This window comes from Rhineura floridana, chromosome 4 (assembly GCF_030035675.1).
Source record: "Rhineura floridana isolate rRhiFlo1 chromosome 4, rRhiFlo1.hap2, whole genome shotgun sequence".
NCBI classification, from domain to species: Eukaryota; Metazoa; Chordata; class Lepidosauria; order Squamata; family Rhineuridae; genus Rhineura; species Rhineura floridana.
Window position 1 is genome coordinate 130,688,763 of NC_084483.1, and position 72,089 is coordinate 130,760,851.

General features: G+C 42.5%; 1 pseudogene; it reads left to right on the forward strand.

Moving 5' to 3' along the window:
* Window positions 1–22,653: 22,653 nt before the first annotated feature.
* On the forward strand, window positions 22,654–44,091 carry LOC133384189 (myc-associated zinc finger protein-like; annotated as a pseudogene).
* The last annotated feature ends 27,998 nt before the right edge of the window (window positions 44,092–72,089 follow it).

Consider the following 72,089-nt stretch of genomic DNA (forward strand, 5'->3'; position numbering starts at 1 on the left):
TAACCTTTTTATGTAGATTAGGCCAAGAGATGGGGAGTGGCTCAAAAGTCCACAAATGAATGACCTGCAATTTGAAACTAGGCCTCCTCTGAGGGCAGAGCTAATTATTACTGATGGCATGTTGTGGTTGCTGAAAGCAAGGGCCATATCCCAGTGGCAGAACAGATGCTTTGCACATAGAAGGCCCCAAGTTTAATCTCTGGCATCTCCAGGTAGGGCTGGGAAAGATCCCCATTTGAAACTCTGGAAAACAGCTAATAGTCAGTGTACACACTGCAAAGCAAGATGGACCAGTGGCTGACTCAGCATACGGCAGCTTCCTGTGTTTCAGCAGCCTTGTGCCTCCTCCTCCTTTTCCTCCCTAGACACCAATAACATGAAGCAAAATCAAATGTGTGATATGAACACATTGTGCTCTGAATTTCCTTTCTCGTCATCTATTTTATTTTCCAGCACATCACCAAGGAGAGGGCAAGGGGTTGATGCTGCTTTTTGGAGCAGCCATAACATCCCTGTAGCATCTTTCCATCTTTTTTTTTAAGTTGTCTTCTTTTTAATATGTGGCATGACCAACAATGACAACCCCCTTTAAGAATGATAGTTTGTTTTAAGAATAGGAGCAATTTAAGAATGGGATCCTCTGAAAAATTCAGTGAATAAAGCAGGGCAAGTGCATAACAAAAGCCTAATCAGGAAGAGTCCCCCAAAGTGTGCTCACTCAAGACTTTCCCTGAGGATGGATTTTTCATGATCACAGTCACCCTATCATTACTTAAATAATCCTGAAAAAACAGCCTATATCGTAACATGACCCTTTTAGCGTTAAATATTAGAACTTTGTAGTATGAACTAGAGTTAGACTCCACTCCTTGGACTTTCCTTTGCTCTGCTTTTCAGTTTCAATTTCAGTTGTGCTGTCAACCCCCCATAAAAAAGCATGTTTGTTTGCCTGCAGTAAGAAGTAAGAGTTTGTTTATTCTGCAGTTATTATAATGAGTAGAGCAGGGTTGGGTGCTTATAACTAAAGGGTGAAATAAAGAGAGAACTTAAAGTAATCTTAAAAAATGGCTACCGTTTACTTTTTTAAAGCACTCATTATATTCACAATCATAGTGGCTTTTTTCTTTTTCTTTTTCTTTTTTCTATTGCAAAGGATGCATAGAGCCCTTTGTTGTTATGTGCCTTCAAGTCAATTACGACTTATGGCGACCCTATGAATAGAGAAACAGAAATATTGCTGTGACACTACAGTTAGCTAGCTGGCTAGCTGGACACCTAAGCCTGATTCAGGCCAGATTTCTGATTTTCCCAATATGTGCAGCTCAGCATGAGGTCTTTTCAGGGTTTCTGGACAAAAAAAAAATCAACCCAGCAACCAATTAAAAAAAAATCCAATTGCTTTCCACAATTAGTTTCCAATTTCTTAGTTCATCTTTTATATAGCTGCCAATTAAAAAGTTTTCCCTTGATTATCCATAGGAAGGAAAATCTAAAGGCCAGGAACAAGACTAGAAGGAGAAACTCTCAAGGAGGAGTTAACAAACACACCCTATAGTTTTTATTTTCTCTCTGCCCTTCCCTAAACTTGCAGTACAGACTATTTTTCATCTGGAGACTAAAACTGAGCTTCCTAATGCAGCATCAAAGCCAAGCTCAGGAACTCACTGTCATTACCAAAGTAGTTCAGTTCAGGAAGAATCACACACAGTGAGAGTCCACAGGTGAAAGGGGACTGTAGCTACAGGCAAAGACGAGCTTCTGAGTCTGGTTTTCCTGGAGATCTCTCTAAACAGGGTGAGATATTTCAAAAGATTACACTTCATTCATGTAAGTTAACACAAACTCTGGATGGAGAAGGAGTGATGGGAAAGGTCACTGTCTTTCCCTTCCTCTGGCCTGGCCCTCACATCTCTCCACCAGTGGGGTGGTGGTTGTGGCTGGTGCTATGCATCTCTCCCCACCCCCCCAAATGCTCCATCTAGAAATGTGGCTGCCCCACCTAACAAGGGAGGCTGGTTATAGGGCCAACCTTGTTAATGACTTCATGTTAATATTAGAAGACTCTTCTCAGTGGCTAACACACTGCTGTGTGATGCTGATTGGCTCATATGATGCTGGAGACATAGGGACCTGTTGGGACCCTGTTCCCAAAAAAGTAAGGGGTCTAAGACACCTCCCCAAGACCTCAGATGACCCCTGCTTATATGTGGTGTGCAAATCATGCAACATGATAAAAATTATTTGGATCAAAAAAGAGACTCTTACAAACTATGTATGTATGATGTATGATGACCTCTGTCGGGAGAGAGACAGGGGAGTGTGACTCTATTGAGTCTCCTTGATCTCTCAGCAGTTTTCGATACCATCGATCATGGTATCCTTCTGGGGAGACTGGCTAAGTTGGGAGTGGGAAGGACCATTGCAGTGGTTCCGCTCCTACTTGGCAGGTTGGCTCCAGAAGGTGGTGCTTGGGGAACATTGTTTGGCACCCTGGACTCTCCAGTATGGGGTTCCGCAGGGGTCACTTCTGTCCCTCTTGCTGTTCAATATCTACATGAAACCGTTGGGTGTGGTCATCCGGAGCTTTGGAGTGCAGTATGCTAATGACACGCAGCTCTATTTCTCTTTTTCATCTTCAGGTGAGGTTGTCAATGTGCTGAACCTGTGCCTGGCTGCGACAATAGACTGGATGAGGGCTAATAAACTGAGGCTCAATCCAGACAAGACTGAGATGCTGCTAGTGGGTGGTGGATGTCCAACTTGTCCTGAATGGGGTTGCACTCCCTCTGAAGGAACAGGTTGATAGCTTGTGGGTTCTCCTAGAACCATCTCTGTCATTTGAGGCTCAGGTAGCCTCAGTGGCACGGAGTGCCTTCTACCAACTTTGGTTGGTGCCCCAGCTATGCCCCTACCTGGACAGGGATAACCTGGCTTCAGTTGTCCATGCTCTGGTAACCTCCAAGATAGATTACTGCAATGTGCTCTACGTGGGACTGCCTTTGAAGATGATTCAGAAACTGCAGCTTGTGCAAAATGCAGCGGCCAGATTGGTAACAGGGACCAGACGGTTCGAACATATAAAACTGATTCTGGCCCGCTTGCATTGGCTGCCTGTATGTTTCCAAGCTTGATTCAAGGTGCTGGTTTTAACCTATAAAGCCTTACACGGCTTGGGACCAAAATACCTGATGGAACGCCTCTCCCGACATGAACCCACCCGTACACTGCGCTCCACATTCAAGGTCTTCCTCTGGGTGCCTACTCGGAGGGAAGCTGGGAGTCTGGCAACAAGGGAGAGGGCTTTCTCAGTGGTGGCCCCCAAATTATGGAATGATCTTCCTGATGAGGTGCGGCTATTATCTTTTCTGTGCCAGGTCAAGACTTTCCTCTTCTCCCAGGCATTTTAGCATGTGTTTTTAATTGCCTTTTAAAAATGTGTTTTTAAATTTGTATATTTGTTTTTAATGTTTTTAATTGTTGTAAACCACCCAGAGAGCTTTGGCTATGGGGCGGTATACAAATGCAATAAATAAATTAATAACATACACAAATATAATATATGAATTAATTTTATATGAATTAATTTTACATGGAATCTAACAGCAATTAAAAGCAAATAATATTTACCTAGTTATTTCAAAAACAGAAAACTTCAAACAAAAACAGTGTATACTGACAAAATATCAAAAATGTGAACAATTATGACTCACAAAATATCAACAGAACCCAAATGCATTTTGACCTTGACTTCCTCCATGATCTGTATACTGTGTACATAAACACTGCTTGGCATGGAAACAAATACGAATTTACAAACATTCAAACAAATTTTATATATACAAGTCAAGGGCTGTACCACCTGCAATTACAAAATGTAATAATAAAAATACTGATTTAAAGTATCTTTTTTAAAAAGAAAAAACTGAACAGTTGGGGCTATAAGTCATGCTCCATTTATACCATTTCTAAATATGAATATAAAAATGATCATATTTCCTGCTTATGAATTGCATAGTACCACATGATAAGAGGAATCTAAGGTAGAAATCATTTGTCAGCACAATTTTACAGTATCCAAATGGACCTAAACTTAGAAAAAGGTGTACAATTTTCAGTTATGAACGCAGATTCTGATCAGCGTTTCTTTTCAACTTCTGATTTGCAGCATATAAATATGAACTTCTTATCCCTGAATTCAAAAGAAATCAGTTTGTTATCATGTCTGGAAGTCATTTTTATCTCTAGCATGTTTGGGATCTTCATCAATACCAGTGTAGAAATTCATTGATCACTGTAATGTTCAGATTTTTTCTTATTATAATACATTTGTTGCAGTTGTGAAAACAGGAAGTCTAGTAATTAAAAATGGGGGGGGGAATCCAGTGTTTATTATTATAGATATTATTTGGCTAAATGAGAAAGTATATCATGTGATGTACATACCATGTGATGTAAGCTACAAAAGAATTGGAAATCCAGATGTAGGCACAGAATAATAATAATAATAAAATAATAAAATCTTATTTGTGAGTCGCCTATCTGTCCGAATTAACGGACACTCTAGGCGACGTACAATAGCATAGTAAAATACAATATACAAATCAAAAAGCCATACTCATCAGTTAATCTAAAACCAGCCTTCAATTAATACATCATAAAAACTAATCCACCCAGAAATCCTATAGGCCTGCCTGAATAGCCAGGTCTTTAAGGCTCGGCGAAAACCCATCAGGGAGGAGGCATGTTGAAGGTCAAAAGGAAGGGAATTCCAGAGGGTGGGGGCCACAATCGAAAATGCCCTCTCTCTGGTCCGCACCAGCCTAGCTGTTTTAACCGGTGGGACTGAGAGAAGGTCTTGTGTGGCTGATCTTGTCTGGCGGCATGATTGGTGATACTGGAGGCGTTCCTTCAGATAAACTGGGCCGAAACCATATAGGGTTTTAAAGGTCAACACCAACACCTTGAATTGGGCCCGGTAAACAACTGGTAACCAGCGTAGGTCTACTAACACCGGAGTGATGTGATCCCGGCGAAACAACTTCTTCATACAGAAACGCATCCCTTGGGGCCAGAGCAGACTCTGATCTACTCTGAAGTCATAGATCTCAAGTAGGTACTTGATTCTTGATTTGGATCAGAAAATGGACATCACTGCAGATGGTAGTGCTACTACTGACATACAGAACTGTGGTTGTTCAAATGATAATTTCTGCTTTGTGGTGCTCAAAGCAATAAAGGAGTACTGAGAATGACTGATAGATGAAGTGAACTGAAGATATTTAATCAAGTTCCCAGACAATTTACTGGAGCTAGGCAAAAGAGATTGTTTCCCATACAACAAATCTCAGTGGATGAAAGTTATACCTGGGCAGATGGTCAAGAGAAGGATCCATGCATCACTTATGACCACCATGTTTAAGCAGCAGTTGAAAGATACATGACCCTCAGGGTGGGACTGGATTTCATTATGTTTGATGATCCTTTGTGGGGGTCTAGCGAATGGCAAAAGGGGATGAATAATACTCAGCATACCCTTTAATCTCCTGACTAGATGAATCCATTTCAGCGTTCCAGGCAGTGACAATTGTTATTGTTTGATGGCCTTTGAGAATATGGCTTGAAGTGATATTTCCAGGCAACTAGAATGAAAAACCAGACAAAAATAAAATATAACTAGTCTTTTTTCTTTTGCTTTATAAGGTGTCATTTTATTAGTAGTAGTAGTAGTAGTAGTAGTAGTAGTAGTAGTATTAGCAGCAGCAGCAGCAGCAGCAGTAGTAGTAGTAGTAGTAATTTGTTACCCGAGGTCTCCAAGTGACTTACAACACTATCAAAAACAAAAACATAAAAATAAAACAGTAAAGCAACAACACCCACAGATAGTATGCTTGCAGACTAGCTTCCAAAAGTCATGGGAAGTTAAGGTTATGCTTTCCAATCCTTAGCACCATTCCTAAAGCAGCATAATCTCAGTGATGACTATTAAACAATGTTTACTCAGTCAGAGAGGGGCTCCAGATATTTGAAGTATGGGGCACATAGAGAGTATGTGAGACCCAAGGTGCCTGGACACTCTACTCAAAGTGTGGACATGGCTAGGGGTGTACATAATCTTCTCCAATGGTCTGGCTGTTGTGCCATTTCCAGTCCCTGACCTTTCCCGTGTTGCACAGGGAAGGTATGCAGGGGACTTCTACTCATGTTCACTTCAATGCAAGCAGAATCCTCTTGCAAACTGGGACCCTGAAAAAAAGGGTCCCCACTTGCATTGAGGAGTCTACTTGCATCCAAGCAAATGTAAGTAGGAGTTCCATGGGAGACCTTCTCCACACAACATTGAGATATGGGAGAGAAATTCAATGCAGTTCACATTATTGTTGTTGTTGTTTGTTTGTTTGTTTGTTTGTTTATACCCCGCCTTATGGCCAAAAGGCCCTCAAGGCAGCTTACAAGAAAAACACGAATACAGAATACATCCATAAAACAATACAATTTACAAAATTAAATAACAAATAACATTATTAAAAAACAGCGATTACAAAACTTGCACTGAAAATACAGTGTGGTGCAGGCACCTGGAGCGGCAGAAACATCTCAGGCTACCCCAAACAAAGCTGTGGGTTGGTTCTCTCTCTTTCCTTCTATACTTGCAAATCTGACACCTTCAATTGAACTTCCAATCAGCTTCTCTGATGGCAAAATATGAATAAGCTTTCCCCAGCACCAGCTGGTCCCGCAGAAGCAGGGTGGGTCATGGCCTGGATGTCGTTCCCCATCCCGCCGCCATAGTTGTAAATGATGGCAGCACCCCCCTGCTTGGCAGCCGCGTTGATCTTCTCGGAGAAGATGCAGCAGCCACCCCGCTGGATGAGGGTGAGCCATGGTGTGCCTGTGGCGGCAGCCAGGACGCTGAAGTTGGTGAGGGGATTGCAGGAGTTGAGGGCGTTGAGCCCCTCCGGCAACACCAGCACACCGGCCTCCCGCCGCAGGGCCAAGTCCTGCCTGTAGACGCCATTCTTGCCGGCACTCCAGCCGCTCTGGTTGTTGCCAGGCATCCTGTTCCATCTGAAGGCGGTGGCGGCTCCATGGTCTTTTCGGCGGTGCCAGCTCCCGCAGCTTGAGTCCCAGCACCTGCCAGCGGTGCTTCGAGGGACCTGGCGAGGATGAAGCTGGGGCTGGGGGAGGACACCCAGCCAATATCTCTTCATCTTTCCACCAGGCAAACAAGAGGCATCACCAGCATACTTGAGGCGGGTAAAGGGCAGGGCCAATGAGGGGTGTGGCTTAGGAAGAGTTCTGAGGGCCAGATAGAGAGGCCTGGAGGGTCACATTCAGCCCCTGGACCTGCAGTTTCCCCACCTCTGGTTTACACTGGCTCACAGGATAGTCCACAGACTCAGTCAGTGTGGCTGGAGGGAGATCAAAGCTGGCAGACCAGCATATTTGACAAGATTTATATACTGCTTGCTTGCAGAAAACCTTGAAGCAGTTTACAAATTCACATCCAAGACTTAGTTGTGGTAGAGCCATGGGGGGCATGCAAAAATACCCTTTGTCTTGCTTTTATGTCTTAGACCAACAAGTGAGAAGCTTTTGAAGAACAGTACTATTAAAACTGGGGCTGACACAGTGGGCTGACTTGTCCACTGGGTACAGCTCTACCAGGAAACTCATTCCTTTTATTATGGGCTTTTCTTGTGGGAAGTAATGTTTGGCTTTTTGGGGTTCTGGTTGACTCAAAGTCTCCTTATGTATAAGCCATTATTCTTCAGTAACATTTGTTACTTCCTGTTAGTCAGGATAAACTACCCAAGACTAAACAACATGGATGAATTATGTAGCCCATGAATTTATTACAGTCACCTACAAACAAACAGAACATTATTCTAAACTGCCAAAGAATCCTTGTTTTTCAGTAAGGGATACAAATATCTCTTCTGCTCTCTGCTAGCTATCCTTCTTACTGGAACAGTACATTCTCTCTCTGCAGTTACTACCGGCATGTAAACATTAAAATGTGAGGTGCAGAATAATGGATTCTCTGCTGCATTAGATTTGCTGAAACCTATTGATTTGTGAGGCAAATGTGACTTTGGTTTGCTGATGTGACTACTAATAGCAACAGTCTAGTGAAGATGAATAATATGGATTTAAGTCCATTTAAAGCCTAGTCCTGCGAGTCACTGTGCCATGTGGCGGGAACATCAATGGACTGCCAGCATTGGCCCTTGGTGCTGCTGTGCTGGCCCTTCCCACTACCTCTTGTATAGCCCAGGTGAGCCTCACAACAAGTTGACATAGAGGGTAGGATTTGAGCCAGCGAAGGCTTCCTGTGTGCCGCCAACTCTTGTGGACCATTCATTGGCCCAGGAGGTGAGGATAGTTTTTCCATGGCTGGAAGTTCAGGAGAAGAGAGAAGACCACAGGAGTTTCTGACTGTCACTACCCAGAGAAGGACAGGAAGTTTGTATGACCTGCCTGGAAGGATCACTTCAGAGATGACATATGTGCTTGAGAGTTGACATCATGGCTTGGCATTCATCACTATTTATCCGAGATGATTACCTGATTTGAACTTTGCTCATTTCAGGCTGGGGACATCTTGAATGTTTTCCCTATGTTTGGGCAGGCCCAGACGGTTCATATCTTTAAAAGTAGGCCTGCTTCAGCTCATGTATACAGCAGGGTGTTAGGTTCCAATTGAAAGAGCATAAGGAATGCACAGGTGGAGGTGCTAAACCTGTATGCTCACGCTCCCATCTGCAGCATGCCTCAGGGTTGTCCGCCCTTAGGGCCGTTTGCCAGGCTCCACTACTGGAAGTCGTTTTGTCATTGGTGTCATCATCACTCTTTATTTGTATGCTGCCTTCCAATGACCAATCACTCCATGCTCAAAGCGGCTTATGTTGACAAGTTTGCATAATTCGCCAGCAATTACAAAACATCATCACATTTAAATTGTCATTTTCAGGCAAACCTGCCGAATTTGCAGTTCCTGAAACAATATGTGAACGCAGCTGGCCTTTCAAATTTGCACTTCTCTGCATTTTTTTTTTATGTGATTCTCCAACCAAAATTGTGTATATTGGGAGAAAGTGTACATAAAAATGGATTTATTAATTAAAATGACATACAAAGATGCATTATGTTAGGGAAAATTGCTTGCAAAACTGTCTATATTGCATATACAGAAAATGTGTATATTAGGAGACATCTACACTAACATGCTGGTTCATTTTCATGAGAACTTTAAAAAATGTAGAAATGTGGCAAACTAAACTTATGAGTGGAAAAAAGAGGAACAGGGAGAAAGTGAAATGGGGAGATCCATCCATCCCCTCCCTCTTTCAATCCCTCCCTCTGGAAATCGAAAGAATACTCACACTTTCCTATATTCTTTGATTTTTCCTTTGATTCTCCTAGTCACAAGCAGGGATGGGCAAGAAATTTGATTTCAAACCAAATCTATGAATTTCACACGTTTCAAAACAATATGAGAACTGAAACACAGCTATACTATGATATTTCCACTTATCTGAAGTTTACAGTGTAGTTTGCCAAAGAATGTTTATAAAAATGCATATATTGGGGGAAAGTGTGCATAAAATAAATGTATTGGTGAAAATATCATACAAAATGCATTATATGACAAGAAAGCACTCGTAAAAATGTGTATAATAGTCAAAACTGCCTACAAAAATGTGTTTTTAGGAGAAATTTTGCTAAAATGCTGAAGAATTTTCATGAGGATTTTCATGAGAACCAAAATTGACAGATCTTTTCATCCCTAGTCACAAGTCAGGGGGAAACAGTCCATCCAATACTGCTACTTATGACTTACAGCCCAGTCCCCAGAACTAACTCTCCTGAGTTCAATGGGGCTTCCTCTCAAGCAAGTGTGCTGCCTGTGTTTGCAATCCTACTCACAACTTGCTCAGAAGTAATTCCCTCTGAAACCATTAGGACCAGGGCCAGCTCCAGGAATGCCGGGGCCCTTGGGCATCAGCCTGCCCCGGGCCCCTCCACTCCCCTTCCGCGATCCATGGCATGAGCTGCACCATGGATTGCAAGACAAGAGCTTCCGAGCCACCTGCCACCGCCACTGCCTGCCACCATCCCCCCCCACTTCACCTACCTTTCTCTGCTGTCCTTTGCAGCTGCGCGCACTGCGCACACAGGGTTGCCATCAATTAAGATGGCAGCTGAGGTTTCCGTAAGGGACTGAAGCCTCTGCTGCCATCTTGGTTGATGGTACGCAGCGCGCACATTGCTGCCATCAACCGAGATGGCAGCAGAGGCTTCAGTCCCTTACGGAAACCTCGGCCGCTATCTTGATTGATGGCAACCCTGTGCGCGCAGTGCGTGCAGCTGCAAAGAACAGTAGAGAAAGGTAGGTGAAGCAGGGGGATGGTGGTGGGTGGTGGGCGGCGGCAGCAGCAGCGGTGGGTGGCTCGGAAGCTTTTGTCTTGCTATCCATGGCACGACTTGTGCCACAGATCGTGGAAGGGGAGTGGAGGGCCCCTCAGGGGCCCCCCAGGGGCTCCTGTAGCTGCGGGGCCCTCGAGCCAGTGCCCAACCTGGCCACCCTTTGGAACCGGCCCTGAGTAGGACTTACTGTTGAGTAAACATGCTTACAATTGCATTGCTCATGCCAACTGAGAATCTCTGAAGAACAAGATACATAACTGTTAACTCTGCTCTGCTGTGAACTCTAAGCATTAACATCTCTTCCAACATATTTAGTAGCTCCAAACAAGAAAAAAAATGTGGTGACTCTTGGATGGCAGCAGTTTCAAAACATACCAAAATCTTGTAAGTATGTGATGTTTAGGGAGCAGGTTTTTACAACCTTCAGAGGAGAAAAAATATGTATTTTGCATCCTAAATATAGCTGAATTAGAAACCTCAGGCAAAATGTAGTTGTATTTCGTTTAATAGAAGCAAGACAACAGAGTGTAACTTTAAAAAGATAAATAAGTGTACAACTTAGCTCGTTTTCCTCTCACTGCTTTGTTGCTTTTCAGCATTTAAATACTTACACACACAAAATAGAAACTTACTGGTGCTTTTTAAAACAAAACCTTTTACAACTATATAGTGCCCTCTGGTGTTTTCATGCAGTAAAAAATAGGGATGAATCTGTAAATGTTGGCATCTCTCAGTTTCATATTTTTCTGATCTTAAGTACGGTTCACCCCATTTCTACACACATTTGTGATTTTTAAAAAAGCCTGCATGAAAATTCATTTCAGAGGAAGCTGTGTTTTGCTTCATGTATTGTTTTGGGAAGTGCAGATTTGGTAGGTTCACACTGAACAATTTCTCTCCCAAACCTAGTAAAAAAACACAAGAAAGAAAGCTGTTTCTGTTCTCTTCTTTCAGGGGAAGTGAAAGGTTAGGCAGCCTGCAGGTTCATCAAGCTGTGCGCATACACCTAGGTCACATGCTGCTTCCTGTGTGCGGTAGTGAGCATGCATGATACCAAGGCTCAGTCCTTTTGCCTATCATGTACAAGCAGTTGGCAGGATCAGCAGCCTCTGAGTCAGCCTATATGAAGTGGATCCCAACCAAAATCTGAAAGTCCTTACAAGCCAGATGCTGATGCATTTTTCCAAACTTTTATCCAAAGCTAGAATGGCCATTTAGAATTATTCTAAAAATAAAAGGCTAGATCAACAAATACAGCAAGTTAGTTTTTTATAGTATAGTTATTCCATTACTAAGAATGGGCAAAAGAAACCCTCACGATATTTATGGTTTTTGCTGACAAGCAAAGAACTGCCCAAAAGGAGAAGGTACCACACAACAAATGCAAAAAAAGGAGTCACTACCCAGTAAAATGGAATGCAAAAATTGGAAAACCACAAGCACTAGGTCATATCACTGTGATGCAATGCAAACAAGTGTACAAGTAGCCAAAATACAATGCAAATCACAGCCGAGAGTAAATAACACCACAGATAAGAAAAACAATAAAATGTAACACTGTAATCACAATGATGCAATGGAGACAAAAGCTGCAGATGGCCTAATTACAATACAGTTTATAACAAACAGTAAAATGTGCGACAAGAGCCAAAAGCAATGAAATATAACACTGATAATGTTACAATAACCACAAGCACCTGTGATTTAAGAAGCAGTGGTATCTGAAGAAGTATTGAAACAGTTTTTCCAATCCGGAACAACTGTTCTTTGTAGCATTCTTCCTCACTGCTTGTGATTACAGTGTTATACGTTACTGTTTTTGCTACCTGTAGTGTTATTTACTGTATGCAGTGCTTTGCACTGTAGTTTGGCTATTGGTACACTTGTTTCCATTGCATTACAATAACATGCCCTGTGCCTGTGGTTTTCAGATTTTTGCATTCCATTATACCAGGTAGTGACTGCAGTTTTGCTCTTGCTTTCACACACACATACACACACACACACAAATCCTTTCAAATCTTGACCTGCATCTACGGATTCTTGCAGTTTTGTTTAAGTGGGGCTATGTGTTACTTGCTATAGTATCTTATTACTTGCTGGGTTCACAGCAGGATGTGGCTGAACAATAACTACCACAAGCAAGATGAATGCACTATGGGGAAGTCTCAAAGCTCAGTGGTAGAGATACACTGCGTGCAAAAGGCTGTAGGTTCAGTCCCTGGCATCTGGACCTGTAGCCAGCCAGTGTAGGTAATACTCAGCTAAATGAATAGATGTCTGATATAAGGCTGCTTCCTATGACATAGAATCATAGAATCACAGAGTTGGAAGGGTACTATAAGTCATCAAGTCCAACCCCCTGCTCAATGCAGGAATCCAACTTAAAACATACCTGACAGATAGCTGTCCAGCTGCCTCTTGAATGCGTCCACTGTTGGAGAGCCCGCCACCTCCCTAGTGAATGATCATATGTATGCTCGTCCTCTACTATAAATAAGCTAGCTTGCTCAATATTTGACTTGTTTTGCTTGTTTTTTCACTGTACATTTCAACATGGAGAGGTAGCAGTCATTTTGCCCTCACTTTCTGAAACAGACTTGAAAATTTGAAATATATAGTAAACTAACTTGGTATCCTGATTTTCTTATGATTCCTTTCTTTGAATTCTTCTCTTTTAACTCCTGCCTTTCTTTTCCTTCCTTTGATGAGAAACAGTTACTCTTGTTGTTGTTATGTGCCTTCAAACTGATTATGACTTATGGGGACCCTATGAATCAGCGACCTCCAATAGCATCTGTTACCCGGTTCAGATATTGAAGTTCAGGTCTGTGGCTTCCTTTATGGAATCAATCCATCTCTTGTTTGGCCGTCCTCTTTTTCTATTCCCTTCTGTTTTTCCCAGCATTGTTGTCTTTTCTAGTGAATCATGTCTTCTCATTATGTGCCCAAAGTATGATAACCTCAGTTTCATCATTTCAGCTTCTAATGATAGTTCTGGTTTCATTTTTTCTAACAACCAATTGTTTGTCTTGTTTGTTGTCCATGGTATGAGCAAAGCTCTCCTCCAACACCACATTTCAAATGAGTTGTTCTTTCTCTTACCTGCTTTTTTCACTGTTCAGCTTTCACATCCATATGTAGAATTCTGGAATACCATGGTCTGAATGATCCTGACTTTAATGTTCAGTGGGACATCTTTGCATTTGAGGACCTTTTCTAGTTCTCTCATAGCTGCCCTCCCCAGTACTAGCCTTCTTCTAATTTCTTAGAATCATAGAATAGTAGAGTTGGAAGGGGCCTATAAGGCCATCAAGTCCAGCCCCCTGCTCAATGCAGGAATCCAAATTAAAGCATTCCCGACAGATAGCTGTCCAGCTGCCTCTTGAATGCTTTCAGTGTTGGAGAGCCCACTACCTATCTAGGTAATTGGTTCCATTGTTGTATGGCTCTAACAGGAAGTTTTTTTTGATGTCCAGTCAAAATCTGGCTTTCTGCAACTTGAGCCCATTATTCCATGTTCTGCACTCTGGGATGGTCAAGAAGAGATCCCGGCCCTCCTCTTTGTGACAACCTTTTATGTACTTGAAGAGTGCTATCATATCTCCCCTCAGTCTTCTCTTCTCCAGGCTAAACATGCCCATTTCTTTCAGTCTCTCCTCATAGGGCTTGGTTCCCAGTCCCCTGATCATCCTTGTTGCCCTCCTCTGAACCTGTTCCAGTTTGTCTGCATCTTTCCTGAAGTGCAGAGTGTGATGTTCCTATATATTAGTGTATATATGGTAAGTGCTGGTTGTTTAGAGTATACATGGTAAGTAGTGAAAGAGGAGGGGGAGTGAATGGGCAATAGAATGCTTGATGATTGGCTGAATGTTTAAAATGGCTGACAGTATAAATGAAAGGATGACAGGTAAATCTGGGTGAATGTGAGGTGGTGAATTGTGGAATCTGGGGGGAGAAGAGAAAGAGTGGATTGCTTGGTGGGGTTTAGAGAGTTGTTTGCCAGGAGAGAGTGAAGAAGGAGGGAGGTGGAGTTCGGATTAGTATTGAGTAAAACCATATGCTTATGTGCCTTAAGAAGAAATCTTGTTAATCTTGTTAGCTTTGTTATCTGTAATAAATACTTAATTTGGTTTACCAAAGGCCTGATCCTTGGCTGGGGTTTCACAGACCAGAAGGGAGGGTAAGGTAATGACCAAGGCTGAAGGGGAACTGTAACAAATGGTGGCAGCGGTGAAGAGAATAACAATACCAGTATTCAGAGTCTCTGGGAATACTAGTATTGGGACGTTACTGGTGGTTGCCTAGCAGGGGGATCTGTTGAGATCTGTGCTAGAGCGGGGAGAGAAATCATAAGAGAGAGCGGTCCGGACTGGTGGAGTCCCTGGTGGTGCCTAGAGACAGGCAGTAACCACGAGCAGGTAGGAACCTGACAGGGAGAGCCAGGGAAGGACGCCTCACACAGAGACCAGAACTGGACACAGTACTCAAGATGAGGCCTAACCAGTGCTGAATAGAGGGGAACTAGTACTTCACGCAATTTGGAAACTATACTTCTATTAACACAGCCTAAAATAGCATTTGCCTTTTTTGCAGCCACATTACACTGTTGGCTCATATTCAGCTTGTGATCAACGACAATTCCAAGATCCTTCTCACATGTCGTATTGCTGAGCCAAGTATCCCCCATCTTATAACTGTGCATTTGGTTTCTTTTTCCTAAGTGTAGAACTTTGCATTTATCCCTGTTGAATTTCATTCTGTTGTTTTCAGCCCAATGCTCCAGCCTATCAATGTCCCTTGGAATTTTGTTTCTGTCTTCCACGGTATTAGCTATCCCTCCCAATTTTTTATCATCTGCAAATTTGATAAGCATGCTCTGTACCTCCTCATCCAAGTCGTTAATAAAAATGTTGAAGAGTACTGGGCCCAGGACCAAGCCCCATGGTAGCCCACTCATTACTTCCACCCAGTTTGAGAAGGAACCATTGATAAGCACTCTTTGAGTACGATTCTGGGGCCAACTGTGGATCCACCTGATAGTTGTTCCATCCAGCCCACATTTAGCTAGCTTGCTAATCAGAATATCATGGGGCACTTTGTCAGAAGCTTTGCTGAAGTCGAGATATATTATGTCCACAGCATTCCCACAGTCTACAAGGGAGGTTACCCAGTCAAAAAATGAGATAAGATTAGTTTGGCAGGATTTGTTCTTCATAAATCCATGTTGGCTTCTAGTAATCACTGCATTGCTTTAAAGGTGCTTACAGACTGACTACTTTATAATCTGCTCCAGAGTTTTTCCAGGGATTGATGTTGGGCTGACTGGTCTGTAGTTCCCCAGTTCCTCCTTCTTGCCCTTTTTGAAGATAGCGATAACATTAGCTCTCCTCCAGTCATCTGGCACTTCACCAGTCCTCCATGATTTCGCAAAGATAATAGAGAGTGGTTCTGAGAGTTCTTCAGCCAGTTCCTTCAATACTCTAGGATGCTGTTTATCGGGCCCTGTCAATTTGAACTTGTTCAAAGTGATTAGGTATTCCTTGACCATTTGTCTATCAATCTCAAGTTCCAATCCTGCCCCTTCTTCTTCATGTTTCCTGGGAGGGTCATAGACCTTTTTTTGGGAGAAGATTGAGCCAAAGTAGGAATTGAGCACTTCTGCCTTTTCTTTGTAATCTGTTATCATTTTGCCATCCTCATTGAGTAGCTGTGCCACCATTTATTTTCTCTGTCTTTTACTATGGACGTACCTGAAGAAAGCTTTTTTGTTGCTTATTAGCATAATTTGCTAGCCTCAGCTCATTCTCAGCTTTAGCCTCCCTGACACCATCCTGGCAATTCCGTGACCTGCCTGTACTCTTCCTTTGTGGCTTGACCTTCTTTCCATTTCCTGTATGTGTCCTTTTTTTGTTTTCAGGTCATCTCTAAGCTTTTTGTGAAGCCACATTGGCTTCTTCTGTTGTTTCCCACCTTTTTTCCTTGTTGCAATTGCTTGCCATTGCGCTTTTAGAATTTCCTTTTTTAGAAATTCCCACCCATCTTGGACTCCTTTTCTCAATAGGGGGCTTGCCATGGAACGGTACTTACAATTGTTCTGAGTTTATTAAAATAACCTTTCCTGAAGTCCAGGGTGTGTGTATGGCTATTCTCAGCTTTTGCTTCTGTTAAAATCAAGAATTCAAGTATGGTGTGGTCACTTTCCCCCAGTTTTCCCGTAACTGCCACTTCATCCACCAAATCATCTCTATTGGTGAGAATCAAGTCCAGGATCGCTGATTCTCTGGTTGCTTCCTCCACTTTCTGTAGGAGAAAGTTATCACCAGTCAGAAATTTGCATTCTTGACCATTCTCTCCATTTTGTTTAATGATTATGCCAAGGTAATGTAATCCTTCACAAGTTCAATGTCCTCATTGCCAACACACCAAGGAAGACTCGTGACACATATATGGTTGAAATGTTATATTTATTAAAATATAACACATAAACAAATCAAATTCCAATTCACCAATTAATAAATATCAAATCCTTCGGGCAGGTGAGGCTCCACCTATCTATGAGGGTCTATACCCTCCAAACCAGGAGGCAAGTCAGTCACATTGAACTGCACTCCCCAGACAAGGATGTGGGACAACTTCTCCCTCCTTGCAATTGGAGTCAGGTATGTGGTTCCAACCTCCGCACCCTGGCCCCGCCGTACAAGCGTTCACCATGATGCGCAAGCCGGTCCCACATGGACACCCCCCAAATCCACACCAGACCTTACGCCTTGATGTTTCACCAAGGGGTGCCCTTTACCAAAATGCCTCATCCACCTCAATTTTAACCCCAATTACCTCACCTGCCCGAATTCAACGCCACAAGAGGGGATCAGCTCAAGCTTGGTCCCCTCAACCCAAAGAAAACAAAGCCCCCAAACCCAACCTAAGATCCTCCAATAACAAATCACACCCAGCATCCGAGAGATGAACACCATCATCCCGAAACAGATGGAGAGCGTGAAAACGAATTCTGTCATGTGAAATATAGGCCCCTCCCAATGACAAGACCAAATTCCTAACCTTCCTATTCACCCACTTCCTGGCCCTATCGATCCTGTTAGGATGCACAGCACCCCTCCAGACCCGTCTCACCAGCATGTCGGACCACACTAAAACAAGGTCCAGATATGACTGGATGAATGTATTAAAATCCCATGTGATCTTACGCAGCAAATCCATCCTGGGCTGCTGCACCAAATCATTCTCCACCAAGTGAACCACCAACACATGTGGCCGGCTAGGGGAAGCCATCAGCCGACCCACCACAGGCATGAGCGCATTCCATAGCATGCACCTCTGAGCCTCCCAGCTAACCATAGCACCGACGGAAAGCTGCAGCTGTGTCCCGGCAACAGTAGAAGAGGCTCTCCGATGGGCCCAAAACAAAATTGAATGGCCACACAGGATGACCCTTGCAGGCACTGGAAGGCTCCTCATACCTAAGAAGAAAGAACAACACATTACAATCAATATCTGATGTATGACTTGAAAGCGGAAGAACGCCACCGTCCAATTGCCTGGATATCCTCAACGCTCATGCCCACGAGGGCGGCGGCCGTAGCCGCCCCAATCCGAAATGAGTGCAGCCCATAGACTCCAGCATCACGACCACTGGCCAACAAGGCCCGCCGAACAACGGCCCAAAATTGAAATTGAGTCAGGGCAGAACCATCCGCATGTACAAATAGATAACGCTGGCCCGCTGGCCTCAATGACATAAATAATCGCACTGCAGCCACAGGGCATAATTCAGGAACCTGGCAAACTTTCAATGAAATAATACTGCCACAGCCCTTTCGATCCGTCTTAGAGACTCGAAGGGAAAGCCTAACTATATCTGCACCTAGCGTGCAATCGCCAAAGCAAAAGGCTTGATAGGACACATCGCGCTTTGAGGAAGCTAGCACTTCACTAGGGCGAAAAGCACCATAGAACATCGTCAGAGTTACTGCGGCGAACAGGTGCGACTCATACTGAGATGAGCACAGAGACCTAAATAAAGGCAGGATCTGAAGGAGAACATCGGGCGTGATTGGCCTCCTTCGGTCAGTGGGCCTGTGAGCGGAACGCGACCAACCCTGAAGGACCTTCCTGACCCTAAAGTCTACAGAATGATCCTGCATTCCTCTTGCCTTGGAAATAAAGGCCAGCGCAGAGAGGTGTCCGGCGATGGAAGAAACAGAATTATTTAGCCCTTTTAAATATAACATAAACTGCAGCAAATGCGATACAGGAATTGGCCACACAGCAGGTAAAGCACCATTGGCACGAAAAGCCTGGAATGTCACAAGAGCCCGCTGATACGCTCTCTGCGTGCTTGGAGCTAGCGCAGCAGCTATGGCGGCCCCAACTTCTAACTCCCAAGGCTCCACAGGAAGAACGGGACCGGTATCGAATCCTGAGCCGCTCCTGGTGCCAGTTCCCGAAAGCGTGCCATCTGTAAGCGTGAAAGAGCATCAGCAACACAATTCTGTAGTCCTGGAACATGGCGCGCTACAAATAAAATATTGAAGCGCAAACACTGTAATACAAAGGCCGTCACCAGGCGCATCACCTGAGGCGATTTGGAAGTCTGACTATTGGCCACATACACTGTAGACTGATTATCGCACCAGAAACGTACAGTGCGATTTTGGAATGCTAGAGGCCAAATGTAAACCGCAACCACAATGGGGAAGAATTCCAAAAAGGTCAAATTTGAAATGATCCCAGAAGTTAACCAATCAGCCGGCCATCGCTCAGCACACCAATGAGACCTGAAAATTACCCCAAAACCAATGCCAGCTGCAGCATCGGAATGTACTTGTAACTCAGCTTCTAATAATAAGTCCTCATGCCAAAAGGAGAGGCCATTATAATCATTCAAGAAGGTAAGCCACATAGTTAAATCCTCCCTCATCCCCGAGGTGACCCTAACAAAATGGAAGCGAGCACGAACTCCTTTCATAGCATCACAAAGACGACGAAGGAATGCCCTACCTGGCGAAATAACTTTAGAAGCAAATACTAAATGACCAAGAAGCTCTTGTAACTGAGCACGAGTGACCTTTTTAAGAACCAAAACTGAGCGCAGTCTCTGCCTCAATGCTAACAACTTATCCTGAGGCAGACAAGAAGACTGGGACTGCGTATCCAAAATAATTCCCAGATAAGAAAGGGAAGTGGCAGGGCCCTCCGATTTCTCGGGAGCTAACGGGACACCCAATTCCCTAGTTAACTCCTCAAAAGTTCGCATCAAATGCAAACAATGAGAAGAGCCTGCAGGGCCAATGAACAAAAAATCATCCAGATAATGAGCAGACAAGGAAGAACCTGCCCTTGTCCTCAAAGCCCACTCCAGAAAAGTGCTAAAGGTCTCAAAAGCTGCGCAGGACACTGAGCATCCCATAGGCATTGCCCTATCTACATAATATTGTCCTTGAAATTGAAAGCCTAATAAATCCACATCATCAGGATGGACTGGGAGCAACCGAAATGCAGACTTAATGTCGCACTTCGCCAACAAAGCACCCTTTCCAGCCCTCCTTACTACCTTAACTGCCTCATCAAAGGAAGTATAACAAACGGACGTATATAATGATGAGATTCCATCATTAACAGAGGCTCCTCTAGGGAAAGACAAATTATGAATAAGGCGATATTCTCCTGGCTGTTTCTTAGGAACAATACCGATAGGAGAAATCCTCAAATTAGATAAGGGAGGATAATTAAAAGGGCCAGAAATCCTATCAGCTGCTATTTCTTTATTTATTTTTTTAAGGACAACAGAAGCCAAAGCCAACACCGACTGCTGGTTGGCAGCGGAAGTGGGAACCCTCGGGCCTTCGAAAGGAATACGAAAACCTTCCGAAAAACCATACAACAGGCATCTAGCTGCAACTCTGTTGGGGTAACTACTCAATAATCTGGCTAGGGGAAGCAACCTAATAGGGCTACTGGCCTTGTGACGTACTGCCACTATTGCCTGATCCACGTTTAGGTTGTTGTTGTTCCCCTGATCCACGTCGAGCCAGGCGGGCTCGCTGACAATTGGAACTGGGGTGATTGCCACCGCAGATTCCACATGTGTGTCGAAACCGACACTGGCGCCTGTAACAACGTCCAGAACTATTGAAAGACCAGCAGACTTGAGGGGGTTGAACCCGTTGCCAGCCCCGATTAGAACTGGAGGCTGAAGTCTGAGAACTCACCAAAAGATGCCCACTATCGGCTCTATCACCCAATGAAGGTCTGGCTGCAGTCATAGAACGCAGCCAAAGACCAGGATGTTCTATGTCCCAGCGAAGCGTGGGATCCAAAGCCGCCCTCTGCCTAAAATTTTCATCGTACCGCAACCAAGCGGTCCCAGAGAATTCTCTAAAGGCTCTATGAATGATGTCCTGATATTTAATCAGAGACATGGCCCTGGATGGATAAACCTGAGTCATCACACCCATATATACGGTAAACGCATTAAGCCAATTAGGCCATATGCGATCCACTTTCTTTTTTATCGCTACTTCTCACTCAGTTGCATCTAAGCCTTCCTTGTGTTTTGCCTCGGATTCACGAAAAAGGAGTGTAAATATATCAATGTATTCACCCCGCCAGATCTTTTCTTTAGTTGAAGGCAGCAAATGATCTCCCAATGGCAGGGAACCATCACCCTGCGGATAAACACCTGAGGGAAGAGGCAGCGGAGTAGCCGTGGTACTAGCGGAAGCCAATGCCGACTGCCAGGGAGATACTGCCGCCGTGGGCCAAGGGAGCACAGGCTGCTGCGGGACTAATACACCTCCCATATAAACTAGGGACTGTTGTGCACCACCAGGCGCCATAGTGGCTGCAGGCGATTGCTGCATCTGCTGAACATGCGTACTATCCGAATGTAACGGTACACTCAACTCACCCATATAAGCATCTGGCGACGCCACCACAGCCGATGAGGCACCCGCAGAAGTAACTGGAAGAGGAACTCGTATGGCAGGTTGAATCTGCTGAAGCTGCTCCTGAGGAATGCCAGCACCAGCACAGACCGGAATACCAGAAGAGATGAATGCGGAAGGAACCACTGATGGGCCAGCTGGGACGGAAAGGACGGCGGAGGCATCTCTGGGCGCTGCCGCCTCAAGGGTACCAATTCTGGCGACCAAATCAGAAAGAATACTAGCTTTAGTCGCTTTTGCAGCCAAGCGGGCCGACTTCTTACCTGGAGGGGTGGTGCTAGGCCCAGCCCCTGGCTCGGAGGGGCACTTTCTCTCCCTCTCCAGGGCCTCCATCCTTGCCACCAAAGCACGAATTGTCCCCATGTCGCCTTCATCATCTGAGGAAAGACACTCTTGCTGTTCCAGGGGGCACTTAGCGGCCAGCTTCACCACACGAACCCCTCTCTTTTGCTGAACCTTCTTCGGAGGCATGATGAATTCCAGTAAACTTGTCAATAATAACAACAACGATTATACCAATGTACGCTGCAACAAATTACACGTTGCAAATAGCCAACGGGAAGTGACCATAAAACAACACGTGAACAAGCAATCAATTGAACCAAAAACCAAAAGCCAAAGAAATTAAAAACACAATGTATTTCAAATGGAAGGGGGGGGGTTAAAGAAAGAAGCACCGGTTAATTCCCAATACTACTAATAATTTATCTTTTTATTTAAAAAATTTTTTCTTTTTTTTTTTAAATTTAAAAAAATTAAAATTCCTAATGTATATATTAAAACAACTTACTAATTAATTAATTATCAATATAATGCAATATTAATAAATTCTTTTTTTAATTTTTTTATTTATTAATTTATTTATTTTTATTTAATTATGTATATATTTATTGTTTATAATTAATTCAAGAATCAAATTGATTAAGCTCTACTAGATTGCTATAGAAGTAAAAGGGGGGAGGGGAACGTTGCAAATACAAATTATAAACCGCAACTGGGGATAACACGAAAAAGGCGGGAAAATTCAAACGAACACAAACGGCTGGAGAGATGCAAGGAAAAGCCTCCCGCGTCGCCCTACAGCTGATCAGAGCTCACAGCTGATCAGCGGAAGAAGAGGACTGAGGAAAGGGGAGGGAGGGGGGGATTTAACTGAACTGGCCTATTCACTTAATGTGAATAGGCAAAAAACACAAAGGCAAACGGATTAGGTAAACTGGAGGCAAACGCAGGGCGGCAACTTAAACGGCCGCGCACGATGCAGGCAGGCCTCCCGCGGGCGTCGCCCCGCCGAAACCACGCAAACGAACGATTGCCCAATCAAGCGCGGCAGGCACCCAATGCAGGAATTAGCAAGTCAATGGGGCCGCCCGATACACGCCGAACCGCAACGCGGTAAGTAACGTCGGATTTTAAATAATATTATTATGTGCACAGGCAACAATAGAGCCACTAAATAAACACAATCACAGAATATAGAGCTAGGAAAATAGAGAAAACACAACGTTAACTTCAATCCCCAGCTAATGCTCGGGGAAAGACAAATACTACGGGGGGGTGAAATGGGAATGGGATTAAGGGGAAAAAATTTGGGGGGGGGAATCCCCCAATTAAATTAAACAACAATTAGAAGCAATAAAACTCGTCACCAATACAATCACCCACGGAACAGGAGCTAGGGCGAAGCACTGAGATCGAGACCAGTCACAGAGCCTTTCCAAAGTGCCGCAAGGCAAAAAAGGTGCGTGCCTAGGGAGGAGCAGTCTATGTATAGCTGCTCAAACCCTTGCCCAATTGGACAAGGTGCACCACCTGACCTATTACAAACCTTTCTGGAACCTTCCCGAGCCTTCCACTAATAGGGTGTGGCAAACCTGTCCCTTACCAAATAGGCAGGAACGTCATTGTCAACTTTAAAGTTACATAAATCTTCTGTTGCCATTACTTTTGTCTTCTTGATGTTCGGCTGTAGTCCTGTTTTTGTGCTTACCTCTTTAACTTTCAATAGCATTATTTCAAATCATTACTGGTTTCTGCTAGTAGTATGGTATCGTCTGCATGTCTTAAATGATTGATATTTCTCCCTCCAATTTTCACACCTCCTTCATCTTGGTCCAATCCTGTTTTCTGTATGAATTGTTCAGCATATAGATTAAACCAGTAGAGTTCTTCAGTGTATTGCTTCCATCTTCCTTTTATTTCATCTCGGTCAGTCAGTGTGTTCCCCTGTTGATTATTCAACATCCCTACTCTTGGTTTAAATTTCCCTTTAATTTCTTTAATCTTTTAGAACAGGGCTCTTGTTCTTCCCTTTTTGTTGTCCTCTTCTATTTCTATACAGTAACTATTGTAATAGTTCTCTTTGTCCCTACGTACTAGTTGCTGTATTGTTACATTTAGGGTTCTGACCGTGTTTCTATCTCCTTTTGCTTTCCTTCTCTCTTTAACACCATATTTGGGTGTTGCTCTTGCAGAAGAACCATTGGATAACCCACAGTTCAACATGGCAACACTACTTGACATTCTCGGTTTAGTTTTTTAGTTAACAAAACCCACACTGATGTTGCTGAAAAGGTATTTTTCAGACATTTGGTCTGCTAAGCCCTGTTTTTATATATGATTAATAGCATTATATTTAGGGTATTTTATTACATTGCTTTATAGGACTATGTTGACTTCATTCTAGACCTTAGCTGCTGAGTAACAAAGATCCCGTTGACTGGAACAACCGAATTTATCATTTGTGGGGGGAAATACCATTGACTGTAAATAGCAAAACACATTTATGGTGACTATTATTTATGCGTTGCTCTGTAATTGACCTATGTGGCTGTCAAATTTCCAGGAAGTGTTTGCTGGGATAGAGGCAAGGTCCTAGTCACAAGGTGTTTGCTGGCACCTCATCAATTAGTGGTTAAATCAGGGTAACCCCAATGCTAGTGAATCATGTCTGCTGACATTTGTTTGTGGCAAGAGCTCAGCTTCTCCATACTTTGCACCACCTTGGTCAATCAACCTGTTCATTTTCAAATTTGCTGTTGAGGCCATGCCCATGGAATATAAATGGAGCCAATTCTACCTTTTAAAAATTCTTCTCATATACTTCACCACATGGCATTACAGTAGATCCATAAATAACCTAAATACATTCTGATTCAGGATTGATTTTCCAGCAAGTAATGACAGGTTAGTTTAGTCACTCTGTCAACATTTCCTTTTTGCACCTTTAAAAATGTAAATGTCAGGAAAAAATCAAACACGCATGGCATCGCACACATTTACCTAAATCCTTGACATTACCTAAAAGCATATTTTATTTATTTATTTATTATTTAATTTATATCCTGCCCTTCCTCCCAGCAGGAGCTCAGGGGTGGCAAACAAAAGCAGTAAAAACACTTCAAAACATCATAAAAACAGACCTTAAAATACATTAAAACAAAACAACTTTAAAAAACATTCTTTAAAAAAGCTTGAAAAACATCTTAAATAAAAAGGTTTAAAAAAACATATTGTTTAGGAAAAAAGGTTTTAAAAAGAACATATTAAAAAGCAATTCCAACACAGACGCAGACTGGGATAGGTCTCAACTTAAAAGGCTTGTTGAAAGAGGAAAGTCTTCAATAGGCGCCAAAAAGATAACAAAGATGGCGCTTGCCTAATATTTAAGGGGAGGGAATTCCACAGGGTAGGTGTCACCTTGGGGATGGGAGGCTTTATATATCAGGTTATTAGGTCTATAGCAGGGGTGCACCCATACCCCAAGAATCATCTTGCATCTTTTAAATATTCTGATCTGCTTCTGAGTATCTCTATGCACTCTCCACTTCCGTCTGTAATATGGCTGCTGAGCTGCTTCGTATGAAACAAAGCTCTGTGTTCACTATAATGGGGTATCTAAAAATGTCTATAACTCTCCCCCCTTTTGGCCAAAGTGGATGAAGTTTATACACAAAGCACCTCCAAAGTGGATTAAGTCCACCAAATTGGAGACAAATAGGTCCAGGAGCTTTTTGTAAAAGGGATTCATAATCTCTTGGGTGGGGGGAGTGGCGCTTGTCTCTTTCTTATCTTAAAACCATTAAGAGGCAGCTGAATCATGAGTATTCTTGCTTGTACATTGTTTTAAAACTTTGCACTTCACAGTGGCCTTTCTTTCTACAGTAGGTGTCGTCTCATAGGCTGTATAGGTCTTTACAGGTCTCCATTAGGCCTTACAATGTGGGGCTGTCTAGAAAACTGTCTGAGTTTTGAAGAGCTCTGGCTTTTGTTGTGTTTTTGTTAAAGCAGGGCAATGTAAAAACAAAACCTGAAATGAAACTTTAAAAAAAGAACACCACTGCTGTGCTTTAACAAACACCAATCCAGAACTCTTCAGTGTTCCATAAGGAACTTTTTTGACACCCTCACTTTCTTGTAAAGCCCATGAACCTAGAGAAACATAGAGATATTATATAGAAAAACATAGAGTTGTATTGGCATGGAAAATAATAGAAACAGAACAACTGAATGCTCTCTGACTTTGTGGGGGCACTGATCCAACTCAGGGAGTTTAGTGACATCAGCGTTTTATGTGGGAGAGGGAAAGACTCCACATCACCCCAATTTGCCTTATTATTCAGTAGGGCTGTGTACTGTATTTGTACAAATCACAAATCAAATAGTCAGTTTGGGCCTATTTGTATCCTGTTCAAATCAAGTCGAAGCAGCTACAAATCTCTACAGAGTGACAAGTCCTGAATTGATTTGTAGAGATTTGTAGAGATCTACATCCAAAATAGTCTCTAATGAACCCAGGCAGGATGTCTCTGAAATGGAGCAATTACAACACCATAAAGGAGAACACCAGGGTGATGAGAGAGGGAGGAAGACTAGAATGCTATCACCCCACCAATTAAAATTTGGAAGGGTTAAAGTCTTAAAATGCAGAACTCTTTTGTAAATTCTGTCTCTTAGAACTGTTTGGTGGGGATTGGGTGGCATCTGTGCAGCTTGTGCATGTTTTTTGAACTTTCCAAATAAATCCAAGTCCCATCCTTATTTACATTTTTTAAGTTGATTGTCTGTGTTTTTTAATTTAATTTTATTCTATTCTCAATCCTAAGGGCATATTTAGCACCAACTTTCTTTTTTTTAATCAATCTTTATTAATTTTACACCATTATTAAACATAATCAAACCATCATATATATATATATATATATATCATACAAGTATATTAACAAATATTTAAATACTTACAAATAATTTAAGATAAACTCATATTAGTTGGTTTTACAGAACATTTATGGACTTCAACTTTTAAAGCCAGGATATTTTCATTTATAATTTTCAGTATACTGCTTATGTTACTTGTGCTTATCCTTTCCCTTTTTTTTTTTTTTTGAGTATCAGATAAACCAGAAAAGAGAAAGGGAAAGATGCACTTAAAGAAACCATAACCATCTATATGCTGGCAAAGGAACTTGATCGTATTCTTCTTGGTTTGTATATTGTACAAAACCATACCAAGTCAAAATAAATGTATCGCTTTTACTTTGACCTTTACAGATTCTGAAATTTTAGATTAGTTTTTCTAACACTGCTTCATTCCAGACCAGCTTATACCAGTTTCCTATATTAGCTCCAAAGTGTGCTACTGTGAAATGTGCCACGTGTAGTAAATGTGTAACCAAAGCTTTATTTTGCAGATCTGAATCATCTATGAACAAATTCAGGATAGCCAATTGTGGAGTAGCATTAATTTGTTGATTTGTTATTTTATTTATTTCCTGGAATACATTGGTCCAAAATATTTGTACTCTGGGGCATTCCCACCACAGATGTAAATACATGCCCATCATATTACAGCCCCTCCATCAATTTGGCAACAAACTTGAGATAATTCATGATACTTTTTGTGGGGTCAAGTACCACCGGTACATTTTTTTAAGGAAAGTCCCTTATTTTTAACTAAAATTGACCTATATGGAGGTTTTACCCACTGCATCCTCCAGCCCCCCAGATCTATTTCTATTTGTAACTTGCAGCTTTATTTATTTATTATCCAGTTGCTACTCACAAACAATAAGAAGTAGCCAGCTTCTTTTTTATTATTATTAGCCAGGCAGCCAACCAGCCAAACCTTGTGGGCACATTAGTCATCATTGTGAGTTCAGAATTATGATGATGATGATGATGATGATGATTTCTAATTGCTAACCACAGTGAATGTTATTAATATTAAATAATATTTTAATTTTTTTAATCACTCACTACTGCCACTGACAATCTGCCACCTATAAGACAGGGTCTTTTTTTTTTTAAACACCTTTCTTTAAAAAAGCAAACTTTAAAAGTGTCTAGCTTGAAAACTTCTGGAGCTACCTACCTAAAATTGGGCAGGGTTAATATCCTCTATAAGGGTTACCGTATCACCAAATCTCATGTCCCTGTGTAAAAAAACAAAACTGGAGCTATCTACCTGCAGCTTGTTAGGTTTAATCCCCTATATAGCAGCTGCGATGTCACCAATCTAGGTCAAAGAAAGAAAGAAAGAAAGAAAGAAAGAAAGAAAGAAAGAAAGAAAGAAAGAAAGAAAGAAAGAAAGAAAGATACAGCCATTTCAGTTTTGCAATGAACATCAATGGGATATCCGGAGATTTGTAATATCCTGGTTGTGCTCCAGATTTGGATCCAAATAGAATTAGATCAGGTCTGAATATATCCAGACCGGATTGGGCCTGATCTGTATTTATAAATTGGAGCCACAAATTGAACAGTCCTTGCACAGTCCTATTATTAAGCCCAAACACAGAGCCATTACTCAGCCCTAGTTTTTAGTTATGGATTTTTTTTAAAAAAATAAAAATTAGAAATATCTATCTAGTTTATTGAACAGCTTTTAAAGTGTCAGTATTCCCATTCTGGAAATACATACATTGCAATGGAGGGTTGATTCAAATAATACATAGTACAGGTGAGGAAGCCATTCAGTATCTGCATACAATTTTAACTGGATGGTCCAGATCAATTAAGATTCTCCCATGCATCTCTGACAGCACTCTGTGTAGCTAGTTGCTTTTGTTTACCAGTGAGCTTCAATAGCCTCTTAGAATGGCCATTGCGGCTTCGCCTACCTTGTGTCCCCCAAGATGTTTTGGACTGAATGTTGGAAGATTTAGAACAAACAAAAGGAGGTACCTCTTCTCACAGTGCATAGCTGAACTATGGAATTCACTCCCATAAGATGTAGGGATGACCACCATCTTGGCTTTAAAAGATTAGACAAACTCATGGAGGATAAAGCTGTCAATAGCTACTAAACATAACCATGCACTGCCTTTATTAACAGAGGCGGTATGTCTCTATATACCAGTTGCTAGGAATCACAAATAAGAAGAGTGCTTGTGGGCTTCCTGTACACATCTGGTTGGCCACTATGAGAACAGAATGCTAGACTAAATGAGCCCTTGGCTTGATCCAGCATGGGTTCTTACATCCTTATGTCCATAAAATATCTTGCTTTCTGGAGCAAAGCTTGTGAAAAAGTGTTACCAGGAAGGTTGGCTCAGCTGGAACTGTGCACATACCCTGAGACCATGTGCTTATTTTGCCTTTGCTCTGAGCACAGTGCTAGTGCAGGGGAAACTCAAGCTAAGTATAATTTATTCAGTAGAAGCTTAAGCCCAGTATCATTTATTTAGAGGAAGCCCCTGTGTTTTCTGCCAAAGATGCTCCTGTGCAGGGGAATTTCCCTGCTGTGACTGACTTGCATAATGGATCGTGTAAGTGCAAGCCTAATCAGCCCTTGGAACTCCTACCATGTCAAATGCAAGTTGACACCCTTACTGAATTAATTTCTTACAGTAATCAAGGGGCACCCTCTAGCAAGCATCTTTCCCCAAATAATTGGGTAAAGCTAAATGTACAAGTCCTGTAAAAATACCGCCACCTTTCCTGAAGTGGGCACAGTGATACCCTTTGATTGGCTCAGAGCTCCCTCATGACTCCCCAACCACCAGAGCTTGGAAACGTTACTTTTTTTGAACTACAATTCCCATCAGCCCCAGCTAGCATGGCCACTGGATTGGGCTGATGGGAGTTGTAGTTCAAAAAAGTAACTTTTCTAAGATCTGCTAACCACTTTTCAATAAGAAAATCATACTATGATGTTAAGTAGCTCATTACCTGTGCTTCTTTGTCATGTAATGTCAAAAGGACAACCTAGGTAGTGAGGAATGTGATGGAACTGGGGCCTGAACTAGATGGATGTTTTCTTTCTCTGAGATACTAAAATTATATATTTTAACAGGTGTGGATTTATAATCAGTGCTTGCTCAAATGATGTTAACATTCAGCCAAGCTTTACTGGGAACAATAATACAGTATTAAGTGTACTACACAACTACATCTCTCTCTCTCTCTTCACATACCCACACACTTTTTGACATCCCTCAAAAATGTCATCCCATTTGGAATATTTACTCCTGTTGGAATTTCCTACCACCTCTGTGTAACTCTGGCTTTTTTTTGTTCACAGATTCTGTGAACAGAATCCTGGCATGGATCCCTAAGACTGTGGTGGGATTGGCAGGGGAGGCATCCACAACTTTCCCCTGCTCAATGGCGAAGCCAACGCTTTCCAACAATGTGGTCCTTAAGCCGTGGGCTTCTTTGGCGTTTTCATGAATTCAGGGGTAGCCAGTGGACACATGAGAAGATTAGTTGATTTATAGGATCTGCTAAAAAGCTTCGTCTCTTTCTGACTGTCATGGGAATCTTTCTTCAGCATATGGCACTCTTTGCTTTCCCAGGAATTCTGCTATCGGACATTGCTAGGTGGCCCTGAGCCAAGTCTCAGCATTGATCTGGATGTTTTAGGACTCACATCTTAAAGGGCAGTGGGTGGAGGGAAGTTCCCTCAACGCATATCCCTTCAAAACAACTGAATATATGTATGTGTCTACAAACATATCCTCTGTCCAAATATGGGAGTTTAACAAGGTGAATGTTTCAGAGCTGTGTCTTACAATTTGGCCATTCCAAAGATGTGTACTTCACACTCTCTTTCTCTCTTCCAGTCTTGTTTATTTTTTTATTAAATTTATATCCTGCCCTTCCTTCCATCTCACAGTTGTATGGGCTGCCTAAGGTGATGGCCAACCAACATTAATCTCATGCTGAATTTTAGACACATCAGTCTGTGGCAAAGAGGTCACGTCATTGTCACATGCTGCTTTGTTGAAGATAGTGCTTCACGTTTCACACCATGATGTCTAAATCTGGCTTTGGCAAACTTTCCCAGCATCCTTAGCTGCTAAGGGGATGTTTCAAATGCAAAGCGGCTGGCAAGGGGCAGTTTCATGTAGTTACTCTTGGCACTGGTGTCATCAAAAGGATATTCTGCCTTGCAGAATTTTGGTGGAGCACACACAAACAGTCTTCCTGCTCCATCAAAACCCTGATGTCTCTACAATTCACTCCACTGTGAGAGGGTGGCATTTTTACCAGCTCCTTGCTGCATCACAGACAATCTGTCAAACAACCTCCATATCACAGGGAAGATCTGAAGGGTAGCTGGTTGAAAGAGCCTCTTCACTGGATTAGTCCTTGGAATGTGAGCCAGGAGGTGAGGGGCCTACCTCTAAACTAGAGATGAATTAGCATCCCATTGCTTATTCCAAAAGGGATTGAGCCATTCTGAGCATTCCAACAAAATACTTTAGGAACTTTTAAGTACCAGCAGAGCATTTTTCCCACCTGGGGAAATCCCATTCCTTGGTGAGAAAAGATCCTCCACTAGCTCCTGGAAGTATCTGAAGTAGAGATGGAAGGATCTGTCAATTTCAGTTCTCTCAGTTTCTAATTTTTCCAATCCTTAATTCAGTTCTTCACATTCTGCAGCAATTTGTGAATTTTTTTAAAATCCTCATGAAAATTCTTCAGCCATTTAGTGTGAATTTCTCCTAACAAAGACATTTTGTATTCAGTTTTGACGAATGTACACATTCTGCAAGCAATTTCTCCTAATAGTATGTATCGCTGTTTGTTTTCACTACTATTTATTTTATGCACACTCTCCCCTAATGTATGCATTTTTGTGAACACCGGTTGGTTGGAGAACTTCATTGCAAAATTTGGATACGTGCAAATTGCAAAGGATGGGTGTGTTTTGGTTTTCATATTGTTTCAGCAAGTGTGGATTTGATTGGTTTGGCTTTAAATGCAAACTAAATTTCTCCCCCATCCCTAATCTGAAGCCACCTCTGTCACTACATTACCTTTCCTCTGTTCCAAGGAAAGCTCTTGCTGGGCATTGGGAGAGGGAGAGAGGAAAGTAGTAGAGGCAGCTGATATGACTAAGGCAAGCACAGGAAGTAGTAAAGGCAGCTGATATGACTAAGGTGAGCACAAGAAGTAGAAGAGGCAGCTGACATGACTAAGGCCAAGCACAGCCCTGCATTCCCCCTGCTCATAGCAAACTGAGAATGAAATGATGCTTGCCCCAAACCTACTCACAACTATTCTATTGGGTACTCACTTTTGTGATTACCCCCAATTGAATGCTCTTGACAGCAACACCCCTGCAAGGCAACAAGGCTGCAATGTTTTTTAGTGTTGGGTCAAAACCTGTTTTCCATTTTCTCTTTCTCCTCCCATAAAGAGGCATTCTGTTTTTCTGTCACATTTGGAGGGCACTTGAGAATTTCAGTAGGTGTGAGGTTCAACTTATCTTGCCATGATGAGGTGGCCAAGCATGGTATGAGTGTTTTTCATTCCAGTTCTTAGACAGCTCTCCAGTGATCTGCAGCCTCCCTGGCTGTCCATGTCTCCTAATCTGAAAAGGCTCAGTGGGACCAGTTATCTCCTGAGTTCTTCCCTGTGCTTAAACTGAAGCAGGAGAAACCAGAAAACTTGCCTCTCAAGTGCCTGAGATGGGTGGGCTTGATGGTTTTATTTTTAAGAGAAGCTCTCCTTTTTACTTTGTGTCCCTGTGTATTTATTTATTTATTTATTTACATATTTATAATCCACACTTTCATAAGACTATATCAAGGCAATACACACATACAAATAAAATCAGTAAAAACAACCATAAAAACATCATTTAAAACATAAATAGATACAGATTGGTTAAAAAAGAGAAAATTCAAATTGAAAAGGTCTGTCTAAACAATATCGTCTTCAAAGGACCTGAAAGAATAGAGAGAAGGTATACAGCTTTTCTTTCTCTCCTCATTCTGCATCACCACTGGAGTTTTACCCAGACTTGCTTTACGGTTCCCTACTTTCCCCTTAAGCCTCCATCCCAAAGTCCCCACTGAGCAAGAGGTTTGGCTTATTTTCTCTCCCCAGTCCTAGATTCCTACACTTCTGGAGGGTCTCTCCCTCTTATTTCCTCTAGTTGTCACCCTGAGCTGCCCTGCTCTCCATCACTCCTGATGGCTGCCTTTTATACCATCACTGTGAGTGCAGGAGTGCATCCCCCAGCCTGTAGTCACTGCAATGAGAGACTCCCAGCCCACCCGACAGCAGCAGGGTTGTGCCATACATGAGGGGGGCCTTGGGCACCAAAATCCCCATGCATCCAGCGGGGGCTGAAATAGGCCCAGCCACTCTGCCTCCCACAGTGTCACATCAGTGTGCTAGTGCACTGTGTGTGCATGCTTTCTCACACACTGAACATAAGAACATAAGAAGAGCCTGCTGGATCAAGCCAGTGGCCCATCTAGTCCAGCATCCTGTTCTCACAGTGGCCAACCAGGTGCCTGGGGGAAGCCCGCTAGCAGGACCCGAGTGCAAGAACACTCTCCCCTCCTGAGGCTTCCGGCAACTGGTTTTCAGAAGCATGCTGCCTCTGACTAGGGTGGCACAGCACAGCCATCACGGCTAGTAGCCATTGATAGCTCTGTCCTCCATGAATTTGTCTAATCTTCTTTTAAAGCCATCCGAGCTGGTGGCCATTACTGCATCTTGTGGGAGCAAATTCCATAGTTTAACTATGCGCTGAGTAAAGAAGTACTTCCTTTTGTCTGTCCTGAATCTTCCAACATTCAGCTTCTTTGAATGTCCGCGAGTTCTAGTATTATGAGAGAGGGAGAAGAACTTTTCTCTATCCACTTTCTCAATGCCATGCATAATTTTATACACTTCTATCATGTCTCCTCTGACCCGCCTTTTCTCTAAACTAAAAAGCCCCAAATGCTGCAACCTTTCCTCATAAGGGAGTCGCTCCATCCCCTTGATCATTCTGGTTGCCCTCTTCTGAACCTTTTCCAACTCTACAATATCCTTTTTGAGATGAGGCAACCAGAACTGTAAACAGTATTCCAAATGCGGCCAGGTCTGGCAGCAGCCACCACAATTTCCTCTTCACAATATTTTATTTTTAAAAAAAAACTGCACTGATGTGGCAACACAGGAGGTGGGGTGGCCGGATCTATTTAAGCCCATACCAGCTGCATCAGAGGGAGGTGTTGTCTGGGAGGGTCGAGTCCCACTCTGCAATTTGCACCACTGTTGAGCCACAGGGTGTGGGTTGTGGCGCACATCAACCTCTTACCTCAGGCTGCAAATCATGTCCTGCAATCTGACACTGGCACAGATTGTGGAGCTTCACCCTCCCAGCACCAGCCTATAGATTTAGGCAGGGGCCCTTCTGAGCCCCAGGAACCCTCAGGCCCATGCACAACCTGGTTGCCTGCTAGTGCCAGGTCTGGCAGCAGCCGCCACAATTTCCTCTTCACAATATTTTCTTTTTTTAAAAAAACTGCACTGATTTTCTTTAAGAGTCAAAAGACTTCTCTTTTTTAAAAATGGCAATAAATAGCTGTCAGGAATGGAGCATAGTAGACAGCCTCCCCAGATTTGTAAAATGAAAGAAAGGACAGTCACAAACACCCTATGGCCACTTTGAAAACAACCCTACTCCACCCATGAGAATCTTCCCAACATTTTCTCTTCCCTTTGAGAATTTTTGGATGCAATTTCTGTTCTCATTAACTGATAAGAGAATGGTTAAAGAAATACTGGGGAAATTCTCTGCACAATGTTAGTTTTTGGGCTGTGACTGTATCACAGACTTTTCCATCTGCGATGTGGAGCTCAGTGAGGGTAGGCAAAAACCCCACTTCCTAATCGGAACAGAGTTCTTCAGATATAGGAGGGTCTACAGCAAGTGGGAGGGAGGACTATATCATGCCTGAAGGAGGTTGTGCATACCTTAAACCCCCTGAGGCAAGAAGGGAGAGGGAAAAACATTTGTCATTTCCCTGTATTTCCACAGCAGGCCTTGCCCATGCTGGAAACCAGCAGATCCTGGGTCCTCTCCAGAAAGTCTTTCACCCCATTAGAAGTTAGCTCTCTGTCCTAGTTTCCAAAGGGTTGAAACTCTGTCCCATCTCTAGAAGCAAGTGATGAAATGTACGTATGAATCAACTCCAAATGTAAAGTAATGAAGTGTAGAGAAATCAAATGCATATATAGTATACGCATTTCATCTCTCTCTCTCTCTCTCTCTCTCTCTCTCTCTCTCTCTCACTCACTCACTCACTCTCATTTGATCTCTAGACAGATACATGCATACCCACACACTGCTAACTGATTCAGGCCTTTGCTTTCTTGTGGTGTGTCCTGCCACCCACTGGCTGTTTTGAAAAGCAAAATCATTCTGGCTTCTGTTGTCTCCTGATTTCCTGACTATAAAAGAGATGTTTCTAATTGTGTTTAAGCTAGAGATGCATTTACAGTAAACCCATTGCAATCTGCTTGTTGATGGAAGATTTGGCATGCCAGGCTCTTTCAGTTTATGGTTTGAAAGGGAAAGTTACCGTATATTCCGGCGTATAAGACGACTGGGCGTATAAGACGACCCCCAACTTTTCCAGTTAAAATATAGAGTTTGCCCAAGTTCTCCCCAGGAGCCTTTTGTGGCTTCTCCCTCCTGTATCTGGCCGTTTCGAGTCAATTCGTCTCAGGCTCTGCCGAGGCTTCCCTCCACACGGCAGTAATGCAGTTTCGAGTCAATTTCATCTCAGGCTCTGCGGAGGCTTCCCTCCTCAAGGCAGTAAAGCCGTTTCTAGTCAATTTCATCTCAGGCTCTGCGGAGGCTTCCCTCCTCAGCGCAGTAACTCCGTTTCGAGTCAATTTCATCTCAGGCTCTGCCGTAACTTCTTGAGCCTCACTGCGTTGCCTTCCTCGCAGCGACGGTCTCTCTGGACGGCGGCTGCGACTGCTTCCACTCCCGCTTTTTTTTTTACTTAATTTTCCCGCTCTTTTTCAGCACCCGGCGTATAAGACGACCCCCGACTTTTGAAAAGATTTTCCTGGGTTAAAAAGTCGTCTTATACGCTGGAATATACGGTAAGTCTTCTGTGCACTGCTGTGGTTGACTAGTGAATTCTCCCCAACCCCATGCCCATCCCCACTGCTACCAACATTTATTTTCCTTTCCTTTCAGGGATTAAGAAGAAGAAAAAAAACCTGGTTTGTGGATCTACATGTTGTTTGCTCCAGAAGCTTCTAAAATTATGAGCTCTTAAGAATGCACTAAAGTGCTTGTTCCAGCAAAATACATTTTAATATCAAAAAGGGAGGGAGGGAGGGGGACGAAGGACTTTGGCAACAAGAAGGCAGACTTTTAATCAGTACAAAACCACAAAGGTTGTCATGGTGGTCCATGTTTAGAACAGTTTTGTCCCGCCCCTCTTGCAGTTTATTTTTCTTCACTGTGATGGGCCTTCAAAATGGGCCTTTGGAAGTTTCTGCTGGCTGGAGAGAATAGGATTTCTCCTGACTTGAGCACATAAAGATTATGGCTGTATTCCATGGTAGTTTTAGTTCCCATAATAATTTATCTTTGATGTTAGAATAATATTCACTGTTGAACTGCACACTGACTGTAGTTGGAAGCACAGCCTAAAATGGAACAAGCTCAGTGTGTAACTGCTGTCATCAGTCCTAGGACCAGATCACAGAGTCCCAGAATTCAGAGAGGCAGTTCCAATGCTTATTGCAGGCCTCCAGTGTGTTTCAGGACCAAAGGCTCTTCTTCAGAATAACTTTAACTATCAACTAAGTTTGTTTTAGAAACTCATTATGTAAATTTTGTGTTTTACAAGTGGCAGGGGAATACTTATAGTCAGCTACACATTAACATTTATGATAAATAGCTCTGCTTTTAAATAGCATATAATTAAAATATCTTTTAAGTTTTCCATTTATTGTTACTCTTAATCTCCTGGCTCAGTTCTAATTATATACAGAGAAAATATAAATCGCCATATCAAACAGAAAAGCCTTCCTTTATCTGGAAGGCTAGATTAGACTCCTTCCTTTTCTGCCCTCCCATCCACTCTACAGGCTCTTGTGACAATGCTGCAGCTTAAGAAGAACAGGAAAAGAAGAGCTTGCAGGATCAGGCCTATGGCCCATCTAGTCCAGAATCCTCACACTGGCCAACCAGTTGCCCGTGGGAAACCTACAAGCAGGAAAACCCTGCCTGTGGGAAAACCGCAAGTTTGGCCAAAGGCTTGCACACAGACAGGTTGCCCACAAGCTTGCCTCATATTCTCTATTTTTAAACTTCCTGTGGCTTTTGTTTTGCAAATGTACAACTTGATATAACAAGTCCAATATAGTTTTATCACGTCGTGTGTGTGTGTATGTGAGTGTATGCAAATTTGTGCTGTCCTGTACCATCTCATTCATGCCTCTACAACCATGACAGTTGGTTGGCAGTTGGCATATCAGTTTTCCGGCTGAAAGGGCTGGCGCTCCTGTCGAAACCCTGGTTGAACTGTGGAATACAGAAATGACCCGGGCAGTTGACATGATTGCTCTTGAGCGCCCTCTCTTCTGTAGAGCTCATGCGGCTCCATGGTATACCCCAGAGCTGAGAGGAATGAAACAATATAGGAGACGGCTTGAGTGCAGATGGAGATGAACTCCTAGTGGATGCAATTACACGCTGGTAAGTGCCTATGGTAAGCTGTATTTAGGGGCAGTAAGGGCAGCAAAAAAACAATATTTTGCAGCCACTATCAAATCATTAATCTGCCGTCCAGAGGAGCTCTTCAGAATTGTTCAGGGGCTATTACACGCTGTCCCCAGGGACATGGTAGAACCATTTGAGGCCCACTGTAATGAATTTGCTAGGCACTGCCAGGATAAAATCTCTACCATCTGCCAGGACTTAGACTCCAGTGTTATAGCAGGTGAATCAAGCGAGGTATCCAGAGCACAGCCTTGTCCCAATTTTTTGGATGAGTTTCAGTTGGTGCAGCTTGAGGACGTTGACAAGGTGCTTGGACAGGTTCGTGCAACCACTTCTGTGCTGGATCCTTGCCCTTCTTGGCTAATAAAAGCTAGCAGGGATGGAACAGCCGGCTGGGCCAGGGAAGTGATTAATGCCTCTCTGCAAGAGGGGGTGATCCCTGGCTGCCTGAAAGAGGCAGTGGTGAGACCACTCCTGAAGAGACCCTCCCTGGACCAAGAAAATCTTAATAATTATAGGCTGGTGGCAAATGTTCCATTCCTGGGCAAGGTCCTTGAACAAGTGGTTGCAGGCCAGCTCCAGACACTCTTGGATGAGACCGATTATCTGGATCCATTTCATTTGGGTATCAGGCCTGGTTTCAGCACGGAAGCAGCCTTGGTCGCCCTGTATGATGACCTCTGTCGGGAGAGAGACAGGGGGAGTGTGACTCTATTGATTCTCCTTGATCTCTTAGCGGCTTTCGATACCATCGACCATGGTATCCTTCTGGGGAGACTGGCTGAGTTGGGAGTGGGAGGGACTGCATGGCAGTGGTTCTGCTCCTACTTGGCGGGTTGGCTCCAGAAGGTGATGCTTGGGGAACATTGCTCGGCACCCTGGACTGTCCAGTATGGGGTTCTGCAGGGGTCAGTTCTGTCCCCCATACTGTTCAACATCTACATGAAACCATTGGGTGTGGCCATCCGGAGTTTTGGAGTGCATTGCCATCAGTATGCTGATGACACGCAGCTCTATTTCTCCTTTTCATCTTCTTCAGGTGTGGCTGTCAATGTGCTGAACCGGTGCCTGGCTGCGACAATGGACTGGATGAGGGCTAATAAACTGAGGCTCAATCCAGACAAGACTGAGATGCTGCTAGTGGGTGGTTCTTCTGACCGGATGGTGGATGTCCAACCTGCCCTGGGTGGGGTTGCACTCCCCTGAAGGAGCAGGTTCGTAGCTTGGGAGTTCTCCTAGAACCATCTCTGTCACTTGAGGCTCAGGTAGCCTCGGTGGCACGGAGTGCTTTCTACCAACTTCGGTTGGTGGCCTAGCTACGCCCCTATCCGGACAGGGATAACCTGGCTTCAGTTGTCCATGCTCTGGTAACCTCCAAATTAGATTACTGCAATGCACTCTACGTGGGGCTGCCTTTGAAGATGGTTCGGAAACTGCAGCTTGTGCAAAATGCAGCGGCCAGATTGGTAACAGGGACCAGATAGTCCGAACATATAAAACCGATTCTGGCCTGCTTGCATTGGCTGCCTGTATGTTTCTGAGCTCAATTCAAGGTGCTGGTTTTAACCTATAAAGCCTTAGAAGGCTTGGGACCACAATACCTGACACGAACCCACCTGTACACTGTGCTCCACATCCACGGCCCTCCTCCAGGTGCCTACTCCGAGGGAAGGTCGGAGGCTGGCAACAAGGGAGAGGGCCTTCTCAATGGTGTCCCCCAAATTATGGAATAATCTTCCTGACGAGGTGCACCTGGCGCCCACACTGTTATCTTTTTGGCGCCAGGTAAAGACTTTTTTCCCAGGCATTTTAGCATGTGTTTTAAATTGTTTTTAAAAGATGTATTTTTAAATTAGTATATTTGTTTTTAATGTTTTTAGTTATTGTAAATCGCCCAGAGAGCTTCGGCTATGGGGTGGTATATAAATACAATAAATAAATAAATAAATAAATAAATGGCATGTACCATAAAAAGACTTTCAAAATTCTGCTTTATGCTGAATCCCTGGAGACTTGTCTGCAATGCCCACAAGGCTTTTAAAGACACACTTTGGCTTATTGTAATGTTACAATTGATCAGGCAGGTTAGCAGTTAACCAAAGGTAGTATTTCATGCACATGCAAACACCCATAAATATTAAAGAAAAATCCCAGAATTTGAATAATGTACACCATATATGAAGAAAATGGAAAAACAAAGCAACATTGAAATCATTCGTTTTATTTAATCAAAATCTTATTTAATGTTTTCATCAGTCCACCAGGGAGTGCTAGTCACCCACTTTATTACATAGAATGTAATGGTACCTTTTCCATTCATGAATGTGTGTTATAGATCTCATGTTCATCACTTACAAATTTCATCTCTGTGACCTAGCTTACCTGAAGTTTAAAAAGGGGAGCTAGCTGTGGCCCTTAAAGGACAGAGATAGTCTAGCCACAGTTACTCATGCTCTGACAACTTCCAGACTGGATCACTGCAACATGTTGAATGTGAGGCTGAACATGAAGATGGTTTAGAGACTGCAGTTAGTACAAATCACAGCTGCCCGCTCCTAAGTGGGACTGAGCATTGAGGGCCATATCTCAACAACAACATTTCAATCAAATAATTTCAATACAACTTTCTACTCATCTGGAAAAACATACCAGAATATATTCACTAATAGGCAAAAAACCTTGCGATTTAAGAACGTACCTACAGCCAACAGATATTTCTATCCAACTTTAAAAAGCAGGGAAATTGGGCAGCTATAGTGAATGCACCAGGGGAGCAGGAGACCTGACCTCCTCTCTGAGATATTGGACTGCCCTACAAATTTGTCAAAATGCAAACACAATTTGGGTTGGTTTTTCACAGTCCAATCCACTTCCTGTGTAGCTTGGAAGAAGGAGTTTAAAATGAACGTGTAAGAGGTGTGCAGGTTTGCATGTACAAAGCCCCTCCCCCTACATTCCTGTCCTTGCAGAAGATCTTTGAGTCATTGAGGATAAAGCTCAGAAGGAGACTTCTAACTGCACTCAGCAGGATGCTCTTAGTTGCCTCCCCACGATTGGGAACTCTGACTGCATGAGGGCTTCGAAGTGTGTTCATGTGAAAATGCTTACAACTCCCCTGCAGGCCTTCTTGCTCAACATGGGGAGATAGAGATGGCACATGTGAGATGGGAACATTGTGGGTGGGGCTGACACACCTCCCCCCATGTGTTGCTTGAACACCCAAATCAGGCCAAGCAGTGGCTTAATGGAGGAGGTGTTGATTATAATAGATAATCTACAGAAAATTATTATTTTTATTCAGGCTAAATAAGTTATAGATAGTATTAAGGGGTAACCCAATCAGACCTTGGCTTTGGACTCACAGGGGCTCAACTGGAGTGACAGGGAAAGATGGCATGTTTAACTTTCTAACGTTGAACACCATTCTCCTCATCATAGTAAGCATCTTTGAAATAATATTTATTTCAAGGTTCAGGTTTGTGTTAATTTACAAACCCCTGAACAATTTGGGTCCAAAGTACCTTAAGGATCACCTGATTCCATATGCTCCACCTCTGTCACCAAGATCTTCTGATGAGGTGGTTCCCTATACCCCTGAGTTTCAGTCGGCCTTTACTAGGGACTGAGCCTTTCATGTGGCAGGCCCTGTCCTGTGGAACTCCCTGCCAGTACAGGCTCATCAGGAATCATCCCTGCCTACCCTCAGACATCTGCTGAAAACTATGTTATTCTCTCCGGCATTTGGAGCATGTTTTCCCCCCCTTTCTTTCTTCCCAATCAGCTTTTACAGAAACTGTGATGCTCTTACTGTAAGTTACTGTAATTGTATGTGTTGTATACTGCCTTGCTGTATTTCTTAATGAAAATATTTAAATAAATAAAGGGGGGAATGGGGACTGGCAGCATTTCAAAAGGGGGATGAGAAAGAAGTATCTCAGCTGCTAGCTCAACATCTACTCTCTATTGTATAGACAGCAGAGGGTGAAAATTGCTCCTTTTTGGTGTTCTTTCCAGCTGGAATTTAAACTGCCTTCACTTTCCCCCCCCCTGAACTTCCCCCCCCCTGAACATTCTGTAACACAGCCTTTCTAGTTATTTTATTTTATTTATTATTGCATGGATATCCCACCTTTCCTCCAAGGAGCTCAAAGTGGCGTATAAACATGATTCTCCCCCTCTTGATTTTATCCTCGCAACAGCTCTGTGAGGTAGGTTAGGCTGAGAGACAGTGACTGGCCCAAGGTCACCCACTAAGCCTCATGGCCAAGCAGGGATTTGAACCCTGTTCTCCCAAGGTCCTAGTCCGACACTCCAACCGCTACACCACACTGGCTGCTGTACAAGGCATCGGTCAGAATGTACCTGCATCTCATATTTCTCTGTGCAACAGAATGGGGGCCCAGGCTGAACATAAGAAGAGTGACATGAGCTGAAAGCGCAACACATAGAAAGGACCTGGCATGATAGAACCTCCAGAGACCTGGCGCCATTGCTCTTGGGGACAGCTCATTTTATAGAGTACGATCTCTGGTTTCCCAAACTCCTCTTTTGCCATGCTACAGTTCATCAACTTATTTCCCACTGCCTATGTGCAACAAGGCAAAATAAAAGGTCCAGGCTCCATTCTGAGCACTTTCATAGGGGCTGGCTGTTCCCTCATACCAACACACAAACACTTTGTTTTGTGCTGTCAGTCAAAAGTGAGAATGGGCCAACACCTGCTTTAAAGGTTTGATTTGTGGACAGCTTCTTGTTCACTGTATTGGGGTATGAACCAGAAATTCTGGATCACTTACAGAATTTCTATCACATGAGCTCCGGGAGATTGGCTTTTAAAACTAGACAAGTAACATATGCATGAGCCTCTTTGGATCCCACCTGAGACAGTGGAAGGAGCCCACTCTCATGCAGTGGGGTCAATGCCTTTTTATTTTTAAACTTATGTAAGAAAGTTTCCTTTTGTAAAGAAAAAAGACCTTTTTTGTATTTTCTTGTATATTATATTATATTCAGAGTTAAATTGTCATAGCTATGCTATGAATTTCAAGATACACATGGAAAAGTCGTCAGTGTCTCTTTACTCTGAGATCATCAGGGCTGTGCTGTGTTTCAGATCCGTATAAATTACTCTGGCAGCAGGACACAGCCTAATGGAATAAACCTGAAAGTGACACTGGATTATATTTACTTAGGATGACTAAATCAGTAAAAGACAAATCTTATGCAATTGTGCTTATTAGTCGACGAATGAGGTTTAAGATGGCCACAAATGTAATGCCAGTTTTGCTCCTGACACTTTGTTTCTATTGTTAATTAAAGCTTGACATGGAAAAGGAGGAAGGGAGAGTTCAGGACCCTGATCCAACAATGCACATACCCCCCTCCCACCTCACTCCCCTGAGTCTGTGCAACATTGCTGCTGTTCCCCACTCATTCCCTCTCCCTTCCAGACCCCCCTCTCACTGAGTTGAACCCTCCCTCCTGCTCGTTACCACTGCCGTGGACCCAAACAACTGGAGTAGCTTCAGCTTCCAGCAGAGTCACGTTCAGAACCTTATGCAGGTTGGGACCAAAATCTAGTCCAGATTTTCTGCTAGTCAGGGCCACATTCAAAGCTCCTTCCAGACTGCCACCACAACAGCCCTTTCCCAGCAGACAACCGCCCCTGCTGAATCCATCCAAGTGGATCTCCTGCCTGACTTGGCTGCAACCCAGGAAACAACAGGTGGTGCTGCTGTGGTCGCTGCCACTACTGGTACTGCACCGTCTGCTTCCCCAGTAGACAGGGCCGCCTTGAAACAGCAGCAACCTTCTGCCTCTGAGTATTGTGGTGGGAAGGTTAGTACTACCTTGCAAACTACCCAAGCCCCAAGCCAAGTGGCAGGCAGCTTCAGCCACACCACAGCTGGTGAGGCCCAGAAGAAGCCCAAGAGCAAAGGGCGAACATCTGCCCCCTGCATGCTAAAGAAATAAAAAATGGCTACAACCTGCAGTGCCATGAAGCGATTCATATGGGGACCAAAGCTTTTTGTGCTGGGCCTACAACCATGAAAATGCCCACTGTGGTTCCCTTCAGGTTGCTTAGTGCTCCTCCGATCGATGGGATAACCCTGGGAACACCTGTCCTTGTCGAAGGTGCAGGAAACACAGCAGGGTCAGGAGCAGGGCTAGTGACCATTACAGCATCAGGCAAATGCATCCAGAAGAACCATGCATGTGAGACGTATGGGAAAGTCTTCCAGGAGCTCTACCATCTCAGTTGGCATAAATTGTTGCATTCAGATGAGAAACCTTCCCCGTGTCCTGTCTGCCAGCAGTGGTTCAAGTGGGAGGACCTCATGAGCTATCAAGTCCCTTCTCATGATGGTGCTGTGCACAAGCCGTCCATCTGCAGCCACTGTGGGAAGAGTTCCTCTCATCCGGACCGTTTGAATAGCTATGTGTGGCGAGTCCATGCGACAGAGAGGCCCTTCAAATATGAGACATGTGAAGTGGCCTTTGCCACCAAGGATTGACTGACATGAGGAAAAGGTGCCATGTCACGAGTGTGGAGAGATGCTGAGTGCTGCCTACATCACGGACTACATTAAAGTACACAACCAAGGGCTGAATCACATCTATGCATGTGTGGAGCATTGGGAGAAGGAGGGCTGGATCAGATCCCACTCCATGAACTACCACCAGTTATCTGAGCAAGGCTATATACATGCAGCAGACTGATCACAGATGGGTCGGGAACCTCAGATTAAGCACCCATTGGTGCAAAGCATATAAGGGGAGAGATGAGAAACTACGAAATCCACACTTGCCGAACCAATACATGATCCAAAATGCAGCTCTCCTTTGAAATTCACACTTCTCTGAATTTTGTGATGTAGTAGTGCATACAGAAAATGTATATGTTAAGGTGAATGTAACTTCAGTGGTTAATGTGCATAATAACCTGCCAATGTGCACATTCCCCAGGCCTTATGGAGAATGTGCACATTAATCTTCTATGCAGAGGGAGTTGGGCACATTTTCTGGTCAATATAATAATTATCCAACAGTCTTTGGGAAATGTGCATATATCGCCTAAATTTTGTACATTCTCTGGTTATTATGCATAAGGCCTTTGGAAATGTGTATATATTGCCTTAATTCTATACATTCTCTGGCCATTAGCATAATTCCCAACAGGCTTTGGGAAATGGGTATATATTGGGTGAATTTTGTACATTCTCCAGCCATTATGAATAACACCCAACAGGCTTTGGAGAATGTGTATATATCGACTGAATTTTGTACATTCTTCAATGATTATGCATAATCAACAGACCTTGGGGAATGTACATATCTCCATTTCATTTTGTAGTCTCTCATACTGGTAAAAGATCATCCATTGAGGAGAGACTGAAAGAACTGGGCATGTTTAGCCTTGAGAAGAGAAGACTGAGGGGAGATATGATAGCAATCTTCAAGTACTTGAAAGGTTGCCACACACAGGAGAGCCAGGATCTCTTCTCGATGATCCCAGAGTGCAGGACATAGAATAATGGGCTCAAGTTGCAGGAAGCCAGATTTCAACTGAACATCAGGAAAAACTTCCTAACTGTTAGAGCTGTACGACAATGGAACCAATTACTTAGGGAGGTGGTGGGCTCCCCAAAACTGAAGGCGTTCAAGAGACAGCTGGATAGCCACCTGTCAGGTATGCATTAATTTGGATTCCTGCATTGAGCAGGGGGTTGGACTTGATGGGCTTATAGACCCCTTCCAGCTCTCTGATTCTATTATTCATCTCAAGCAAAATTCTGGAACAAATGGCTTGTCAAAGTTTTTTTAATGATATCTTTGGCAGCAATGAACATATTTTTATATCATCTTTTATATTCCACAGATGAACCATATCTTTTATATTCTGCAGATGAACCATTAAAACAGACTTAACGGTAGCTCTTGTTTTGACATTCTTGGTCTCTACCACATGATACAACACTTCTGAGTTTTTGTTTGGTTTTCATATACCTCTTGACTAAATTCTTAATTCCTGCTCAGTGACCATTTGCTTAGTAGTGCAATCTTTATCTTGTTTTCTCAGAAGTAAGCCCTGCTGAGCTCAGTGGATCTTACCCCTAGTAAGTGTGCTTATGATGTGCCATGGACTTGAAAACATAGTAACACACTTATAATCCAATTCGCACATTCTTGTGGTATATGGGAATGAATGGGGATTGTGTAAGTATTGTGCAAGCATTGCACATCATTCTTCAGATCTACACCACCATTACTTACTAAATCAAGCTCATTTCAGGAAAGTCCCATCTGTTATATCAGGATAAGCAAAACTGATGTGCTTGACATTCAAAGAGATGCACGTCCCCATCTCCATTCAAGCACAGCTATGCACATCTAGAGATGTATATGCTGGTAGACAATGAAATTGCCAGTGCAGTCTATATGATAGGACAAGAAAGCACTGAGCAATGGAGAAGCATTCTCTGTTCCCCTATTCAGAGTAATAGCAATGGGAGGTCTTTATTTGTCCTTAGTGATGTCAGCATGTATTTTATTTATACCCCTCCTTCCCATTTGTACCCAAATCTGATTGGCTATGTGGCAACATAATGTCATTGTGGTCATTATGTGATCCCTGACTGACTGGTCCATGCAGTAAAGAAAACTGAAGTAGAAGTAGATTGGAGAAATGAATGAACGGGTATAAAAATGCACAAAGTTAGGATTGTTTTTCTTTTTGAGGATCCATGTGTGGGTCTGCTGAAGCAGTAACTTTCACATTATCCAACCTCACATATATTCAGTGTAGCCCTGCAGCATACATAAAGGACAAGTCTGGAGCACTTAGAATGAGGCCACAGAGGGCTGTGGTACCTTCAACTCAAGTGAAAAGAGAGCAGGGATACTTTCATTCTATTCTTTCTTAGGACTGCTCTGTCCATCTCTTCCTCCTTGGTGTAATAACTGCCAGACACAAGCCCTGAAGTGGGGAGACTTTTGTGTTCACTTCCAAGGGTTCTAAAATGTGTGGGGAATCTCCGCAAGTACAGAAAGCTCCCCACTTCAAACCATTGCCTCTTGCAAGCTAGAAGGAGCAGAAATGACCATGGAAGGTGGCAGAACTAGTTTACCCCCTTGCATCTTTGCCCTAATTGTAACCTTTACTATACCATCACTGAGGCATCCATTTCATTACTTACTGAGTCCCTTCTTTCCAATCTGGGTAAGAGGACATCCTTATTTAGTAGTTCTCTAGAGAAACTAACCAGCTATATCCTCGGGTGCACTTTCTCAAACAAATGAACTTTGTCTTGATCCTTGCTTGTGTACAATATGTTTCTCCCAACATTTGATCATTCCATGTCGGAAAAAAAATGTGCATTTAGCCATTCCCCCTCCCCACCAGATGATCTATTTGGTTTGAGTCAAATAGGTATGTCTGGGATGCTGGTTTTTTCCAAACATAATCTAGCAATTTATTGCAGTTAAATATTAAATACAATGCACCTGGTATATATTAGTGATCGTTAGAGTCTAAGCAGGAAAAATAAATAAAAGAATGTTGTTTGCTTAAAATAAGAATGTCTCTTGAGCAACACATGGAGAAAAAATGGCAGTGTGTTAAGGAAGAGATTTCATTAGATTTAATAAAATAGTTTAGGATTATTTTGGTGATGGTATCCAGATTATTTCATATCAGTATAAAGATGGTCCTTTGGCTGATGCAGAGATCTAAGAGTTGGGATGCCTGGAGTGGCTCTCATGCAGAATATGGATTTAATTGCTAACCAGTTGTGGTTGGCTCTATGTGTGAAGCTATCCATGTGCATATGCTTGCCGTGGGGATTTTCTGCTCACCCCCAACAAAATTTTGTTTAAGGTGGTCATGAGTGTTATGGAGAAAATCCCCAAACCATGGACAATTGTCATAAGGAACATCCTACCATGTGAAAACAGAAACAGCCACGATGGGGACAAGTGGAAGCGTCAGAACTTCCATTATATGTGGTCTCACGGTGTAAAAATCATGCATACCAGATTGCAAATCTATTCCATTCTGCCTCAGCTTTCTCATGTGACCTAGAACAAATGCTAAGAGCCAAGTACAGCTCTGGAGTTTTGTTGCCATAAATCGGGGATTAATTTAGGTCTTTAGTAAACATCTGCCATGATCACTTACTTCCTTTTTTAAAAATGGTAAGAATTAAGGCTGTGCACCAGCCGACTCCTGGATCCTGAACTCAATCAGGTCAACCAAGGATTCGGCCAGAGTGGGTTGAGGCAGCCCTGGATCACCCAGGATTGGATAGAGCCCACCAGGAGCATTCCAGGGCTGTCAAGAAGTGGGGGCGGCAGTGAGGAGAAGAGGGAGTAGGAAATGCACACAGGCTCCCTGTGTGTGACTTCTCCCCCCTCCCCCGCTCCCAACCACATGTTTTATTTGGGTTTTAAATCCTAATTACATACTGTGCAAGAGCTCTAGAGAGGGTGTGCACAACCCTAATAAAATGTGATTTGGTAATTGTATTGTTGTACAGAGGGGCGGTGGAGGTCACTGGCAGCATACCTGGCATCCTGGCAGTGGTGTTGCAGTCATTTACCAGGAGGCAGATGGGGAGAGGCTAGGCAGTGGGGAGCTTGAGATTGCATAGGCACATCTGCAGGATTGGCTCCACCAGTGTGCCTGCACAGCCCTGATCTCCCCAACATCTCACCCTTCCCCCCCTTCCCTCTCAGTAAGTGGCAGTGATGCTGCTGCCAGGAGGTCCCAGTGTGCAGTGCTGTCCCATCCCACTAGCCAATCCTGCCATGGACAGTTGGAAAAGTGTTGTCGGGAAAGTACTGGACTTAGAACAGGGAGACCTGGGTTCAGATCTGCACTCGGCCATGAAGTTTGCAAGGTGACTTTAGCCAGTCACTATCTGCCAGCCCAACCTACCTCATAGCGTACTTAAAAAAATTAATACCCCTGTGTGCTGACCTGATTGTGATACAAATGTGGTATAGATATAAACAAGCAAACAATATATTAAAACCATCTCAACGCCTTTTCCTCAAAAATGAACCTATTTTTTGGTTCATGGGAAACTACACAGTAGCATTAGCTCAGGTTGTAGTGTTTCCTTATGTATCACCCTTTAGGGGTCACCCAAGAATCACACAGCTTTTTCAGCCTCAGCTGTGAAACTTTCCCAAGCGCGCTCAGAGACTTGACATCCACACTGAAAGCGAAAGAAATGTTTCACCTGAAACTTGACCAAGCACATAAGCAACACTTGCCCTATGTAAACCAAATTGTATGAATAGTCTGGCCTGAGGCCTGTGACCTGCACATCTGGTATGCTGAAGTTCTAAGGAGGATCAACAGGCATGGTGAACAGCCTGGCCTAGCTTGTTCTGACCATTCACACAATAAGTATGCATGGGGGGGTAGAAAAATGGACTTGTGGAGGGAAGTCCCATTCCTAACATGCAATCATTCAACTGTGCATATGGTTCCTGCATGTATACAAGCTGTATGTGTATAGACACTCTATACACAGCTGCAGCTGCAGTACTGGGGGACTGGAGAAGACCTGTCCTGGGAATGAGTACCTGAACATCTGGGTGCTTGCTTGCTCCTCTGGGTTACTGTCTCTCAAGACAGCTGAAGTTCCTGGTAAGTGCTGCAAGGACTGGGAGCCCCTGCCTGACCCTGACTCCAGAGAGAGGCTGCAGTCAATCTGGCAGCCTCTTGCATCAGCTCCTGGCTGGGTCAGGGGGCATAAAAGCCCGGCTGCCCTTGGTTGGCGGGTCTGCCCTTTGTCAAAAGTCATCAGAGCAGATAACATTTTTAAAAATTACTAAATACATACATTTTTGTATGCAATTTTGCCTAATACACACTTTTGTCTACAGCAATGTCCCCTAATATAATGTATTTCTATCTGTTATTTTCCCAAAAATATTCATTTTTATGCACATTGTCTCCTAATATGTGCCTGTTTGTGGGAGAACTGCAGCACAAACTGCAAAGAAGTGTGAATTTCAAAGGATAGCTGCCTTTCAGTTTGAGCATTGTTTCAGGAGATGCAAATCAGGTAAATTCACCTTGAAATGTGAACCAAACCAAATTCCTCCCCTGTTCCTATCAGCACCTTTGAGCAAACATACATAACTAAGTTCAGCTGGATTGGGACTTCATACCCAAGATATAGTGCACATGGAGAGCACCAGTGATAGGGACTGAGCATAGGAACTTTGGAAGCTGTCTTACACTTCATGAGACCATTGGTCCATCTAGGTCAGCATTGTCTACTCCAAGTGGCAGTGGCTCTCCAGGGTTTCAGTCAGGAGTCTTTCCCAGCCCTAACTGGAGACACCAGGGACTGAACCTGGGACCTTCTGCATGCCAGGCTGCAAAGCAGATGCTCCACTGCTGAGCTACAGACCTTCCCCTAGGCTGAGATGACATAGGGATGGAAGGGAGGCCTATTCTAGCTTACTGTATATGCCACTACTCCACACACCTTGCTGCTGTGCGCCTACACAGAGCAAGCAGGATTATGCCCAAAGAAATGCTTCTGTATTGTCAAGGCAGTACCATGCAATAGAAGAAAAGATATTACTAATTCATTCATTAAAATCTGGGAGGGAAAACCCCACCAGAATGAAAGTATTTGTTTATAGGAACTTCTCTTCAAAGGGGGGAAATTATCAACTCACAATGTCATGTGGATTTTGTTTACATTCAATGATAATAATAATTTACTTGTACATTTTATGGGATGTGCATGAAATTTGATGTAGCCTTTCTTGAAATCCTGCTATGTATGCTTTTTCCTAGAAGAACAGAACCTTAAGGTTTACTTAGTGGTGTAATGCAGTGGTATATTAAAAAAAATTGCTTTACTTCCTCCCTGTTTTTCTTGGCTCCATAAAGAACAAAAAAACAGGCTGGGGAGGGGGGAGGTGTTCAATGAAAACAAAGAGTGCTAGTGCCAAATGGAGGACGGGAACTGTCAAAATATGGATCTCTGGAGGGAGCTGCAAGAATCTCAGCCCACTTGGCAGCTACTGTTTGCAAACTTATTCCACCAATGTTAAAAAGCAAATTGGAGATATGAGAAACAGCCTGTGATTCTTTTCATTGGCAGTGAAATGACCTGGCTTCATCAAGATTCCTTTCCAAATGTGGAGTTTGTCAACCCTTTCCAAGCAAAACCCCTCCTCCTTTTATTCCATGGCACGGCACCATAAAGTCTGGATTGCAGTTTAGCTTTTTCTATCACACTCAAGGAGAGTCCCCTTTCTGAGTTGATAGGAGCCTAAATTTTGACTCCTGCTGGCGCATGCATCTTTAAATATTTAGCATCTTTGGGAAGTCCAGTGGCAACTTAGCACGCCAAGGTCTTAGCATCAATGTAGTTGACAAATGCATGGCATTCTAATTATTCAGAGTGTCCCAGAAAATTAAAAAGAAATTGAAAAAGAATCCAACATTTAAAATACAAAAGTAATGTAGAAGTATAACTAAAATTGAAAATGAATAGATTTTTAAAATGGCACATTCATAAGATAATAATATCAAATTTTTGAAGGACTGAAGAAAACTAAATCAGTTATGGTTTTTTAAAGTAAAATCAAAGATTGAGATTTAAAACCTTGAATAGATCCAACTGGAAAAGCCCTATATGGTAATTTTAACCTATTGAGTTTCAGAGTTCTGGTGTCCCTTGCCAATATTGGTACACGTTGGTAAGGTATCTGTAGAGGGGTGACAATAGGATTTTCTGAAGGCGATATACTATATATGGATTGGGCCCTCCATCCCCCACCCAAAAAAACCCATATTTGCATGAAATGTGCATATGCTTTGTGTCATATGCATGGAGAAGGAAGATGGCCGCCGAGAGAACTGGAGCGTTCCGAAGCTGTCCCGGTAAAAGCTTTTAATCTTTTAACTAATTAAGAAGCTGAGACTGCAAAGGTGATACTGAGTGTTTTGACTCACTAGCAGCTATTCATCTCGTGTCAGATAAATCTGCTTGCTGGGCTTCTGGAGTTTTTTGCTCTTAACAAAAGCCTAGTGATTTATTGCATCAGCTATCAGCCATGGCTCCCTTCTAGGGGTGCTGAGAAGCTTTACTGATTACTAATTATTGACTATTTTAAGCACTAAGGAGGGAAGAAAGCCGAAAGTTGACAAATTATCTACTCTCCGTCAAAACTCAAAGGCTCTAAAACCTCTCATGGTTTCTTGGGGAGCTTTTTTATGAACACTTGTTGCTCAGTCTGAGCCATCGTTTTACTCTGCCTATCCCCTTCTTTTAATGTTTTTAAGTTTTTAAGTTTAAGATTTTTTTAAAGTTTTTAAAGTCCCTGTGAAAATGGTCTGCACAAGGAAAATGTGTAGAGACCAGGGGATCAGCTTGGAAGCAACCTTGGGGGTTGACAAACAGCCTAAAATTATGCAGTTTTTTTATCTGAATAAAGATGAGAAGAGAGCGGTTCGACCTCCCCCCCCAGGATATTGACTCACTCCCGAAGGAGGATGTTTACCCAACTAATTCCTCGGACACTGATACATCCCCGAAAGAGGATGCTGTTCTAACCATTCTGTCTCAAAGTGCAAACCCAGCCACCCCCGCAAATGTGGTGTTGGATTGGTCTATAGACTCTAGAGATACGCTGAGGGTACAGGGTTCGTCTACACTCATGAGTCAAAACTTAGCTCTGGAGCTGGAGCAGGCTGAAACTTCACTAAAGCTACAACCCTGTGAATCCATGGGATCCCCAGCTCCCGCTGAATTTTGCTCTGGGACCTCTGAGGCCTCGAGTCCCTTATGCACACCAAATCCTTCTTGGCAACAGGCAGTTGCTGCCCCCATGGATATAGATGGCAACCTTCATGCTCTTCTCTATATGGACTACCAGCGATTGAATTCACATTTGGCAATAGCCTCGAATGAGATCTCATGCATCAAAAATTTTATTTCGGAATCTAATGGATTACTAAGAACCCTCACGGAGGAATTTACAAAGCTAATTTTGAATCTCAAACATGACGCCTATGAAAACAACCGCCCCCCAGTTCTGCCTTGCAAACATCAACTCAAACCAAAAGCTATTTTAAAGGCGAAAAAGTCTAAAAACATCAAAAGATACAAACTTCCAAAAAGTAAGAAAATGAACTTTAACAAGCTTTTTAAAATTCTGGAGGGGCTTACATATCATAGGAATGTTCAGGTAGATAGCTCACAATCACGACACATACCTGGCTTATCTTCCAAACCACCTGAACCACAAATTGAGACAGCGATCCCATCTTCCTCACCTGCAGTTTCTTTACCTGCAGCGGAAGTGACTCCATTGGATGACCATTCAGCAGAAAGACGGCCCATCTTGGAACGTGACATGAATGTTTCACATTCATACTCAGGAGCGAAGCAATGGGCTCTAAAATACAGCCGAAATAAAATAGCATTGCTAAACTTACCTGGCCTCCTATTTAGCGAATCCTACATCAAGAGGAAACTTCATGTTGTCAAAATATTTCAGTCGCTGAATTTGGCGCAGATAAAACTGGAGGACATCATCAAAGTGGATTTTCTTTATAATTCCACCACAAATAGGTTGGTTCTGATCATGTTTAAGAACTCTAATGCAGTAAATTCGTTACTTGTGAATAGATACCTGTTATGCAGGTAGGCAATATTTATCCAAAGACATTTCCAAAATACTGTGGGTCCTCAACCCCTGTTTACACATTTTGTGCGATCCACCCAAGCGCCACCTCTATCTTCGCTTGATCGGGCGTCAAGACTACCGGAAAGGGAACCAGGTCCCGGGATTACTCCTTCTGGTACTTCGCTTTCTCATCGGAATCTACAATGTCTGCCCACGCTCGCTTCTACGGCGGGGACACCGTTCAATGGAAACAACAGGTCTTTTGACGAGGACAGTAATACTGGCTTAGACTTTTTCGACCAAGAGCTTATTGTGGTGGATGAGATAAGCTCTTCTCCCTGCTCTCCATCTTTCAATGCTCCATCTCAGCCGCCTCTGAAACCGGCTTGTGTTAGTGAACCCGAGGACTTGTCCTTCAGCTTCACTTGTGAGGGTGAGGGGGATCTAGTAATGAACTTCTCTACGTTTTCGGAACATGCTCAACGGGAGGTCATTAACAAACTCCAAAATCTGCTTAAAACCCTTCAGGCCAAGAGGACTGATTTTAGATCTTTAGAGGAGGCGGAACTAGGGTCGCCTCCCAATGTTAATACTGCCGCTGTCTCCCCCCCCAAATCCCCCTACCTTGCCCTTACTCGAATGTTTGCAGACCTGCCTTGACCTGTGAGGCTATAGTTCACCAGGAGGAACCTCAGTCTTCCCCCCAAATGGTGCCTGCATCAGCGCTCCCTCCCCCTTGACCAAGCTTGTCCCCCTGCCCAGCCAAAGCTACCATTAAAATAGCATCCTGGAATATAGCGGGTTGGCAATCTAAACAGGTTGATAGAGGATTTAACGAGTTGTGCATGCCATTTCAAATAATCTGCATTCAAGAAACATGGATTGCCTTCCTGCCCTTCCCCTCACTCCCTGGTTTTATCGCCCATGGGCTCCCTGCCACTAGGTCATCATGTGGGGGCAGACCGCGGGGTGGGTTGGCTACCCTAATCTCAGTAGATGGCAATCCAAATATCTCTGAGATTGTTGTGTCGCCATCAACTAATATCTTGATCTCCAAAATTTGTTGGCCCCCAAACTTTGAAATTATTGTGATTAATGTCTACGTTCCACCAGCGAGCGCTAAGTCTGGGTGCCGTGCGATCTGGTCAGAATTAGACCAGGTATTGACCTATATATATCAAACATTTAAGGATCCTGCAATTGACTGGGGACTTCAATGCAAGATTAGGACCCAACAACTTTGTTTTGGGAAGCAAGTTAGGGCTAACTATGGAGGACCTGTCTGCTTTTTCTTGTAGGACATCGAAGGATGCAGTTATAAATTCTGCAGATTGTTCGTTCTTTAATCTGGTTTACAAATATCAGCTCTTTTTGTGTAATGGCTCCTCTCTATTCCCAGATTCAGATGCTTATACCTATTTTGGTCCACGTGGCAGGAGTGTAATTGACTTTATGGTCCTCTCTCAACCCCTTATTTCCCAAATTAAACTTTTTGAGGTGATGTCTAGACCAGAGAGCGACCATATGCCTATATATTTACTCCTTACCACTCCTTTATGCCCCCCCTCTAATGTTTTTGTACTATCTATGAACTTAGTTTCTCAAGGTGGTAAAAGAATTCTCTAGAATGGTAAAACTGAGGCGGCTATAAACTCCTTCCTAAATCTCCCTACTTTATTAGATTTACGTGAATCTCTTCTGTCTTCATCCAATCCATCCACCCTTTATAACTCCATTGCCGAGATGTTAAAGCCTTTCTTGATCAATACACGTCCCTCTACCTTCAAGAACACGGGCTGGTTTGATCACCATTGTGTAAAAGCGAAACGTGATTTATCGCAGGCCATTAGGAGCCTGCGTCAGGATGACTCCTATGAAAATTTCCATACTTTTTTGTCCCACCGCCACTCCTATAAAAAACTTTTAAGCCAAAAAAAAGCTAATTATATTCAGAAACAGTGGAGGGAGCTGGGTCTTGCTTCTGCAGAGAAAAACACGTCTAAATTTTGGAAATTTGTCTCAAAAGGACTGAAGGGTCACTGCGCAATCATCGAGAATCAAATAACTTCAGACCAATGGTGTTTGCACTTTACTACACTTTATAGTAATGGTACATTAAGCTCTCAGCCAGATCTTAATAAAATAATTCAGTCTTTATATTCATGTCCTGAGTGGGCACCGGTTTTACCTGAGGAAGTTATCCCACTGATTAACTCTCTGTCTAATAATAAGGCCCCAGGTGAGGACATGCTCCCCCCTGAAATATTTAAGTCTAATCCGGTATGGTGGGCACCGGTGCTAGCAAAACTATTCACCTCTATTAACAGTCATGGAGTTATTCCCAAAGGTTGGGGTATCAGTACCGTGGTGCCCCTCCATAAGGGTGGATCTAAGTCCAATCCTGACAATTTTAGGCCGATTAGCCTCCTGGATATTGCATCCAAGATTTATGCCAAGTACCTTTTAAACAAGTTGGAAAATTGGGCCAAAGCGAATGCTATTATTGCACAGGAGCAAGCAGGGTTTGTTAAAGGCAAGTCCACGTCAGATCAGTGTTACATTTTATCTCACTTAATTCAGAAATATGCCTTCTATAATAGAAAAGAATTATTAGTCGCTTTTGTAGGCTTTTCGTCTGCTTTTGACCGGATAGATAGAGGGCGTCTATGGCTAAAATTAGCTGATATAAATATAGATAGACGCCTTCTCTCCTTACTGCAAATCCTGCACTCACCCTTAGGGTGATATTGGGGGCAAATGGGCTCCTCTCAGAGGAAATCCCTACTGAAAGAGGGCTGCCTCCTGGCCCCTTTTCTCTTTAATTTTTATATAAATAATATTGTCCAGGATCTTTCAGGCGCGCAGTATTTCCCGCCCTCAATTTTAACAGACAAACTATCCATGTTATTATATGCCGACGATTTGGCCTTGATTTCTACTACCCAAATTGGAATGAGAAGACTGCTTGCCAGTTTGGGCTCATTTTGCGCCAGGGAACATCTCAAGATTAATTATGCTAAGACCAAGGTGGTGGTGTTTGGAAGGAAAAGGGCTAGGCATGTGTGGAGATTAAATGGTAAGCCCATTCAACAGCAATGTAGTTACCGCTACCTGGGCCTTCACTTCAATTCCAATCTCTTTTGGAATTTACACCTGGAATCGGCCCGGCTAAAGGCCGCTCACGCCTCTCACCAGCTTTGTCGCTTTTTCAACACCAAAGGTGGAGGCTTGGTCACCCCAGCGGTAGAAATCTTCCGTAGGAAGATAATCCCACAACTTCTATATGGGGCAGAGGTTTGGGGTTATGTCAACATCTCTCCCCTCGAGAAAGTCCAAAATCACTTTCTTAGATTTATCCTGGCCACCCCCCGCGGTACTCCTGTTTCTTTATTAAGGTTGGAGACCGGCTCACATTCGGTTGAATCACTGGCTCATGTTGCGCTGGCCTCTTATTGGCTGAGGTTGGTTGCCATGGATGATTCTTGCCTTCCAAAAAAATGCCTTCTTGAGCAATTATGGTCACCCCTCTTTACTACATGGCTAAGATGGATAAAACCTATAATGGCAGCCTACGGGATCTCCATTGAGCTTTTACCGACTCAATTATCATCTAGGGCCAAGAAATTGTTAAGGGACAGGATATTCTTATATACCCAAAGATGGACTCTCCACTCAGCCAACCAATCTCCTTTTTCACCAGGGTACTGATGGTATAAAACATCATTTAACATGGAGCCCTATTTTGCCCTCTTAACAGTACCCTCTCTGAGAAGAGCATTCACCACCTTACGACTCCAGACTATGCCTACAGCCCTGTTAGAAGGGCGCTATGCTAATACTCCCCCTCATCTCCGAGTTTGTATATGCCAATCGGGGGATGTGGAGGATATTATTTATTTTATTTATTTCATTAAACTTATAGACCGCCCCATAGCCGAAGCTCTCTGGGCGGTTCACAAGACAAGAAATAGCAAAGTACAAGACATGTATCAATATAAAACATACAAAAAGTTAAAAATTATTAAAAATTAAAACAATGTCAGCGTATACTAAACATAATTAATTAAAAAGCCTGGGTGAAAATAAAAGTTTTGGCCTGGCGCCGAAAAGATATTAACGATGGCGCCAGGCGTATTTCCTCTGGGAGATCGTTCCACAGTTCGGGGGCCACCACAGAAAAGGCCCTTTTCCGCGTTGCCATCCTCCGAGCTTCCCTATGAGTAGGAACTCGGAGGAGGGTCTTTGATGATGAACGTAGTGTACGGGCAGGTTCATAACGGGGGAGGCGTTCCAACAGGTATTGTGGTCCTATGCCGTGTAAGGCTTTATAGGTCTTATAATATAGATATGTATTATCCACTACCTCTTGAGATGCTCCCTCTATAAATTTATTTATTTATTTATTTATTTATTTTATTCAATTTTTATACTGCCCAAAGCCAGAGGCTGTCAGGGCGGTGTACAGCATAAAGTAAATACAATGCAAAAATACAATAAAATGACAATAGAAACACTAAAAACATACATTTTAAGCATTTAACAGCCTGGTATATATTAACAACAGTAAAATATGTTAAAATGCCTGGGAGAATAAAAAGGTTTTAACCTGGCGCCGAAAAGATAGAAGTGTAGGCGCCAGGCGCACCTCATCAGGGACACTATTCCATAGTTCGAGGGCCACCACTGAAAAGGCCCTAGATCTTGTTACAACCCTCCGAGCCTCTCTGTGAGTTGGAGCTTGGAGGAGGGCCTAGGCACAAATTCTTATACCCTATCATCCGCTCTATGTCTGGAAGGCCGACCATGGAGCAAATAGCTATCCTATTAGTGGGCAACGACACCTATGTAACATAACAAGTGGCAAATTTCGCTCTGGCAGCTGGGAAAATTAGGGCTAAGTATGTTAAACACTTGGCCTCAGCTCAGGATCAGCTTTTAAATATTTAATATTATATTCTTAACTATATATTTTGGGCATATACGTACACATACTTATCTACTCCTTTTTATTTTGTAATACTTGTAATATTTGTATATTCCTATATCCGCTCTTGTATTTTATAGTATTTTATCATATTTTATTGTGATGGCAAATAGCTCTGAGCAATTAAAGTTGACTTACTTACATATGCAAATTTATGCACACTTGTACAGTAGGGCCTGGCTTTATAGTGCTTTGCTTTACGGCGCTTTGATAGTGCAGCGGTCTCAATTAGATACAATTAGACTAAAGCCCCACTTATATGGCGCTTGTTCCACTTTTACAGCAGTTTTTGGGCATCGCTCGCCATTCTATTCAATCAGTTCCACTTTTCGGTGGGGGTCCAGAACGTAACCTGCCGTATGAGTGGGGTCCTACTGTAATGTCTTTTATTGGCCAGGTGGAGGGCCCAAAAACAAATCAGGGGCTACCCACAAGTAATAAGATGTTTGGCAGATGGAATGTAAACAGGTGAAGCTTTTCCTGTAAACATATTTCCATGCTTGAAAAGGCTTAAACTGTTGAATTTCTGCCTGCCACATAGCTTTTAAGAAGACAAGAGCCCTGCTCTCCCCCACGGCCAATCCTAAACTATGAAAAGAACTCCCAGTTTCATGAATTAACCAGCTATCTTACTGTAGGTCTTTCATAATTGATCTTAGGCTGTCAGTACTATTAGGGATGCATAGATTTGTTAATTTGTAACTGTAATTCATTCTGGAATGTTTTGGTCATTTTTAGTATCTTTTTCCTTTTTCTGCTTACATTGAATGAATTTGTTTAATTCGATCCAAGACCAGCAGTTTTGACACAAATATAAATACAGACATATAAAATACATTTTACCTAAACCTGATACCAGGTAATAAAATAATTGAAGTAAGATTTAAGAACCAAGCTCTTTCTGCGAGCCATGGCCGCAACACAGAATTTCGCAACCGTATCCGTGATGAATGGATCTCGATCTTCAAGTAAAACATGGACTTCATTTTCTTCGAAAGTTCTGATCCTTTTAAGAAGGCAGGGAGAGATGAACAGAGTGCGAAGATCACAATAGAAGTGACAATGTAACATAACGTGCTCCACCCCATTGTCTTGTTTATATTTGGTGTCCTGGGCTCTTTCAGGAGGAAGGGCAGGATATACAGTAAATGCAATAAATAAATAGTTTTGATTCTCTCCATTTCTCATTTTCCCAATCTTAAAGCCAGTTCTTCACATTTCTGTAGCAATTTGCTTTAAAAAAAAAAAGTCCTCGTGAAAATTTGTCAGTGTTTTAGTGTGGTGTTCCTATGTTCCTAACAATAATGGCTTATTGATGTCTTAGGCCTGAAAGGACATGAAACTTATAAGTGAAACAGAACTGCTTTCTGGTATGTGACATTGTGGTTGGTGGCAGCAACAGCAGCACTGTGTGTGGAGGGGAGGGTGGATCGGCCACTCACCAGGATAGGGGCTGACTGAGGCAGTAGCACGGTCATGGAAGCTCTTGGTTGGTGGCCGTGGCAGCCTGCAGCTGTGTGTGCACCTATGAACTGCTGCCAATCCAGACCTCCCCCAACTTCCCTCTATCCATCAATCATCTATCTTGTTCTGCTGAGTGGGAGAACTGCTCCTGCTGCCCCTGCTGCTCCACTACCTCACACATCACTGCTTAGGGATGGGATCTGCATTTCAGTGCTGGTTCGATTTTTGCTTCATTGAACTTCCTTCCGGTACTGCTTTGTCAGGAATCAAGGTTTACTATTTGTTATCAATACGTTTTATTTTCCCCCGGCAAAAATATCAATAATATAATTTTTAAAAAATAGTTATTTTTTCCATAGGTTTTGTTAATTGACATTTTAAATGAAATATCAATACTGATATTTTGAGGGAAATATCAGTGAATTTTTTTTAAAAAAAAATTGGTATCAGCCGTGGAAAACCTCTAGAAAAGAACTTGTTCCATGAGGACAAAAAAAGGAAATAAATAGGAAATCCGGTGTCAAATCTGAATTTTGTGAAATTTGAGCACATTCTTATCACTGTTGTGGGTGGAAGCAGCCTCTTTAAGCACAAAAATGTGATATTCACCTTTATGAAGGAATTCAAGCATATTTGTATAAATAGTCGTTCACTATGTTTCTATATATAAAATCACATCTACCTATAAATAGATATTGTCAGGATGATTTTTATTTAATTAGTCTTACATAAAGTATTTTTGATTACAGCTTGCATTTATGGAGTACGGTTGTTGTTGTTTTTTAAAAAAATCCTTTTATTCCAGAAATGTTCAATGGAAACTCACTGACTATTAAATATTTTGTACTATTTCCATTTTATATTTGCTGTACTGGAAAACTTCCAACATCATTTAACTGAAAATTGGCAACTTGGTAGTTTTGGTCTTAATACTGTTATTGGCCTCTTGGGCATCATCAAAGGTTATGAATGTCAAATGCTTTGCTTTCTTGTAAAGCTGCATTTGCCAAAACCAAAATGAAACAGACCCAGCTATCATATATATATATATACACACACACAAACACACGTATATATCCTGTACCTTACTCCGGTGCCTCACTTCCAGCAACTTAATAAATGGGTCCTGCCAAGAGTGCGAGACTGGAAAATGTTATTGAATCACAAGCTTGGTGTAGTTCAAACATCATCCATAACAATTTGAATGAAAGAGCTGGGTGTGAGGCAGCAAATACTTTTAAGGAAAGGGCCATAGCTTAGTGGGAGAGCATCTGCTTGGCATGCAGAAGATTCCAGATTCAGTCCCCAGCATCTCCCAGTATGACTGGGAGAGAGTCTTGTCTGAAATCCTGGAGAGATGCTGCCAGTCAGTGTGGACAATATTGAGCTACATGGACCAATGCTTTGACGTGGTATAAGGCAGCTTCCTATGTTCCTAACTTACTACCATTGGTGTAGGTAGGTAATTTTAGGTTCTGGCCTTAATGGTGTTACATGTCACAATCCCCCACTCTCTTGAGATGGCCATGGGCATTACTTTACTTACTTCAAAATGTGGTAAATTAGCCTTGCTGCATTTGGAGGCCCTCCTGCTCATTCAGCTGAGTGGGGCCCTGGACTTCTGCCCTACCCAGTATGGCACCATTGCTTAGTACCCCGCTGAGAACCCAAAAAATCTCCCCCAGTTAGTTGCCCCCCTCCCAGTTTACCTTGATAAGGCACAGGAGAGGCCTCTGCAGAAGCTCAATTCAAGGATCATCGCCTCATCCATTTTCACACAACACCTAGAGGTGGAATGAGAGGACTTTTGCAGGACATGGAAAGCTTCTTCAGTAATGGCAGGGCCAGAACTGCCAACATTCAATACATGTGATCTAATTTTGGCAAAAAGACCTACAGTATTGTCACAATGTTCTCTAGGGTTAAATCCAAATTTAACTCTGAATGTATGGTAGATGTGGCTCAGTGGGAGGAACCATGATTTCTGTGCAGAAGATCCAGCGCTAAAACACTTTTGTTTAGGCAAGCTAGCCCAGATATATAAAGTTGACAAGCATAAATATGTAATATTTTATCATGTATATTCTTAGCTGCTGTTTTATGTATATTTAACATTTTTAGATCTACTTGTTTTGAACTTCTTACTTTTAATTTTTCATTTTAGTGTATATTTTAGTGTAAACTGCTTAGACTTTTTTAAAAAAAATTAAGCAGTATACAGATTCTGTTAAATAAATGTTAAATCTCTGATATCTCCATTTAAAAAAAACATCAGGTAGCCACTGATGTGAAAAACCTTCCTCTGGCTGAGCCTCTGGAGAGCAACTGCCAGTCAGAGTTGATAAAAGTGGGTTAAATTGCCAACCTGAGTTAACCTAACCAGGGAGAAGGCATCTTCCCCTGTTCCTATGAATTCAGCCACTCAGTCCTTGTTAGGGATGGGTGAGAATTTTGATTCCGTTCGCATTTCAAGCAGAATTTATCAAATTTGCACTTTCTGAAACAATGAGAACCGAAACACAGCCATCCTTTGAAATTTGCATTTATTAGAATTTTGGAATGCAGTTCGCCAACTAAACAACATTTACAAAAATGCAGGTATTAGGGATCAGTGAGCATAAAAATGAATATAGGAGTGAAAATAACAGGCAAAAATGTGATGAGAAATGGGCTGCACAAATGTGTACCTTTTTTAACACTGCCTACAAACATGTGTTTATTGGGAGAAATTCACACTAAAATGGTGGAGAATTTTCATGAGGATTTTTTCTTAAAAATTCACAGATTGCTGGAAAAATGAGGAATGGGGGGAATGGAAATTGACAGATCTTTCCATCCCTAATCCTTGCAACATATTACTTTTTACTCTCCTTTCCCCTCCCCCGTGATCCCCCCAAGACCTCTTCATTCCATCTTCATACTAACTTTCAGGATAAACCGGCAGATTATAATCTATACTGATGTCAAAACCCAAACGTTCATGTTTGTTCCATCCAATGAATCCCAACAAAATCTCAGCAGCCCCTCAGTTTTAATTGGTATGATAGCCATTGGCCACTAGGTGGCAGAACAGCAGCACCCTGACACAGTCCATTCAGGTTTGCTCCAGCTGTATCCTTTACTGGTTTCTGTGGAAGTAGCAAGAGAGTGGTGACATACAGAGTACAAGGTACTGATTTAATGAGATCTGACTCTTTTGACTTGGCAAATATCATTTATGTATGACATAGTCACCTACTCAAAGCCTTACTTCAATTTGTCACTGTGCTCTTCATAAAGAGAGGCCAAATGGGTTGGGTGAGCGGCAGGTATGGGTTTTCTCCCTCTGCTAATTTTTGACACACCTGGATGAGCTTAGACACTGCAGCCTACTCTGAAATATACATGGGGACAACAAAACTGAGCCATCTCTTTAAATTCAGATCTGCCCCAATCACATATAAAGTGGGAATCTGGAAGACCAGCTTTAAGTGTAAAAGGGAACTGAGGGCCCCTCTAGCCTGGGGCTCTTTTGGTGGGTGTATTCTGCAACATGTCATTGACGCAATAATAGTGCGTTAGTGGTGGATTTCTACTGGTCTGTGCACACTTCGCTCTGCCTTATCAGTTATGCTGTGATGCCTCCTAAATAATACCTCATTATTGCTGCCTGGGGAGGCACTCTTGCACTATAGCACCACAAAAGTGGGAAGGAAAAATGGAACTTTTCTGGCATGAAAAGTTACATGATTTCAGCAGGAAGCTATGGGGCATGCACCAACTGGAAATGAAGAAGTATGTCTGCCCTGAAAGTTTTGCAGGTGCAATGGGGGGATTTGCTGTACCATGTTTTTTCCCCAGTTGTGGCCATAACTACATTAGTGTTTCATTACTGTTACTGTTGTGGTCATATTCAGTGGTGAGGAAAAGACAGCCAGATTCAGCATACCCTACAGAGTGCTTTTTCTTCATTACAACTCCATCTATTCTAAGATGGAAGCTTGGCACTTAAATCGGGTTGTGCAGCTGAGCCCTTCAAGAGTTTTTTTAAGGCCTCTTTTTCAAGGCTCTGTCTGCTGGGATTGTGGAACTCTGTAAGTGAATTCAATTGCTCCCTAGAGGCCATTGAGCATGCAAAAATGCAAAAGGGAATATTTGCATTATGGTGACTTTCTTAATACCAGGAACAGTTGTGGAAGCCATTGGTAATGAGAGTGTGTTAAGATGAAATGATTGACATTGAAAGGCCTTTCCTTCTCAAGAAGAGTTTCATGTGCAGAACACTTCAGTTCCCCATTCTTGTAATTATACAATAGCAAAGGCACATAATTTAATTTATGTTCAGCAAAGTAGCTGACTGCGAAAATAAAGGACGTATAAAAAGGCAGATAGATGTATAATTTTTCTTTTCATCCTGAGTTTCTATATAATCATTTCAATTTATTTTAAGAAACTTAAACAGTTCTCTATTAAACATATTTAGGCTCTTGGTAATGCATTCCATATGTTCAGAACTATGTAGTTTGACATCTTTGCATGAATTGTATTCTTGCCTTCAGTGATTTTTCAAAAGCACTTATAAACCAGTCCTATAAAATGCTGCACCAGTAAAATAGGTTGGGGTGAAATAACTATTACATCTATGCAACATTAGGATTTGCAGCATTGGGAAGTGTTTTGAATCAAGCTAGACCATTGTGCTACTACTGCTGCAATGTGGCTCATCATAACAGCACTGGCAATCCTCACCATCACCAGCTGTACAGTAGCAGCAGCAAAACTGGCTTGTAGCAGAGAAACATGCAGTGAACAAAGGCCAGGCTTTAGCAGAACAGGATCTATGTGCCCTCATAGCAGTTCAGTCCAGACAAGACAGATGTATTGGCAGTTGTTGGTTTGACTGCCCAGGTGAGCAGTGGTCAACCTCTCGGAGGGGATTGTAGCCCCCTTAAGTGGCCAGGTTTGTAGTTTGGAAGTGCTTATTGGTCCATCTCTATCAGCAGAGGCACAAGTGGCCTCTGTGGCTTGGAACACCTTCTATACCAGTTTAGATTCTTACACCAGCCACACCTCTAACTGAACAGAGATAGCCTGGTTTCAGTGATCCATGCCATGATCACCTCTTCTTTGGATTTTACCCTTTTATACCCAGTCGATCATTGCCCTACGCAGGCGGGGGCCTCCTGAAGATGCCATCTCAGCAGGAGGTCCATTCAGCCCAGTATAGGAAGCAGGCCTTTAGTGCTGTAGCAGCTACCCTCCCCTTAAATATCAGACAGGCTCCATCTCCGTTGTATTTTCAGTCCCTACTAAATACCTTTATCTTTCAACAAGCCTTTTAAGCTGAGCCCAGTACATATCTCCTGGAATTGTTTTTAAGATGTTTTTATTGTTTTATTGCTTGTTGTTTGCCGCCCTGGGTTCCTTTGAGAAGAAAGGCTGGATACAAATTCAAACAATTATAATTATAAGTGAATTATTAGTATCAAGTCAGTTCAATCACTGAAGGGCGTTAGGGCTATTCAAATGAGAGGTTCTCCATGGCACAGTGTAGACTGCCCAACGAGCACCAAAGTCACACATTTCCACTACAATGCTGTGCCCAGTCAGTGGCTCACGGTGCCATTGCCAAGGTCTGAAAATGAATTGGATAGCAATGTGGTGAGCCACACTAGGGGCATTATCAGCTTGCCACTGCATTATAGATTCAGTACTCAACCCAGTCCTTCAACCCACATCATGATGACCTACCGAAAGGGTCCCACAAATCATTTATTTGTATTAAATATGCAAGTAGCAGTACTTCCTGGTGAAACTAGAGGACTTTCAGTAAGCCCAAAAAGAATGAGACCATATGGATGTAATTCTCAATTTAGAATGCTAGAAAAGTTGGATGTTTTCTTAAACTTGTATCCTACTACAGAAGATTTCATTCAGATTATGCAGCGATTGCCAGGGCTTTATTATTTATTATCTGGAAAAGTCATGGTTCAGAAAGAAGACACTAGCATTCCTAAAGTAAGTCCCCTAAAGATTTAAATTTTGAGGTTGTCTTCAAGACAGAATAGCCCTGAAAGTAACTGATACAGATAAATCATTAGAACAGAAGCACCCAGGAGTGGTGGGGTAAGGAAGACATACAAAGAGTCCGAATAAAAATATGGAAACATTGGGGGAACGGAAGCCATGTTTTTTTTCTGTACAATTCCCCTAGAAGCAACAGAACATAATCAAGTCCTGTCACTCTCAGAGGAACTTGCTCTATGTGCATTCAAGGAGTCAACACACACACACGCTAGCAGCTCAGGCTGTGGGTAGCTGGATATAGTATTTTTGAAGTTTTAAAGGGGAAAAATTGGAGGGGGAATGGAAGCAGTGCACAACCCTCGTAATGGAATCCATTGTACTGTAGATTCTGAGGTAAACCATTGATCTGATCCAGGCCATGATCCACTCATATCAGATCAGGTGTGCTGACTCTGAATCCAAGCAGGGCAGATTTCTCCTCTATCCCTGCACAAAAGATCTGGGGGGGGGGGACAGACGTTCTGCAATATAATTCAATCACATTGTGAAACCATTATATTCTTTGCTACTTACCACAGACTATGTCCACACCTTACATTTAAAGCAGTATTATACCACTTCCACAGCCATGGCTTCCCCCCAAAGCATCCTGGGAACTGTAGTTTGTTAAGAGTGCTGACAGTTGTTCAGAGACCCCTGTTCCCTTCACAGAACTACAGTTTCCAGAGTGGTTTAACAATCAATTCCTCTTCCTAGGGAACTTTGGGAATTTTAGCTCTGTGAGATGAATAGGAGTCTCCTAACAGCACCCTTAATGAACTACAGTTCCCAGGATGCATTGGGGCACAGCCATGATTGTAAAAGTGGTCTTATAGTGCTTTAAATTTAAGGTGTAGATGTAACCACCCAGTTCAGGGATCTCCCTTCTTTCTACGATGGTTAGGATCAGGCATCAGACAGGCACACAGGAATCCCAAGCAGACAAGACAACTGACTGTATTGGTGTCAACAAGGCTATACTATGGCTCTCGTAGTAGAGAAACAGAGGAAGATTGATGTGAGGAGTAGAAGTGTGCAGTTATTGTATCCCTGAACAATATATGCTCAACATATATCCCAATTTATCAACAATTTATTGATATTTGAAAGTGCTACCTAGAAAAAAAATGATGCATTTTTCAGATGCCTTGGACCTCTCAGTCATGTGCGACTGATCCTCAAAAGATGGAAATTACTGAGATGAAATTTTCAAAAGTTCCTTTATCAAAGGCAGAGATGATGGATATAGTTGGCTTTCATTCTTCACCATTTTTTCCTTAGCTCTCTGTGCACACTAGGTTGGGGCAGCTGCTGAATATTTATATTGGATGAGAGTATCTCTGAGAGCTACAGATTCCAAGGTAAATATTTTATCTACAGCGTCTTCAGTTAATCTCCTTGTTGAGGCCTCCTTTCTGACAGTTACGGTTTTTAAAAAAATGCTTGCAGTCTTACCCAGTCTCTCAGTAAATAGCTGTTATCAGTCTGTGGGGAAGGGAAGCCTCACACCAGGCCCTGTAAGACCACACCTTGGATCCTCTGGGATGAGCCCAGGGGAAAGGCTTCAGTGTTGACACCAGACTTTGGGAAGCCCTTGTGTGAGGTGCCATGAGTTGGCTCCTTTCCGTAAGAACATAAGAAGAGCCTGTTGGATCAGGCCCATCTAGTCCAGCATCCTGTTCTCACAGTGGCCAACCAGATGCCAATGGGAAACCTGCAAGCAGGACCTGAGCACTCTACCCCCCCCTTCGTTTCCAACAACTGGTATTCAGAAGCACATTGCCTTTGATACTGTTATCCTCCATGAATTTGTCTATCCTCTTTTAACCCCCCCTGTCACCACTGCCCATTAATTCGCCCTCTCTCCTTGGGTTCAATCCATGCCACTTGCCTAGGAGATAAAGCCAAGAGACTGTTCTTCCTCCATTTCCTTGATTGCTCACATTCTTGGAGAGGGCAAGGTAGAGGAAGGTCTTGGACGCTGGGGGATCCACAGTGGGGTGCTTGCATGGGTGTGGGCCTCAGCAGTTTCACACAAATGCTGACTCCCAATACCAGTCCAGTGAAGACTACCCAGAGACAGTTTCTCTTGTAGCCTGAGCAGCAGTTTCATCTCACAGAAAAGCTTGAAGGCAAAGAGGACATGATTGAGGCAGAAAGGGCCCTAGGGCCTTGCTCCCCCTACTTTGTCAATAATTGATTTCCCATTCTTCCGACAATGTAGTTCCCAGGATGCATCAGTTACCACCAATGCATTAAAACAGGATTGGGGAACATGTGGCTCTCAAAATGTTGCTGCACTACAGTTCCCATAATCCCTAAGCATTGGCCATGCTGGGTGGGGTTGATGGGTGTTGGAGTCCATCAGGATCTGAAGAATCAGAGCTTTACCACCCCTGTGTAAAAGGAATTAACTCACAATGAGCCTTCCTTTGAGTAGCTGAATCTGTACCATATAACTTATGGAGAATTTAAAAATAATAACACACATCCTTCTTCTTTATGGGGGGGGGAGGAGAGAGAGAGAGAGAGAGAGAGAAGGGTTCTCTCCACTATGAAAACTATATTATTCACATCTAGGGATAAGGGAGAAATTTGATTCAGTTCACATTTAAAGCCAAATTGATCAAATATGCACTTTCCAAAACAATATGAGAACTGAAACACAGCCGTCCTTCAAAATTCACATTTATCCAAATTTTGCTGTGCAGTTTTCCAACCAACCAATGTTTACAAAATTACATATATTAGGCAAAATGTGTGTAAAATGAATACATTAGTGAAAATGGTGTACAAAAGGGCGTTATGAGAAATTGCTTCCAAAAGTGTGGACAAAATGTGTTTCTTAGGAGAAATTTGCACTAAAATGCTGGACTTTTCATGAACATTTTTTTTAAAAATAATCGCCAATCGCTAGAGAAATGTGGAGAATAAGATTGGAAAAATGAGAAACTAAGAGAACCAGAATTGGTAGATTCTTCTATCCCTATTCCCAACACAAGAGTTGTGTTGTATAAAAAAAAGGAACTGGCAATGTGGAACAATGGCATGGAACACCATTTCTGGTTCTGCAAATAGAATGGGACATCTAAGGGGCTGCTAGGAAGGTACAGCAGTGGAGAGGAAAAATAAGCATTAGAGGTAGTAACAGAAGAGTTTCTTTCATGACCATATCACATTTTAACTGGGAGCTTAACCACTCAGAATTATGCAATTGGGTGGGATCAATTCTGGAGTTGTACTTTTGTTATGTGCGAAAATGATGGCTTCAGCAGAGTGAATGAGAAAGGTAAAAGAAAGGATTTAGTGTATATATAGTTTGTATCTGCATATACAATTCTCAAAACCTGGCATTGAGAGTTCATCCAAGATTGACTTGCATGGATAAATAAATAACTTGAATAATTTTCATATTTTTGGTCTGGAGATGAAAGTTGCTACTGAAGTAGCTTGAAGTATAACAAAAAATATGATTCTGTCTACAGCTATATAAACAAATGTACCTTTGACAGCATGATTATTACTGTCATTTGCTAACTTGAATTTATTATTTCAATGGTCTCATTTTCAGTCAATGATATCAAAAAACCCTCTGAAAAACTAAGCTTAAAAAAACCCACATTAAGCTAGATTCTCCACTACCTTAAAGTTCTGGAGTCATTTACCCTTAGGCCCAATAGACTACTAAAAGACCACCCCTGTGGTAACTTGGTATTGAGTTATTTGATTTTGTTTTTTAAAACTGCTTTATGATGCATATTTTAAAGTAGTGTTTCAATATGCTGGGCATTCTTGACATGACCATTAATATTGTCATGTACACAAATTACAAAACCTACATTGTGATGACAACAAACACAATTGTTTGATTTTTCTCTTGCATACCATGTCTATTTAGCTACAATCTGAAGCTATGATCGCATAAGGCTCTAAACCAGATTTGCTAGAATACACAAAGGGGTTCCATTGCCCATGTGGAGCTCTGGAATGAGCAGAGGCTTCCACATATCCTTCAGGGTCAGGGAATGTCCCATGCATGTTGGATTACATTTGCTGAACATTCTCCAGCACTAAAGTTAATGGATCAGACTCAGAGTCATCTCATGAGGTGTTTCACATGTGCATTGGTTGGTCAGATCACAAAAACTTCATTAGAGTGCTGAGTATTAAGGTATAGCATTCTTTACTTTGCCTGAATACAATCACTTACACAAACATTCATCACTGTACCGTGCAACATTTTAAAAATGATTATTACCATAGTGCAACTTGGGATGGTATCAGCTGACCTTCACTTATTTTGTGGCAACTTAAGGTGGCATCAGGTGACCATAATTTCATTTTGAGGCATCTTTTTTTTTTTTTTACAAACACAGCATGGTAGAATCAATATGAATATATTTAAATGGTTACAGTGTACGTTCTTATCAAGGAATGACATTTGGGGGGAGTGTTTTTTTCCCTTTTTTTCAGATACGTCTTTTGTGATTATCAGCAGGAAAAGATCAGCTGAAGAGTTTGATTAGAGCGGACCCTGTCTATGCTCTTGATAAATGAGATCTCAATGAGCAATCAAAACCTCTTGGGACAAATGTGAGATAAGCTAAGTGTGGGAGAGGAGTGTGGGAAACAGTGAAGACACTGAGAATTGTATTTACCCTCTGCTTCATTTCTAGAAAACTGATTAGTTTTCCTCTCTAGCATCTTTGAAGAACACATTAAAAAAACTAGATTTCCAAGTGTTTCCCAATCTATTTAAATTGGTTGTCTCATTGGAATGCTACTTTGACAAGTAAATGCTGTGGTTCCTCTCAACAAGCAGATGCAAAATTATTTAGAGATGAGGCCAGTCCAATAAGGTAAAGAATTATTGATGGCATTCACAGAATATCCTGCTGGATGTAGCATAGCTAAGCAGATGAAAATATCACAGCACAAAGAAACAAAAAGGTAGATTGCCAGTGGTGGCTGCTTCTCAGAAATCCAGTTCTGGCTTCATTCTTACTGAGTTAGCTGGACCAATGAACTACTCAATAATATAAAGCAGTTTTATTTACTCACTGACCTAGGTTCTGAGATTTCAACAGGCATTGCAGGTGTGGCAGTGGATGTGCTGGACTAGTGTCTGGCCTCAGTGATGAACTGGATGAGAGCCAATTAACTGAAGATCAATCCAGATAAGACTGAGACGTTGTTAATGGTGGTTCCTCTGGCTGGATAGGTGGGGTTCAACCTGTTCGAGATGGGGTTGCACTCTCCCTAAAGGAGCACATGTGCAGTTTGGAGGTACTTCTGGATCCATTACTGTCACTAGAGGAATAAGTGGCCTCAGTGGCATGGAGTGTCTTCCATCAGCTTTGACAGGTGGCACCGCTGCAACTCTATCTGGACAGTGATAGCCTAGGTATTGTTCTCTACACTTGGGTAACCTCTAGGTTAGATTACTACAATGTATTATACATGGGGCTGCCTTTGAAGGCAGTTCAGAAACTTCAGCTAGCGCAGAATTCAGCAACCAAATTGCTGATTGGAGATAGGAGGTCTGATCATATAATAATGATCCTAGCCTGACTGCACTGGCTGCCAATTAATTTCTGGGCTCAATTTGAAGTCCTGATTTTGACTTATAAAGCTTTATTTGGCTCAGAACCCCATTACCTTTGGAACTGCTTCTCCCCATATGTATCTACTCAGATCCTGGATTCATCATCTGAGGCCCTTCTTCCTGTGCCCCATCCGAGGGAGGTAGTGAGGGTGGCCACTAAAGATCAGGCCTTTTCAGTGGTGGCTCCCTGACTGTGGAATCCTCTCTCCATAGAAGTCTGCCTGGCACCATTGCTATTAATTTTTAGGTGCCAGGTGAAGACATTTTTATTTACCCAGGCATTTTGCTCCTAACTGGTGTTCATCTCTTAGCTGGGTAGAGTAGGATGTGTCCTTTTAATGTTATTGTTGGAGGAGTACTTTTAGTTAATAATGTTTTTGTTTGTTCTTGTTTTTTAAAATCTGTGGTGTATTTAAAATGTTTTATTGGATATTTTTTAAAATTGTAAGCCACTTTGAAACAATTTTTAGTAAGCAACAAATAAATGTAATGATGATGATGATGATAACAATAACAACAACAATAAATTTCTCATGACCTTTCAGACATATCTCCACAGACCTAAGGGCTAGAAACTTGCTTTTTATTTTAAATAAAAATGAGATTCTCAGATATGTGGCATATACAAAATCCTGCCCATCTTTGAATATTTTCATTCATGGAACTTTTCTGGAACATCAAGAGACATAAGATGAAGGAAATGTAACATCACTTCTTAAAGATTTAAAAAACTAAAAAAAGTTCATTTCTCTAAGTAAAATCTCAATAGAGTCACTAAAAAGGTGCATGCTAACAGAGCTACTAGGGAAGATACGTTGGTTTGTATATAGCCTCTGAAAAATATATCTAAATCAAATGCAGTCGACAAATACTGTCATCTGTGTGACTTTGTCCTTGATTTTAAATTCACAAGTATGTCTGGGAGCTTTTCCAGGTGAAACTAAGGGGAATCCA